This window comes from Coregonus lavaretus (assembly GCF_964263955.1).
Source record: "Coregonus lavaretus genome assembly, chromosome: 24".
In the NCBI taxonomy this organism is placed as follows: Eukaryota; Metazoa; Chordata; class Actinopteri; order Salmoniformes; family Salmonidae; genus Coregonus; species Coregonus lavaretus.
The window spans coordinates 28,658,856-28,730,944 of NC_140011.1; the positions used below are offsets into that span (position 1 = coordinate 28,658,856).

Below are 72,089 nucleotides of genomic sequence, written 5' to 3' on the forward strand. Positions count from 1 at the left end.
CGTCATTGACCTCCAGCCTGGAGCTCCTCTCCACAGTAGCCAGTTGTTTAACCTCTCTCGTCCTGAGCAAGAGGCAATGGAGAGATACATCCAGGATTCTCTGGCTGCAGGACTAATCAAGCCATCTTCCTCCCCGGTGGGTGCTGGGTTTTTCTTTGTGAAGAAGAAGGATGGGTCACTGAGGCCGTGCATTGACTTCCGTGGTCTGAATAATTTCACTGTTAAGAACAAGTACCCCTTGCCACTCATCAGCTCTGCTTTTGTTCCCCTCCATGGTGCCACGGTGTTTACCAAACTCGACCTCCGGAATGCCTACCACCTTGTCCGCATAAGTGAGGGGGACGAGTGGAAGACTGCGTTCAACACACCACTTGGTCACTTTGAGTATTTGGTCATGCCTTTTGGTCTTACTAACGCCCCTGCTGATTTCCAGAACATAGTCAATTACGTGCTGAGGGATGTGATTGGACGCTTGGTTTTTGTCTATTTAGATGACATCCTGATTTTTTTCCAAGGACCCTGAGGCTCACCAGCAACACGTTCGCCAAGTTCTTCAACGGCTGTTGGAGAATAAGCTTTTTGTTAAAGCTGAAAAATGTGAGTTCCATGCTGCCACAGTGTCTTTCCTGGGTTATATCATTGCACAGGGACAGTTACGTATGGACCCCGCTAAGGTCATGGCAATCACAGAGTGGCCTGCACCCTCCAACCTGAAGCAGCTACAGTTTCCTGGGGTTTGCACATTTCTACAGACGTTTCATCCGCAACTACAGCAGTCTGGCAGCACCTCTCACCACTCTCACCTCCACCTCCACTCCGTTCCACTGGACTCCTGAGGCAGAGGCAGCATTCCTGGAACTCAAGCGTCGCTTCACCTCCGCCCCGGTCCTTACTCAGCCTGACCCAGAACTCCAGTTCATTGTGGAGGTGGACACCTCTGACACCGGAGTAGGTGCTGTTCTGTCTCAACGTTCCCCCTCTGATCAGAAGGTCCACCCATGTGCATTGTTTTCCCGTAAGCTCTCACCTGCAGAGAGGAATTTTGACATCGGAAACAGGGAACTCCTGGCAGTTAAGCTGGCTCTGGAGGAATGGCGCCACTGGCCGGATGGCTCTGTAACCCCCTTCATCGTGTGGACTGACCATAAAAACCTGTCCTACATCCAGACCGTCAAATGTCTGAACTTCCGGCAAGCCAGGTGGGCCTTGTTCTTCGGTAGATTGAATCTCACACTCACTTATCGCCCGCATTCGAAGAATACCAAGCCTGATGCCCTCTCCCGCCAGTTCACCACCGACAACATGGGTACCAAGTCAGAAGCCATTGTGCCATCCACCTGCATCGTTGCCACCGTCACCTGGGAGATCGAGTCCCGTAACCACCAGGCTCAGCAGAACTAGCCTCATCTGGTTAACGGTCCTAGTAATGCTCTGTTTGTCCCAGATTGTGTTCGCTCTGATGTTCTTCAGTGGGGCCATTCTACCCACCTCACCTGTCACCCTGGTATGAACCGGACACTCGCCTTCCTGCGTCAGCGCTTTTGGTGGCCCACCATGGAGAGAGATGTCCGGGAGTTTGTCTCAGCCTGTTCGATTTGTGCCCGGAACAAAACCTCCACTAAACCCACTTCCGGTCTGCTCCACCCTCTTCCCATACCCAGTCGCCCCTGGTCACACATAGCTCTGGACTTCGTCACTGGCCTTCCCCCATCTAACGGTAACTCTGTCATCCTCACCATTATTGACAGATTTTCCAAAATGGCTCACTTCATTCCCCTCTCCAAGCTCCCGTCCTCCAGGGAGAATGCGGACCTATTAGCATCCCATGTGTTTCGTCTGCATGGCATCCCCACTGACATCATTTCCGGACCCCATTTTACCTCCCAGGTATGGAGATCCTTCTGTCCAGCTCTTGGGATCAATGTCAGTCTTTCTTCTGGATATCACCCCCAGACCAACGACCAGACCGAACGGGCCAACCAAGAGATGAAGACTGCCTTATGCTGCGTGACTTCTGCTAACCCTTCCTCCTGAGCGCTCAGCTACCCTGGGTTGAATATTCCCACAACACCCTCACCAACGCCTTGTCAGGTATGTCACCCTTCGAGTGTGCTCTGGGTTACCAACCCCCCTTGTTCCCCGCCCAAGAGGTTGAGGTTGTGGTTCCCTCTGTCCAGGACCATCTGCGCCGTTGTCACCGTACCAGGTGGAAGGACCGGGCTGCCCTTCTTAGTGCCTCCGACAGGACCCAGTCCCAAGCCAACCGTCACCGGGCCTCAGCTCCAGTCTACACCCTGGGTCAAAAGGTATGGCTCTCATCGAAGGACCTGCCATTGAAGGTGGCATTAAAGAAACTTTCCCCCCGATTCATTGGTCCCTTTGAAATTGACTGTGTCATTAACCCCTTGGCGATGCGCCTGAAACTCCCAGCCTCTCTCAGGTTCCATCCTACCTTCCACATATCCCTGATTAAACCTGTCTGCTCCAGTCCCCTGTCTCCTCCTGCAGCAGCTCCTCCATCCCCTCGGCTCATCAATGACCATCCTGCCTATACCGTCCAGCGGCTTCTGGACGAGCGCCGTCGGGGTCGTGGCTGGCAGTATCTGGTGGACTGGGAGGGATACGGGCCTGAGAGGCGTTGCTGGGTGCCCTGCCTTCACATTCTGGACCCCTCCCTCTTACGGGATTTCTATACCTCACACCCAGAGAAGCCTGGTCGGGTGCCAGTAGGGGGGTACAGTCACATCTGCTCCTGCAACGCCCTCTACTGCTCATCCTGTGTCTCCTTGACCTGCTGCCACTCCCCCAGTACTCTCTCCCTCTCCCTCTCTCTCTGTGTGTGTGTGTGATTGTGTGGGTGGAGACAGGTGTGCTGGAGGCAGAGCAGATCCTCACCAACTGCAACCTGTTCCATAATCAAGACCTCTACAAATACTCAGTCCTGCCACTTCCACACTGCCAGATCGTAATCTCTGCTCATTCTGCCGCTCCGACTCTGGTCCCTGTCTCCAGTCCCACGCCTCGTCATCCTGCTACTCTGTCCTGGATTCCCCACTCTACTACTCCCTTGGATTCCCCTCCGGTCCTGCTCACCCTGTCACAACCCCCCTCGCTCCAGCCTCAGCCTCCACACCTGGTTTCCAGCAGTTTCCCCTGACCTGCACTCCATCTTCTCCCTGTGTTTCAATAAATACCTTGGTTACTTCATCCCAGTCTCCTCGTCTGAGTCTGCTGTTGGGTTCCCTGTTCCACTCCGCGTAACAGCCTTTTTAAGAAGAACTGTCTACCGACTATGAATATACCTTCCAACATGGACCATGTGCTGCTAAACAGGTACAGTCATTTGAGCGTGAGTTATTTTGAATGTATTCTCTATGGAATACGATTAGACCTCATCTCATTAATTAATGAAATAATTAATGAGGTCTAAGTTTGTGCTAGGTACAGCACAACTGCTATGTTGTTCTTGACAGTCGTGTTTACATTCAACAGTTGCCTTATAAATCAGACTGTGATAGCGGTTCTTTGTATAATGTCTGAAACAAAGCACAGCAAAAACGTGGAAAGTTTCCTTACAAGCCAGAATGTTGAATAAAATTACATTTGAACTCACTCTACTGGTTGTCGGTGAGGTTGATCCTTCAGTGGGTCGAAATTTGAGACAAAATATCCACAGGAAAGTATTATTTACCCCACTTTTTAGAGCATCGGTACTGCTGTTCTGTTTCTATCACCTGGCACATGAATAAAACCATGTAAACACCTGCAAGACTTTGGTTAGTATGCATGCATCTTGTGCACGTATCTTAGGTCACGAGAAAACAAATCTTGATTGCCACACACAGAGTCCTGCATTTTGAAGTCAGTTTATTAATACTTTCCTATGGATATTGTGTCTCAAATTCTGACACACTGAAGGACCAACCCCACGGAGTAAGTACAAATATAGTTTTATTCAACATTCGTGACAGACAAGGTACTTTTTTTATTCTATGTAATTGTGCTTGGCTATGCTGTAGTGTTACACAGCATAGGAGCAATTCCATGGAAACGGAATGATGCTTTGACTCAGATTGTTCACTTTAAAATGTATGCTAAACAAAAAACATTGATTTCAAAGTTTAACAAACCATACTACTCTATGCACATGGACTACTTTGAACAATTTATACAGAAAATGTCACAATAACACATTTACTGTAAGAACTGTGCAGATGGAAAGTTTGGTAACAGAATTACAGTAAAATCTCTCTGTTTTTTATGCGACCATGTTTTAAAAAAATTCAAAAAATATCTGCTCCGAATTAAGATTCAAAGATGTCTGCAGAAATAATGGGGTGTCAGCTATGACATGACACCTTGAGTTTAAATTTTTTTATTTTGGGTATTGAACTACAGTAGGTGAAGTGGATTTACATCCGGTAACGGAATTACATCATAGGTCCCTGATACTGTATGTCCTATACAGAAATGCATAATTATGGATATGAATATCATTCTCTTCATGGTGATGTATCCTGAATAGTTACACAAAGGTAGAAATATGCAATGTCCTTCTTTTGCATATTTACAGTAGGTATTATTTTACACATGGGCTATTTTTGTAATGAGCTCCACCCCAAGCAAGACCACATTTGGTTGGTCCTGACCAGATCAAATCTGAACCAATCATAGACCTCTATGTTTCACAAGTTTGGACAGCACAGTAGTGCACAGTACAGTAGAGTAGAGTTCAGTAAAGTAGAGTACAGTAAAGTAGATATTTACAGTACAGTACATTATACTGTACTCTACTCTAGTGTGCTCTACTGTACTGAACTCTACTATTCTGTGCTATACTGTACACTATTTTTCTAATACTTTACTGTACTGTCCAAACTTGTGAAACATAGACCTCTATGATTGGTTCAGATTTGGTCCAGCCAGTGCGGACTGACCAAATGTAAACTACTTTTCAACGTCAATGGACGTCTGCTTGTTACAGTAAATGGAAAGAGGGTAGGTGGTAGGTATCAGTAGCAGGTGACCCAACTGTGGTTTGTGACTACTATGATTTCCCATTGTAGCAAATTCTGATGCAGTAATTCCGTTACAAATTTTTGGTAACATAATTACAAGTTTTAATCACTTAATAATTCATAAACAATACTTGATATCAGTAAAAACACTATAACTAATTGGTAGGTCTACCTTTACTTGTTACTTCTGTGAACGTTCATTATCCTCCCTCATGATGGAGAGAAATTAGAAAATATTTTAAAAGATGTGGCACAAGTTAATGTTTCTTAAACTTACAGAAGACAAATAATTTCTCGAAAACTAAATATACGTTTTGATATTAGTAAGACTGATAGATGTTGTCTAATACCCCTTTTCCATCTATTTGACCAGAAATAGAATCCTTTGCTTATTCAAAATTTCTAGGATGGAAAATGGGTTAAAAATGTATTTAATTTCTCAAAAATACAGACTATTAGCTTTCATTTGACACGCAATTTGACATGCTCCTATAAACTTCACATGTTGGTGCTCATGGGTCCTTTTAGATTAAAATGCCCATAGCCACAGCGGGACTAATTCAACCGATGCTCTGGCTAGCTAGCTAAATAAACATTACCTGCACTATTCCTAGATGCAAAATAAAAAGTGACATCAACGTAATACTCTTTCTCCTAATAAATACTAATTTCAAGGGAGTCAACTTTACAAATAGCTACAGTATTTTGTTGATATGTTTTCTAGCTACAGAACTTCATCAAGTCCTCTGTCAGCTTCCTTGTTTTTCCGGATTCCCTCAAGGGGGTGCGTGCGCAAGAATTGGTCAACAAACTCATGTGGCCATATTGGTAAGGTCTCAGTAGATCGACTGGTACCCCTTGCCTGGCTACGCAGACTCCTTGCTCCAGCCCATGGTAATTGTTTTCTTCTCCGCAAAAGGTCTGGATCTGAGTACCTTGACCATATGCGAACACATTCGGGACCATCTGATTGGTCCAGAAACCGATGGGTTGGGCCAGTGCCAGAACCCATATGGGTAAAGCTGAGGTTTTGAAAATTCGTCATTGGCTGTAATACACTTAGAAATAAAGGTGCTATCTAGAACCTAAAAGGGTTCTACGGCTATCCCCATAGGAGAACCCTTTGAATAATTATTTTTGGTTCCAGGTAGAACCTTTCTGGTTCCAAGTAGAACCCTTTTGAGTTCCATGTAGAATCCTTTCCACAGAGGGTTCTACATGGAACCAAAAAGGGTTCTACCTGGAACCAAAAAGGCTTCTCCTATGGGGACAGCCGAAGAGCCCTTTTGGAACCCTGTTTTCAAAGCGTGTACTCTGATTGGTTAGAGACAATCTAATCGCTGAAGACTTTTTGTACAACAGCCCTCGTGCCCCTCTTCACCACAAACAACTTAAATGACGGAAGTCTCAGATTAAAGTATGTAGCGAATGACAGAACAGTGGAAGAATTTAGGGTGAGTTGTCAGACTATGGTACCCATGGGTCTCTTTATAAAAGTAGCTAGTGGTATTATAAGCAAATATGGGGGGATATAACTTTGCTTGTAAGCTTCAATTTTAATATGTTTTAATGAATAGCCCTATATGGGGCCCCCTCAATGTCCAGAGGAGGTGGAGGAACCTCCCGTTCCTCAGACTCCTGGAGCGGACCAGCTACCACCAGCCTGAGGAGAGACACATGAAGCGAGGGGTTAATACGGTAATCAGGGGGGAGTAACAACCTGTATGTCACCTCGTTTATTCTCCTCAGGACTATAAACAGGCTCAGCTTCCGGTAGGGCAAACGAACACCAGGGCCTCCCTGCGGTGGCGGTCAGCGTTGGCCTTCTGATGACGCACGGCGCGCTGGAGGAAAACGTGGGCAGCGTCCCAAGTCTCCTCCGCGCGCCGGAACCAGTCATCCACCGTGGGAGCCTCGGTCTGGCTCTGGTGCCAGGACCGGTTGGTACCCCAAAACACATTGGAAGGGTGTTAGGTTAGTGGAGGAGTGGTTCACCCTCTCCACCTGCCCATTGCTCTCGGGGTGAAAACCAGAGGTCAGGCTAACCGAGACCCCCAGATGTTCCATGAACGCCTTCCAGACTCTAGACGTAAACTGGGGACCTCGGTCGGACACTATATCCTCTGGTACCCCGTAGTGCCGGAAGACGTGAGTAAACAGAGCCTCCACAGTTTGTAGGGCCGTAGGGAGACCGGGCAGAGGAAGGAGGCGGCAGGACTTTGAAAAGCGGTCCACAACGACCAGAATCGTGGTGTGACCTTAGGAGGGGGGAAGATCAGTGAGAAAATCAATACTCAGGTTTGACCATGGTCATTGTGGAACTGGTAAAGGTTGTAGCTTACCCGCTGGGAGGTGCCTAGGTGCCTTATTCTGGGCACACACTGAGCATGAGGAAACATACACCCTCACGTCCTTAGCCAAGGTAGGCCACCAGTACTTCTCGGTCAGGCAGCGCATTGTACGACCGATACCTGGATGACCAGAGGAGTGCGCCAGCAGGGGGGCTAGCACAACCTTGGCCTACGGCCAGGGGTAGGCCCTGCCAGCAGGTTCAGCACAGCCACAGTTCACGACTGGGGGCTGACTCTGCCGGGAGACCAGCTACCAACCCCGATCCACGACTGGGGGATGGCGTCCCCTCATACCATCCATGCCAAATCCTTCATACCAAACTCTATCAACTACTACCCCTTCCGACATGTTCGTCAGATGGCGAGAAGCTGAACTCGTGAAGTGTAGTTTATAGCGCAGTTTTGTGTGGAGTGCTTTAAAGGCGCTGCATGGTCAATCCGACATCTGCATTGGCCGTACAGCATTTACGGTGATACGGCCTTTACAGAAGTCTGGGCATTCATACTTCTTGCGCTTCTCTGAGCAGCGCAGAGCTGTTGTGAAGGAAGTAAGTTTGTGTTTATACAGGACCTCCTGCACTCACCTACCGTCAACCAATCATATCAATGCGCCGCTATACGGAGCCCTCCACATTGTTACAACATTTGAGAGGCGCACGGCGATGCGGTACGGAGCTCAATTTGGCCTCTGCATGCCTCCGGAGGCTCCGCAATTGCGTCACACCATCCATACCGACCAGATTTTCAAAATTAAGCATAAATTGGCTCTTAACTTTCAGATAAAACACCTAAGCCACAAAAGCAACATCCATATATGGGCTTGTTCTTCAGTATTGGAATGCAACCTTAGAGCTGGAACTCTATATAAGGGCTTAGACTTTTATATTGGAATGCAGCCGGAGCAGGAACTCCATATATGGGCCCAGACATCCATATTGCAACGCGGCCGATCGGCAAGGAACTCCATATATGGACATAGAGCCATGACCATGCCAATTTGCTCACCAGCATCCAATCTTCATTAGCCACAAGCTCGCCTCACTCACCTGAATTAAATTACTTAATCAACCACCCTCATAGTATTTAAACGGCATTCTTAGTCATGCCTTTGTACTTCTGACTAATAAATGGTCTGTATTGTGGTTCATGCTGAGCTCTGGCCCTGGCGGCATTGCCATTGAGCCACCTGCCAGGCACCATGTTGGGTCAGTGCAACCCTGATCCCCGACTGGTGCCCTGCCAGCACAACTTCAGCTTACAGCCGGGGGTTGGCCCTGCCAGCAGGCTCAGCACAACCACGGTTCACAACTGGGGGCTGACCCTTCCGGGAGGACAGCTACCGATACATGACCAGGGGCTGGCCTCCTAGATGCTCATCTGTGCCAAAAACCCTCAATCATAACTCTATCAACTACTAGTCCTTTTGACATTTTTGTCAGATGACAAGAAGCTGAACTTGTGAAGGCTACTGGTTCAGTATTGAACTGGCTGCATGGAATGAGATTTTATTTAAGCTTTTTTGACATTGCAGACAATGAGTGATGCTTCTAAGTGGTTCATTAAATGATTTGCTGTGGCAGTAAGCGCTTTGGAAAATATAGGGTTTAACTGAGCGTGCACATTTGTGTGTGTGCAAGAATGAGTGGTTGACAAAGTGAGTACATCAATTAGTGAGGAGGGAGATACATTGTCTGACAAAACAAGATGCTGATGGCAGAATGAATAAGGTGAATGCAAATTAAATCACAAATTGCTTCCAAGATGCTCAGGAGGATAACAAAAACAGAAGCGATGTATTACTTTTTCTTATTATTACATTTTCCTTTCCTGGCATCTCACCACACCATAACCCTCAGGTCCCGTGTAGCTCAGTTGGTAGAGCATGGTGCTTGCAACGCCAGGGTTGTGGGTTCAATTCCCACGGGGGGCCAGTATGAAACAATGTATGTACTCACTAACTGTAAGTCGCTCTGGATAAGAGTGACTAAATGTAATGTAAAAATGTCATGATGAGTCACCATATTGAATACTTTGATAGAAGTTTCAGAATAGTTTTATGAGGTCTTTGGTTTACGAATGTCATCATGTCTCCTGAGTGTTGCTGCGGTCTAAGGCACTGCATCTCAGTGCTAGAGGCGTCAATACAGACCCTGGTTTGATTCCAGGCTGTATCACAATCTGGCTGTGATTGGGAGTCCAATAGGGTGGCACACTATTGGCCCAGTGTCATGTGGGGTAGGCCGTCATTGTAAATAAGAATTTGTTCTTAACTGACTTGCCTAGATAAATAAAAAAATAAATAAAGATGTTTCCTGTTAGATGCATTCTCAGTACCTGTGCATACCCAGACTTCTTCCTGCGTTTTAGCAGTAACCTGCGGAACAATTAGACACACTAATCTCCCAACACCCAGCCTTCACCCCACTATGAATAATTGAACATTTATACACCTGGAGCTGATAAGAGGAAATTGTATTTCCCTCCACTGAGCGACGGTAAGAGAAGAGGCTGTCAGCATTCCCCTGGCAATGGGAATTCAATTTTACCCAAATGTAATCAGCCTAAAATGTCTGAAGTTGTGCTATGTTAGGAAAGCTCAGTTGTGAGAGACTGCCTCCAGTTTAGCAGTAGCAAAGGGTAATCAATGCCTGCTGAGATGGCTCTACCACCAGAGGCTTCTCCTGGGGCTTTGATTACCTACCTGTAAAGTAATGAATCTAGGTAGACATTTCCAAGGCCTTCTCCAGTGAGTCAAACAGTCTATTATATCAAATAGATGGATTGGCCAACAATTATCATCCTTCAATATGCGCCTAATTGTTACTGTAGGCACATACGTCGGCTCAGTTTGGAGTTCATCCAAGGCTAAAGGTAACTACAGTAACTTGTGGGGAAATGAGACAGACCGTGCTTTTAATATTCCCAGCACAGCATCTGTCTCAGCACCCATAAGACAAACAGCACAGTGGTGGGCCAAATTACACTTCAATTATTGCTTTTCATTACCCTGTTCTCTCGCTCTCTGGCCAATGTCATCGTAAGAACCTTAAAAGTTTAAATGAATTTCATCTAAAAGGTTGGTGTCATTTTACAAAAAATGTATGAATACATAAATGGAAAATAAAAATAAATGTATCAGTAGAGGCACACAAGTGGCAGAATGATTACGGACATGGGGTGGCAGAATGATTACGGACATGGGGTGGCAGAATGATTACGGACATGGGGTGGCAGAATGATTACGGACATGGGGTGGCAGAATGATTACGGACATGGGGTGGCAGAATGATTACGGACATGGGGCGAGACAGAATGATTACGGACATGGGGTGGCAGAATGATTACGGACATGGGGTGAGACAGAATGATTACAGACATGGGGTGAGACAGAATGATTACGGACATGGGGTGAGACAGAATGATTACGGACATGGGGTGAGACAGAATGATTACGGACATGGGGTGAGACAGAATGATTACGGACATGGGGTGGCAGAATGATTACGGACATGGGGTGGCAGAATGATTACGGACATGGGGTGGCAGAATGATTACGGACATGGGGTGGCAGAATGATTACGGACATGGGGTGGCAGAATGATTACGGACATGGGGTGGCAGAATGATTACGGACATGGGGTGAGACAGAATGATTACGGACATGGGGTGAGACAGAATGATTACGGACATGGGGTAGCAGAATGATTACGGACATGGGGTGGCAGAATGATTACGGACATGGGGTGGCAGAATGATTACGGACATGGGGTGGCAGAATGATTACGGACATGGGGTGGCAAAATGATTACGGACATGGGGTGGCAGAATGATTACGGACATGGGGTGGCAGAATGATTACGGACATGGGGTGAGACAGAATGATTACGGACATGGGGTGAGACAGAATGATTACGGACATGGGGTGAGACAGAATGATTATGGACATGGGGTGGCAGAATGATTACGGACATGGGGTGGCAGAATGATTACGGACATGGGGTGGCAGAATGATTACGGACATGGGGTGGCAGAATGATTACGGACATGGGGTGGCAGAATGATTACGGACATGGGGTGAGACAGAATGATTACGGACATGGGGTGGCAGAATGATTACGGACATGGGGTGAGACAGAATGAACAGGGTGAACATGTTTGTCTTCATTCTGCTCAGCTAAATACCAACACATTAAATACATTCAAGCCATTCAAGCCTGCATAAATGAAATACCAGTTTTGTAATGCCTCAGCATTGTATCCTTTTAACCACACACAGACAGGCTTAACAAGGAACACAGAGCATTCACCCTGAATAATTAAAGCTGATTTGCCTTCACATTGCCTTCAGTGGAGATGAGGGTAGGAGGTATAGACACCAAGCCTTGAACCTCAGCATGACCTCTATCCGGCAGAGCTAAATTAAGAGAGAGAAAGTCCTTCTATATAATGATCAGAGATTCATGGAGCTTTTCTCCTAATCTATTGTGACTCACATGGGTTATGTAACCGATTGGGTCTTGACCAGGTCTCAAACTTTGCAACTTGAATCAAACTTAATCTGTAGATGACAAAGTTGTGTGTGACATAATCTTCTCTTTTCTTATTTTACTAGATCATTCCTATGACCGGTTGTGCCATATAATAGGTCCACAGCATTCAAACAGAGAAAGTCCTGCTACTTTCCAAAATCATAAGAACATTCAAACCATTTCACACATGTACATTCCTCCAACCCAACCAATAATTAAATTGGTTCACACAGGGTCATTTTGGTCCCTTGGGGAGAGAGAGAAAATCAGTTCCACATTTGATTATCAACTTCTCTCCAGGACAATAATGCAAATAGTTTACTTTATCCATCTCATGAGGGGTTATACACACAAACACGATCATTCAATTCAGAGGCTTGCACCTCATAGTGAATTGTGTTCAAAGACACAGTGGTAGAGGACAATGCTCCCCTGTTTCGAGAAATAAGATATGAAATGATAAATGGTCCTTATCACCTTTGATTTATCTCAATTTCCATGAGTAAGTGCCATTTGTCAGATCATGCCTCAAGTGTTCACGTGTATATTATCTCTGCCACATAGCGACCTTAAACACACGCACTTTCTGAAGGAGGGTTGTCTCTGAGTCTGTTGTCTGTCTGGTTGGGTTATTCAGTCAATACATTCTGCGGATGAAGTCATTTATTATGCCTTGGGTGAAAGTTTACAACAGGACCAGAATAGCTACCCAGACCCATTCTGTCTAGCATTTATTTTTAACTAAACCCCTCAACCGTTTAATAGCCAAAACGTATACATTTGCAGTGCATTTCACTGGACGAAATATCAGACTATAGCCTACATATGCCACTGACTGTAGATCATGAAATGTAAAAGGCAGATGTAGGGTGGTGGAGGGTAGGGGTGAGAAAGAAAGGAGGGTTGGTGTTGTCTCAATGTTGAATATTAGGTGAAGCGCGTCTCTAGCGGCTGCATTTCTGAGGACTGAGGACCGCAGCAGACCAATTCCTCAGTGCGCTACAGGGGTTGTGCGCGTCTGGGCATAAGTCATAAATACCGTCTGAATAGTTATTCCAGTCCATACGAAAAAGATCTATACTTTCAGTATACTTTATTTATACTTTGAGCATACTTGTACTGTCGAAGAACGCTACGTTTGGGAGGCATTTAGGGAAAACAAGGTAAGCCATTCCCGTATTTCCATGATTTGATGAAATATTGTTCTTGAATTTATTATTCAAAACGAACTGGTGGGAATGTTAGTCAACTCTGTTATTTCTAACTAAATTGCCTGTACCTAGGACTAACATATAAATACAATGGCTAGCCTATACATTATTGAAATAAGTTATACTTTTAGTTTTGGTTTTATTTAAACAGTTTGAGAGAAAATGTATGAGAACTGTAGACTATAATTCGAATGCATAGTCTGCCCGGAGTCATTTGCATCACATTTTCTGCACCATTTCACATCTACCTGTTTTCAATGAGAAATCGTCAAAATTCAATGACTTTTACAAATAGCCAATCAAAAACCTTTCAAAATGCTATAAGATGGGCATTTTGTGCCAACATAAATTGCATTCCTAGGCTATAAGCAATCAGAACCTTGCCTTGGATGCACATCACATAGGCTGTGTTTAGACAGGCAGCCTAATTCTAATACCAATCAGATCAGCTCTGAAAAAGATCTGATGTGAAAAGATCTGATGTGATTGGTCAAAATACCAATTGGTGGAAGAAATATCAGAATTGGGCTGCCTGTCTAAACTCCTCCAATATGTGGATTTTTTGTGACATTGAAATTGTTGCTCCTCAAAACATACAATTAATCAGTCAATCAACCAAACAATATATTACAATTTAGCACCACAAGTAGAACCTAATTATTCTACAAAACAATCAGTCAACTATGAGTACATTAGGCTACAAGAAAGCTTTGGTGGTATGAACAAAACAAGTGTTTTTTCCATGAAAAGCATTGAATTGTGCATGTAAACACAAAACACAATAGTCTAGGTACACTGCTATGTTCACGGATAGGCTTGTTCTACTTGTTCTGGGAGTAGGTCAAGTTGTCAACCCATTTGAGAGCACAAGAACATAGTTTAATTCCAAAAGGCTATATCCACCAATTTTTCACATTCTGTTTTTTCACCAGAAATGATTGCTTATGGGTACTTTCATGTGTGTGTAAAATATAATTGTTTTTAATTCATAGATTTTAGATGTGTATTAAAATTAGTTATTTTTTGTTGCAAAACGCTATACACTGAGTGTATCAAATATTAGGAACACCTGCTCTTTCCATGACATAGACTGACCAGGTGAAAGCTATGATTTATGTCACTTGTTAAATCCACTTCAATCAGTGTAGATGAAGGGGAGGAGACAGGTTAAATAAGAAGACAAAATATTTAAGTGCCTTTTGAACGGGGTATGGTAGTAGATGCCAGGTGTACCAGTTTGAGTGTGTCAAGAACTGCAACGCTGCTGGGTTTTCACGCTCAGTAGTTTCCCATGTGTATCAAGAATGGTCCACCACCACCACTCAAAGGACATCCAGCCAACTTGACACAACTGTGGGAAGCATTGGAGTCAACATGGGCCAGCATCCCTGTGGAACGCTTTCAAGACCTTGTCGAGTCCATGCCCCAACGAATTGAGGTTGTTCTGAGGGCAAAAGGGGGTGCAACTCAATATTAGGAAGTTGTTCCAAATGTTTAGTACACTCAGTGTATATCCATTGTTTAGCTTGAACGGAATGTTTCTATACTGTATATTTGACTGTGATATGTGGTTGTCTCACCTAGCTATGTTAAGATGAAAGCACTAACTAAGTTCGCTCTGGATAAGAGCAACTGCTAAATAACAAAAATATCAAATGTAAATGTTTTACATACAGATCTCATATTACATTTTTCATTTATAAAAGAAATATATTGATGACACAAATATATTATTTGTATAGTTCTTTATATAAAAAAGTGTTATTTGTTGCATTTGACTGTGTAAAACCTAGCAGTACTACTTATTTCTCTGAGACTAGTTAGGTTTCCATCCAATTGGCAACAGATATTCAAAAATCCGCATAAAAACAATATGCGCGTTTTCCGACCAGAGATGTGTTTCCATTAGATTGACTTGTTGAGGATAAAAGGCTGTGCGTGATGACGTAGTGCACATAAAAAATAATTTTGCGATTAAACTCCCATGCACTGTATAAAATAACACAAGTTAAATGGGTTTCCATTGCATTTTCAACACTACTGATGATTTTGCCGCAAAAAAAGTGTTATATAGTGAATGTGCCCACTCTGGTATTGACACCTGCACTCTAGCCAAGAGCTTGCAGATACAGTGCTGGTATAGCCTACATGATGAGATTTTTATGGACAAAATATTATTTTGTATTTGTCAAACGGCAGCCAAGCATCGATCATCATGTCACCAGAATAAGACCCTTGATATTTATTGGAAAGGAGCATCAAGCTCATCATCTTATACTTTCACCACCTTATGAAGTTCATCAAAACATATTTAATCTGTAGCCTAATAAACTGCATGGTTTCCCGAGTCGTAGAGAGAGGACCACACAACATGTCATCACGTGACTCCAAAGTTTACTTCCATATGATGGCTATGGATAAGAGCGTCTGCTAAATGACTAAAATGTAATGTAAAATGTATTATGTCAATATTTAATTTAATATTTAATACATAAATTAATTTTACAGACACAAAAGATCCCACCATGTCGAACAAACAAAAAATCTGTCTGCATTTATAAAATTGTACCGAAACTTCCTGTTTCCATCACAGCTGTCATGATTTTATTGTATATGGCATGACTTGACTCGCATAAAAACAGTGGATGGAAAAGTGGTTAGTGAGGTGGATATATAACGTTTAGCAAAAAAAAAGATTATTTGTCTCTCTGAAATGAAACCATCAAGTGATAGATTAAACAAATACATGTCTGTCATTGAACCTGCCATGCCATGATTAGATAGTGAAAAAACACACCAACCGGGAGACGCATGGGGCGGCGAACAATTAGCCAGCGTCGTCCAGGGTAGGGGAGGGAATGGCCGGCAGGGATGTAGCTCAGTTGATAGAGCATGGCGTTTGCAACGCCAGGGTTGTGGGTTCGATTCTCATGGGGGGCCAGTATGAAAATGTATGCACTCACTTAACTGTAAGTCGCTCTGGATAAGAGCGTCTGCTAAATGACTAAAATGTAAATGTAAATAAGTTCTTTAAACAATAAAAGCTAATTTACCAACAGTTCTGAAAATTGATATATAAGGCCTCCCGAGTGGCATAAGGCACTGCAGTGCTTGAGGCATCACTACAGACCTGGGTTCGATCCCCGGGAGTCCCATAGGGCTGCGCACAATTGGCCCAGTGCAGGGTTTGGCCAGGTGGCCTTTACTTGGCTTATTGCGCTTTAGAGACTCCTGGTGGCGGGCCGGGCACCTGCAGGCTGACTTCGGTTGTCAGTTGAACAGTGTTTCTTCAGACACATTGGTACATTACATTACATTTACATTTCAGTCATTTAGCAGACGCTCTTATCCAGAGCGACTTACAGTTAGTGAGTGCATACATTATTTTTTCATACTGGCCCCCCCGTGGGAATCGAACCCACAACCCTGGCGTTGCAAGCGCCATGCTCTACCAACTGAGCTACATCCCTGCCGGCCATTCCCTCCCCTACCCTGGACAACACTGGGCAAATTGTGCGCCGCCCCATTGGTCTCCCGGTCGCGGCCGGCTACGACAGAGCCTGGATTCGAACCAGGATCTCTAGTGGCACAGCTAGCGCTGCGATGCAGTGCCTTAGACCACTGCGCCACTCGGGAGGATGGTACAGCTGGCTTCCGGGTTAAGTGGGTGGGTGTTAAGGAGCGCGGTTTGGCGTGTCATGTTTCAGAGGACGCATGACTCCACCTTCGCCTCTCCCAAGCCCGTTGGGGAGTTGCAGCGATGAGACAAGATTGAAAAAGGGGGTAAATAAATCAATGGATATATAGCGTTTTGGAGAAATATAAAAAAAACATTCAAATATAGAAACACCTCAAGCTTGTTTGACATACTGAATGGGAAAATATGTAGACAAAGAACATCTGTCAAATAAACGATAATGATTGGCAATTAATGGAAGTTCAAAGTATGCATGAGAGCATCAGCTGTTCCGGATGACTGTGTGATCACGCTCTCCGTAGCCGATGTGAGTAAGACTTTTAAGCAGGTCAACATTCACAAGGCCGCAGGGCCAGACGGATTTCCAGGATGTGTACTCCAACCATGCACTGACCAACTGTCTTCACTGACATTTTCAACATGTCCCTGACTGAGTCTGTAATACCAACATGTTTCAAGCAGACCACCATAGTCCCTGTGCCCAAGAACACTAAGATAACCTGCCTAAATGACTACCGACCCGTAGCACTCACGTCTGTAGCCATGAAGTGCTTTGAAAGGCTGGTCATGGCTCACATCAACACCATTATCCCAGAAACCCTAGACCCACTCCAATTTGCATACTGCCCCAACAGATCCACAGATGATTAAATCTCTATTGCACTCCACACTGCCCTTTCCCACCTGGACAAGAGGAACAACTATGTGAGAATGCTATTCATTGACTACAGCTCAGCGTTCAACACCATAGTGCCCTCAAAGCTCATCACTAAGCTAAGGACCCTGGGACTAAACACCTCCCTTTGCAATTGGATCCTGGACTTCCTGACAGGCCGCCCCAAGGTGGTAAGGGTAGGTATCAACACATCTGCCACGCTGATCCTCAACACAGGGGCCCCTCAGGGGTGCGTGCTCAGTCCCCTCCTGTACTCCCTGTTCACCCATGACTGCATGGCCAGGCACGACTCCAACACCATCATTAAGTTTGCCGACGACACAACAGTGGTAGGCCTGATCACCGACAATGATGAGACAGCCTATAGGGAGGAGGTCAGAGAACTGGCCGTGTGGTGCCAGGATAACAGCCTCTCCCTCAGCGTGATCAAGACAAAGGAGATGATTGTGGACTAGAGGAAAGAAAAGAGGACTGAGCATGCCCCCATTCTCATCGACGGGGCTGTAGTGGAACAGCTTGAGAGCTTCAAGTTCCTTGGTGTCCACATCACCAACAAACTATCATGGTCCAAACACACCAAGACAGTCGTGAAGAGAGCACGACAAAGCCTATTCCAACCCAGAAGACTGAAAAGATTTGGCATGGGTCCTCAGATCCTCAAAAAGTTATACAGCTGCACCATCGAGAGCATCCTGACAGGTTGCATCACTGCCTGGTATGGCAACTGCTTGGCCTCCGACCGCAAGGCACTACAGATGGTAGTGCGTACGGCCTAGTACATCACTGGGGCCAAGCTTCCTGCCATCCAGGACCTCTATACCAGGCGGTATCAGAGGAAGGCACTACAAATTATCAAAGAGTCCAGCCACCCTAGTCATAGACTGTTCTCTCTGCTACTGCACGGCAAGCGGTACCGGAGCACCAAGTGTAGGTCCAAAAGGCTTCTTAACAGCTTCTACCCCCAAGCCATAAGACACCTGAACAGCTAATCATGGTTATCTGGACTATTTGCTTTTACTCTGCTGCTACTCTGTTTATTATCTATGCATAGTCACATTAACTCTACCCACATGTACATATTACCTCAATTACCTTGACTAACCGGTGCCCCCGCACATTGACTCTGTACTGGTACCCCCTGTATATAGCCTCCCTACTGTTATTTTATTTTACTGCTGCTCTTTAATTATTTGTTATTTTTATTTTTTAATTATCTATTTTATCTTAACACTTTTTTTCTTAACTGCATTGTTGGTTAAGGGCTTGTAAGTAAGCATTTCACTGTAAGGTCTACACCTGTTGTATTCGGCGCATGTGGCAAGTAAAATTGGATTTGATTTGAAAGGCTCAATCAATGATCTGGCAATAGCACGAAAAATGTCCTTGCTAGGTGTTTCATAAGTGCTAAGTGTGTGCACTTAGACACTTGGCATAAAGTAAGATAGCTGGATGTGCACTTATTGCAGATGGATCATTCATCATCATGTCTGGCCTGGACAAAGGAAGCTTAAAAGAATGCATATGGCCACTATGAATGACACATAGGCCTATAATAATAACTTCCATGATGATAACTTTAAATTATATACCCCCAAATCATAAAGCCTGGGTGCCAGTCTGTTTCTGCTCCCTTGCCAACTCCTTATAGGATTGTCATGCCAAACATTTGGCGTGACAATGAGAGACAAGGAGTTGGCATGATAGGACAAACAGACTGGCACATAGGCTACAAATTATACTCTACTAAGGACACATTATGTGAGCCTGTCATCCCTAGCCTGTCATCTGGCTGCTGAGTTAATGCCTGTGTCAGGATGTATTGCAAAAGGAAATAGCAAAATGGCATTATACTGAGAAAGATGGGTTAATCTGTGGACATAGGAGGGAGATCACAATGAATGGTGGATTGGCCACTGTGGGTGAAAATACAGCACTTGCAGAAAGAGGAAATTAGGAATATACACAGTGTACAAAACATCAGGAACACCTTCCTAACATTGAGTTGCACCCCCTTTTTCCTTCAGAACAGCCTGAATTTGTCGGGTACTACAAGGTGTCGAAAGCATTCCACAGGGATACTGTTCTTGACACACTCAAACCGGTGCGCCTGGCACCTACTACCATACACCATTCAAAGGCACTTAAATATTTTGTCTTGCCCATTCACCCTCTGAATGGTACACATACACAATCCATGTTTCAAGGCTTAAAAATACTTATTTAACCTGTCTCCTCCCCTTCATCTACACTGATTGAAGTGGATGTAACAGGTGACATCAATAAGGGATCATAGCTTTCACTTGGATTCACCTGGTCAGTCTGTGTCATGGAAAGACCAGGTGTTTCTAATGTTTGGTACACTCAATGTATGTATAATTATTTAACTACATGTACCGTACATGTGAGCGAAAATAGCTGTAAGTAGCAGTATAATTATTGTTGTCTGTTAGTTTACTCCAATCAACATAGGGATGGTAGGGTAAAAAAATAAAAAAGTATAAATAAAAAATAAAGCAGGATTAGGAATTATGTAAACAATTAAATTGATACAACCCACAATCTATCTGCAATATTAAAGCGTACTCACACACTGCTCATTACAGAGTTAGCACATGTTGCTGCCTGATTTATGACCCACGTCAAAATTAGCTTTTGTTTTATAGTAATTTTTGGTTTCCCTCATAACTTACGTTTTGACTACCAATGATTCTGTGTCAGTGGAGCTGGCGTTTGAAGTAGACTGTTTTATGCATCAGGAGGCAAATCGACAGACGGATTCAGTAATGTTATTTTGATGAAAAGGAAATAGAAAATGGTGTTTATTGAAGCAGGGCCTCGGGTGGCATTTAATGATGTGTGAAAGTGAAGAAATCTTTACAGAGCACCTCTCTCTTGGGGAGAAGATATTTGGCAGTCTAATGCATTTTTACAGCACACCCATCATGTTATTGTTGTTTTTTGCTGTCTTGTGGTTTTATTTAGGATTACTATAAAACATTTTTATAAATTATTATTTGATGGATGCCTGGCATATGGTTGTAAACATAGATGAATGCTTACTTAGTCTCAGTCTTATTCAGTCTTATTTTCAACAGTGACTATTCACTGGGCACGAACTGGTTGAGTCAACGTTGTTCCAATGTAATTTCTCAACGTACAGTGGGGAGAACAAGTATTTGATAACCTACCAACCAGTAAGAATTCCGGCTCTCACAGACCTGTTAGTTTTTCTTTAAGAAGCCCTCCTGTTCTCCACTCATTACCTGTATTAACTGCACCTGTTTGAACTCGTTACCTGTATAAAAGACACCTGTCCACACACTCAATCAAACAGACTCCAATTTCTCCACAATGGCCAAGACCAGAGAGCTGTGTAAGGACATCAGGGATAAAATTGTAGACCTGCACAAGGCTAGGATGGGCTACAGGACAATAGGCAAGCAGCTTGGTGAGAAGGCAACAACTGTTGGCGCAATTATTAGAAAATTGAAGAAGGTCAAGATGACGGTCAATCATCCTCGGTCTGGGGCTCCATGCAAGATTTCACCTCGTGGGGCATCAATGATCATGAGGAAGGTGAGGGATCAGCCCAGAACTACACGGCAGGACCTGGTCAATGACCTGAAGAGAGCTGGGACCACAGTCTCAAAGAAAACCATTAGTAACACACTACGCCGTCATGGATTAAAATCCTGCAGCGCACGCAAGGTCCCCCTGCTCAAGCCATTTTGCCAATGACCATCTGGATGATCCAGAGGAGGAATGGGAGAAGGTCATGTGGTCTGATGAGACAAAAATAGAGCTTTTTGGTCTAAACTCCGCTCGCCGTGTTTGGAGGAAGAAGAAGGATGAGTACAACCCCAAGAACACCATCCCAACCGTGACACATGGAGGTGGAAACATCATTCTTTGGGGATGCTATTCTGCAAAGGGGACAGGACGACTGCACCGTATTGAGGGGAGGATGGATGGGGCCATGTATTGCGAGATCTTGGCCAACAACCTCCTTCCCTCAGTAAGAGCATTGAAGATGGGTCGTGGCTGGGTCTTCCAGCATGACAACGACCCGAAACACACAGCCAGGGCAACTAAGGAGTGGCTCCGTAAGAAGCATCTCAAGGTCCTGGAGTGGCCTAGCCAGTCTCCAGACCTGAACCCAATAGAAAATCTTTGGAGGGAGCTGAAAGTCCGTATTGCCCAGCGACAGCCCCGAAACCTGAAGGATCTGGAGAAGGTCTGTATGGAGGAGTGGGCCAAAATCCCTGCTGCAGTGTGTGCAAACCTGGTCAAGACCTACAGGAAACGTATGATCTCTGTAATTGCAAACAAAGGTTTCTGTACCAAATATTAAGTTCTGCTTTTCTGATGGATCAAATACTTATGTCATGCAATAAAATGCAAATTAATGACTTAAAAATCATACAATGTGCATATTTATTTTTATTATAATTTTTTATTTCACCTTTATTTAACCAGGTAAGCCGGTTGAGAACAAGTTCTCATTTACAACTGCGACCTGGCCAAGATAAAGCAAAGCAGTGCGATTAAAAACAACAACAACACAGAGTTACATATGGGATAAACAAAACGTACAGTCAATAACACAATAGAAAATCTATATACAGTGTGTGCAAATGTAGTAAGTTATGGAGGTAAGGAAATAAATAGGCCATAGTGCAAAATAATTACAATTTAGTATTAACACTGGAGTGATAGATGTGCAGAATATGATGTGCAAATAGAGATACTGGGGTGCAAATGAGCAAAATAAATAACAATGTAAATAACAATATGGGAATGAGGTAGTTGGGTGGGCTAATTACAGATGGGCTGTGTACAGGTGCAGTGATCGGTAAGCTGCTTTGACAACTGATGCTTAAAGATAGTGAGGGAGATAAGTCTCCAGCTTCAGAGATGTATGCAGTTTGTTCCAGTCATTTGCAGCAGAGAACAGGAAGGAATGGCGGCCAAAGGAGGTGTTGGCTTTGGGGATGACCAGTGAGATATACCTGCTGGAACGCATACTACGGGTGGGTGTTGCTATGGTGACCAATGAGCTAAGATAAGGCGAGGATTTCCCTAGAAGTGATTTATAGATGACCTGGAGCCAGTGGGTTTGGCGACGAATATGTAGTGAGGGCCAGCCAACGAGAGCGTACAGGTCACAATGGTGGGTAGTATATGGGGCTTTGGTGACAAAACGGATGGCACTGTGATAGACTACATCCAATTTGCTGAGTAGAGTGTTGGATGCTATTTTGTAAATGACATCGCCGAAGTCAAGGATCGGTAGGATAGTCAGTTTTACGAGGGCATGTTTAGCAGCATGAGTGAAGGAGGCTTTGTTGCGAAAAAGGAAGCCGATTCTAGATTTAACTTTGGATTGGAGATGCTTAATGTGAGACTGGAAGGAGAGTTTACGGTCCAACCAGACACCTAGGTATTTGTAGTTGTCCACATATTCTAAGTCAGACCCGCCGAGAGTAGTAATTCTAGTCAGGCGGGCAGGTGCAAGCAGCATTCGATTGAAGAGCATGCATTTAGTTTTACTAGCGTTTAAGAGCAGTTGGAGGCTACGGAAGGAGTGTTGTATGGCATTGAAGCTCGTTTGGAGGTTGGTTAACACAGTGTCCAATGAAGAGCCAGATGTATACAAAATGGTGTCGTCTGTGTAGAGGTGGATCTGAGAGTCACCAGCAGCAAGAGCGACATCATTGATATACACAGAGAATAGAGTCGGCCCGAGAATTGAACCCTGTGTCACCCACATAGAGACTGCCAGAGGTCCAGACAACAGGCCCTCCGATTTGACACATTGAACTCTATCTGAGAAGTAGTTGGTGAACCAGGTGAGGCAGTCATTTGAGAAACCAAGGCTATTTAGTCTGCCAATAAGAATGCTGTGATTGACAGATTCAAAAGCCTTGGCCAGGTCGATGAAGACAGCTGCACAGTACTGTCTTTTATCGATCGCGGTTTTTATATCGTTTAGGACCTTGAGCGTGGCTGAGGTGCACCCATGACCAGCTCGGAAACCAGATTGCATAGCGGAGAAGGTACGGTGGGATTCGAAATGGTCGGTGATCTGTTTGTTAACTTGGATTTCAAATACTTTCGAAAGGCAGGGCAGGATGGATATAGGTCTGTAACAGTTTGGATCTAGAGTGTCACCCCCTTTGATGAGGGGGATGACCGCGGCAGCTTTCCAAACTCTGGGGATCTCAGACGATACGAAAGAGAGGTTGAACAGGCTAGTAATAGGGGTTGCGACAATTCCGGCGGCTAATTTTAAAAAGAAAGGGTCCAGATTGTCTAGCCCAGCTGATTTGTAGGGGTCCAGATTTTGCAGCTCTTTCTGGACATCAGCTATCTGAATTTGGGTGAAGGAGAAGCGGGGGGCGGGCATGGGCAAGTTGCAGCGGGGGGTGCAGAGCTGGTGGCCGGGGTAGGGGAAGCCAGGTGGAAAGCATGGCCAGCCGTAGCAAAATGCTTATTGAAATTATCGTAGATTTATCGGTGGTGACAGTGTTTCCTAGCCTCAGTGCAGTGGGTAGCTGGGAGGAGGTGCTCTTATTCTCCATGGAGTTTACAGTGTCCCAAATCTTTTTGGAGTTAGTGCTACAGGATGCAAATTTCTGTTTGAAAAAGCTAGCCTTTGCTTTCCTAACTGATTGTGAATATTGGTTCCTGACTTCCCTGAAAAGTTGCATATCGCGGGGGCTGTACGATGCTAACGCAGTACGCCACAGGATGTATTTGTGCTGGTCAAGGGCAGTCAAGTCTGGGGTGAACCAGGGGCTATATCTGTTCTTAGTTCTGAATTTTTTTGAATGAGGCATGCTTATTTAAGATGGAGTGGAAAGCACTTTTGAAGAACATCCAGGCATCCTCTACATTTAGACCTAGATTCATTCCAGACTGAGGAAGTTCTGCATTGTACTATGCTTGACATTTAAATGTAATTTCCGATTGAGCTGTCATTTGCAGTGTTTACCGTGAATGCAGTCTGATGCTGATTCTGATTTAATCTCACCTTAGTTTCCGCCATTCCGTGAAACAGGGATGGAGCCTAGGAGGATGTATTTTATTATTAACTGCTCTCTTTTTCCTGTGTTTTTAGTGGGACTTTTGTTCAATGAAATCATCCCTCCAGCAAGTTTCTACCATGCCATCTCAGTCCCATGGAGGAAGAGACCGCATAAACATATTGGATCTTGTTATCACCCAGAAAGCCGTGCAGCCAAACTCCACAGACAAATGGCACAACAATCAGTGGCAGTGCTGAAGATTTATTATCCTGACCTGCCAGTATTTTTTATGTCTCTGCCAAGGACATGTGATTTGTGCACGCATTGGCAAGGGCTCCTGCCTCCTGGCATCAAAGATCTGTGATTGATGAGGTAGCAACTCTTGCAGTCTTGAGTCACAAGAAGGGTAGATACACATGGTGGACTCCCAACTCCTGAGCTGAAGTTTGCAAGGCTGACTTCTGATTTAACAGAACATTGCAATCAATCCCAAAAACATTCAACTAATGAATTAACCATAAACAAACCCAAAATGGTTCCCTCGGGTGAGAACATAACTTTCCCAGTGTCAGAGAACTGTCCCAACTGCAGCTCCTCCTCCTACCCTGATATGGATAACACTAAGGCTGTGACCCTGGGTCTGGTGCTGGGAGTGTTTGTCATCTTCGGGGTTCTGGGTAACATCCTAGTCATTCTGTCTGTCGTGTGCCACCGCCACCTGCGCTCCGTCACACACTACTTCATCGCCAACCTGGCAGCGGCCGACCTGCTCCTGAGCTCCACCGTGCTGCCGTTCTCTGCCACCTCGGAGGTCCTGGGCCGCTGGGTGTTTGGCCGGCCTTTCTGTAGTGCTTGGGCCGCCTTGGATGTTCTCTGCTGCACTGCCTCTATCCTCAGCCTGTGTGTCATCTCTGTGGACCGCTACCTTGCCGTCAGCTACCCGCTGCGCTACCCGTCCATAGCCACTGGGCGGCGCGGCATGGTCGCAGTGACAGCTCTCTGGGGCCTCTCAGCAGCCATATCAGTGGGTCCGCTCTTCGGCTGGAAGGAGCCCGACCCAGAGGACGAGACTGAGTGCCGGATCACAGAGGAACCGGGTTATGCTATTTTCTCTGCCATGGGGTCGTTCTATGTGCCACTGGCTGTCATCCTGGCCATGTACTGCAGGGTGTATGTGGTGGCCAAGCGGAAGACTCAGGACCTGAGGGAGGGCAGGAAGAGGGAGGGGGGGATGGACACGGAGGGAGAGGGAGTGACACTGAGGATCCATCGGGGAAATGCCCCTGCTGTGCCAGAGGGACAGGAGGAGGAGGGAGATGAGGGCACCATTAGGCGGAGACGCACCACCTTCGCCCTCATGCGCCTGCTGAAGTTCTCCCGGGAGAAGAAGGCAGCCAAGACTCTGGGCATCGTGGTTGGCTGCTTCGTTCTCTGCTGGCTGCCCTTCTTCCTGGTTATGCCCATCGGTGAGTATCCCACAATGCATTTCCTTCCTCTCTATGATATGTATGTGCTGCTGCATGCCTTTTGTTTTGAATTGCATGGAAATGAAAAAGAGACATTAATATGACTAGATGTCTGTCAGAGGGAATAGCATCACTGAATTAATTTCTCACAAAAATAATCTCTCTAACTGATTTCCCATAGCAGCATATAAACCCCCATTACTGGATAGAGAGTGATTGCCTCACACTGTGTCGTTTTCTAGTCAGGGAAAGCTTCACTTCCAAATCTCAGAAAAATAAACCCCTCCACTCAACTCAATTGAACTTTAAAATGTAAATCTCAACCTCTCAATGGAAAAGCGCTGTGACAAAATTGAATGGAAATTAATGTATTGATGAAGACTGAAAGAGGGGGAATAAGCCACAAGGCCTATTTTCTGCATATTCCATTGTGTTAGTTCTGCTGCAGCACACCAAAAACAATGTTAGGAGCCGTAAGCAAAAGCAACCCTCTATTATACAAATTCAGCTACAAAATCACTGCTGTTAGCATTGCCATGGGATGAGTCACTTATAACAATAGTTCAGTGATTTGAAAGAATATGACAGGACACAAATGGTGCGTTAATATGATGGCAAAAATAGGAACGATAGGAAGATTAAGAGGAGCTATGTATGATCATATGATGATGCATGTCACCTACAGTCAAATCCAACGTTGCCTCAAAGCTGTCATCCACGTCATTAATACCCCCACAGAATGTGATTAACGAGATGCAGTATAATGGCTTCACAGACTTTAATATCCTTGATTAGGGATGGGACAGATCTGTAATTCAAGATGATATGGAAATTGGGGTTGAACTCATCTACTGTAGATTAGCAGATTAGCAGAAAGCCTGCTGATGGCCTAGGTCTGGGGAGGTGTATCTGAATGCATCCATACTGTGCATTTTGTATCCTACTTTAGAATGCATTTATATACAATTTCTTGATGGAAATCCAATGAGTCCAATGTTAGAATAGTTTATTGATTTATTTGTGTTTTATTGTATACATAACAACGGAGTCTATGACCTTGGTTACCCCTGTTGAATGCTCCCTATACATGTCTGTTTTCTTTTACAGTACATCAGGAATTCAATTACTGCCATGGAGAAGCAGAGCAAATGAAATGCCAGTGCTGGGTTATACTTCAGGGAAGAAATGAAATGAACAAAAACAAAAACACTATTCATTATTTTATTCCTAAACCATTATGGACAACAAACATAAAGGATATGATGTTGTGCTCAGTAAGCAGGCGCCCACAATCACCCTTCATCTTTCCAAGGCAGCAAAGCATGACTGGAGTTTAGCATTTCACTAAAAACAGACCTTTAGACCCGAGAGCACAATATTTCATGCCGACTCTGAGATGATGCCCCTGAGCTTCTCAGACTATATGAATGAAAGAGTTGAATGTTTAAGACCTTTAGTGACAAATCTCTCCAGATAGAGAGATACAGGTATGTTGGCTTTACAAAACTCTCACCTAGAAAGATAACCTAGAAAGTGTAAGTACACAGTGAACACCAGTATGTCTGTATTTGAAACTATGGTGAAATGGTGTGGGTTAATGTGTGAGCTATCTCTGCTCATCCTATATACATACAGAGAATGGTCGATAAAACATGCCAATGATCGATGATTCATATTGACATTGTGAACTACTGTATGTGATTTAAGTGATCTGTGTGTGTGTGCTTTCTGTCTGTTCTTTCCACAGGCTCCATATTCCCATCATACAGGCCATCTGACACCATCTTTAAGATCACCTTCTGGCTGGGCTACCTCAACAGCTGTATCAACCCTATTATCTATCCCTGCTTCAGCCAGGAGTTCAAGAGGGCCTTCCTCAACGTTCTGCACGGACGCTGTCTCAGACAGGGGGGCAGGAGCTCCAAGTCTCTGGGGTTTGCTTCTTCCTATGATCCCAGTCCTGGTCCATTGTCTCTTATCAGATCCCAGCCTCCCCCCTCCTCCTCCAGCTCCTCCACCCAGCCACCCCAAGCCCCCTCCCCAGCTTCTCCCTCCTTGGGCTGCTGTAGGACCTTCTCTGGCTCCTCTTCCTCAGTGGGGGTGCCAGGTCATACCCACATTGCCCGGGTCCACAGTAAAAGCCTGCTGAAGGCGTGGTGCTTTGCAGCGGGGGAAAGACTGCCACCATTGGGTGCTCCTAGCCTAAGCCCCTCAGCCCGTGGTGCTGCTACATGTCAAGCCAAAGTCCATCGCCTCTCCTTGGGAGCGAAAGGGGAGGCAGTGTGACTGGGAACACTAAAGGCTGCTGGATAATAAAAAAATCCCCAAGTTCTGGGAAAATAAGTGATTGTAATTGGCGTGAAGTTAAGTCATATCTATAAACTTGCTAGAGTCAGACAAAACAAAATATGCTAGACAAGGTGGGATCTTTTTGTGTCGGTAAAATTCATTATGAGAGAAATGGCGGTGGAAACGCTTTTATGTGCAAATATTGATATAATAACCATCATATGGAAGTAAACTTGGAGTCACGCAATGACATGTTGTGTGGTCCTCCCACTACGACTCGGAAAAGCATGCTGTTTATTTGGCTACAGATTATATATATTATGCTGAACTTTACAGGGTGGTGAGCAAGGTGATGAACTTGATGCTCCTTTCCAATAAATATCAAGGGTCTTATTCTGGTGACATGATGTTCGATGCGTGGCTGCCTTTTGACAACAACAAAAAAATCTTGCTCTTTTGTCCATAATAATCTCATCATGTAGTACCCTACCTGCACTGTATCCGCGAGCTGTTGGTTAGAGCACACATGCCAAGACCATAGTGGGCACATTCCCTATATAACGCAAACATTTCTGTTAGATAACCCTCAGTAAAGTTGAAAATGCGATGGAAACCCATGTAACTTGTATGTTTTATTCAGTCATGGGAATTTAACCACAAAAGTATGTGCGCTACAACATCATGCACAGATTTTTATCTGCAACCAATCAATTTGATGGAAACACTTCTAGTGGGAAAATGCACATATTGTTTTTATGCAGATTTTAGAATAGTTGCATGAAAATCTGTAACCAACTGGATGGAAACCTAGCTAGTGGCCTCTTTCTTTACCTCCTCAAATAGCAGAAGAACATGTCTATCAAACACTAGACGGATCAGTCAGTACACTTTCCCATGCACAGCCTGATACTCCGAAACCCTCCTTAGGCCCAGAGAATGGGCCAAATACCTGCTATGCATTGTGGGATGTTTCAGTTCAATGATCAGTGATGTTCAAGAAAAAGTCTGTAAGCATCTGTATAACGCATTGAAATCTCATCCCCATTAAATGCAATGGAAGTTATGTAAAATACTGAAAATATTTTTATACTAACTATATTATCATGCCTCTCTCGAATCACAGGTTTCACTGTGTCTGCACCAATCTTCTGTGAAAATTAAACATGTCACCTGTTGTTTTGCCTATGCGATTAATATACTGAACAACAATATAAATGCAACATGAAACAATTTCATTGATTTTACGGAGTTACAGTTCATATGAGGAAATCAGTCAATTGAAATAAATTCATTAGGCCCTAATCTATAGATTTCACATGACTGAGAATACAGATATGCATCTGTTGGTTACAGATAGAAAAAAAAATGGGCCTCACTATGGGCCTCAGGATCTTATCGCGGTACTTTTGTGCATTCAAATTGCCATCGATAAAATCAAATTGTGTTCGTAGTCCGTAGCTTATGCCTGCCCATACCATAACCCCACCGCCACCATGGGGCACTCTGTTCACAACGCTGACATCATACACGTGGTCTGCGGTTGTGACGCCGGTTGGACGTACTGCCAAATTCTCTAAAACGATGTTGGAGGTGGCTTATGGTAGAGAAATTAACATTCACTTCTCTGGCAACAGCTCTGGTGGACATTCCTACAGTCAGCAAGCCAATTGCACGCTCCCTCAAATCTTGTGGCATTGTGTTGTGTGTGGCCTTTTATTGCCCCAGCACAAGGTGCACCTGTGTAATGATCATGCTGTTTAATCAGCTTCTTGATATGCCACACCTGTTAGGTGGATGGATGATATTGGCAAAGGAGAAATGCTCACTAACAGGGATATAAACAAATGTGTGCACAACATATTAGAGAAATAAGCTTTTTGTGCGTATGGAAAATTTCTGGGATCTTTTATTTCAGCTCATGAAACATGGGACCAACACTTTACATGTTGCATTTATATTTTGTTCTGTGTAATTATAACCAGGTATGCATGGCCTTTTCAGCTGTTAGGCTGCCCGCAATAGAAGTTTGGCTACTGCTGTCCTAACATTTGAAAATGTTACCAAGGTGACATCATCCACTGAACCCAGGGTGACATCATCCACTGAACCCACTTTCATCCTCAAAAGAGTCAAAATTAATCTTACCAAAAACTATAAACCTGTTGCAAATGTTGCCATTTCTTTCAGTAGCAAGTACTCACTACCTAATTCTACATCTAACTAAGGTGTTTTGTGGTGGTAGAAAATTAGCTAGCTAGTGTCTGCTTGCTGGCTGAACCATGTAGTCTCAAACCAATCCATATGAAATGAAAGGCAGGGAGGCTAACAACGCCAGTTGACACACTCAATGCTGAATACTCCTGCTAGCTAGCTAGTGAAGTTCTAGCCAGGGGCGCAACATTGGTTTTAGAAGTGTGGGGGGGGGGGGGGGGGGGGGGGGGGGGGGGGGGGGGAGTCTGGCGGGGAGTCTGGGGGTCATAACATTTTTTGGGGCATCTAAAGCTCATTTCCTGCATTTCTACACAATCGAATATGACCCATGGTCCTTCTAGCCGTCTCTATTTAGAACAACAAAAAGTAAGCAAAAATGCCCACGGTCATCAAGTTAGGTAAGAGATCATTATTAAATATGTTTAAGTGATTGATAAGACTGAACTAGATCAATGATAATTCAACAATCAGTATTGTGTTGCAACTTTAACCAACCTAACTCAACTCTCTCCACAACACAACTTCCTTCCCATATATTTTTTTTATGTCTCAAGGAAAGTTTTGGAAAACAAACGTTTTATAAAAACACACATACACCTACACATTAACACACAGAAACAGTACACCCTCCATATAATTCATATCATAGGGATAATAGTACTGTAGAGCTCTTTTTACTTGCACACGATATAGCTGGGTCAACCCGTCCTGTCCCTAGGGGTCCACGGCCCTGCAGCGCCCCAACCCAATACACCCCACTCAGCTTTAGGATCTTAGTGAAACATTCTTGGTTTCAGGTGTGTTAGGCCAAGGCCAGAGTGACAACCAACAGTATGGCAGACCCCCAGGGCCAGGACTGAGCAGCTCAGCAGCTAGGTATTTCCCCTGACATGGGCATGTTTTCAATACAGACTCCTTTTGTCGTACTGTATTCCATATAAGGCATCCAGACCTTATGAAAGTTGCACAGTATACCTTTAATCTTGTAATAAATCAAATCTAGTTATACATAACTTGACATTTCTTCCATCCATTGTGGGAGGATAACCAACCTTCCAATTAATGGCAATGCATTTCTTAGCCGCTATAAATGCTAGGTTACACATTTTCAGTATCAACATTTCCAAGCAAACAAAAACAGGGAGAAGAGAGAATATGTAGACCTGCTGAGATAAAAGAACATACTCTTTGCCAGAATTCAGCCAGCCTTCACAAGACCATAACATACGCAAATTTGTCCCCTTCTGTGTTTTACACCTCCAGCAGGATAATTTAATTTCTGAGTACATGATATTTAGTTTCACTGTCATATAGTACGTTCTATGGACGGTCTTAAAATGTAGTAATTTATGTCTGAGATTATATGAACATGACTGGGCAGTCTAACATATCTATATCCATTCATCATCATCAATAGCATCTCCCAGGTCTTCCTCACATTTTTGTTTTACATGTTTTGTGTCATCGGGAAAAGCCTCTATCAACCTTTTGGAAATGTATTTTAGAGGTTTGTCAGACTGCTTTAAAATAGTTTCAATCTTTGAAGCTTCTTGCTTGTCCAGTGTTTGCTGCACAGAGAAAATAAAGTATTGTATCTGCAAAAGTTCACCTCTGCGCTGTCACAGACTGGTCTTCCCTGGCTGCCTGATCCTGATGAGACCCCTGTCACCATTTGATCCTGCTCAGATGAGGCATGATAAAGAATTACATCGGTGTACATTTATACATTATATTATCCATGAATAGAATCAATGGTTCAATAATTGAAATTACCATTATTCCCAGATCCCAGACTGTAGACTACCCATCAACTCAAGATGGAACTTTGTGTCCATTCACTGATTGTTATAATATGCTGCAAAATTCCCCTTTGCTCCGTAGACTGGTCTTCCCTGGCTTTCTGACCCTGCAGGGACACCTGTCACCATCTGATTCTGCTAAGACATGATGAGCATAGTGTTGTGTACTGACTGCACCATGACAGTGCACCATGACAGTACGGAATTAGCTAGGGAAACTGACAGATCAATAACGTTACATTGCTATACTGACTAATAAAAAATCACATTGCACTGAAAAAACATCAGAATACAGGTCTTCAATCGTTTGGCCGCTAGTTTCATCGTTTGATTCAGGTCTAGTGTGATTGAGGCAATAATTATAGCTAAAGTTAGTGAGCTAGCTACCTAGCTCGCTAACATTAGCCAACGCTTGGCTAGCTCTGCTAGATAATGGTACAATAGTACATCATAAAATGTACTTCTGTTGAAACGGGACAAAACATTTCCAAACACACAACAGCTGTTAGATACTGCTACCTGACTGATAGCTATAGGCTAGCTAGAGCTGAACTGGCTGGGGTAGGATACAACCAGCTAACTACAGTTGCTGGTAGTAGTTCATTCACTTCAGTCGAGATGGGATGAAACATTAGCTAAGGTAACATGTCAGTTACACTACTAGCTCACCACTGGGAATATATTTTTTTCTTCTGTCAAACAGCAGTTACCTTGCCAGCTAGATAAGTCAGCTAAAGAGTAGCCAGTTTCTGCTCTGCTTGCTTTTACAACTCTGAGAAAAAGCACAACACAGACAGCAGCTGCCTCTGTTCATCTCACCTGTGCTGGTCCTATACACCAGCCTTTCAGAAGCTTTGCCTTCACACAGCCTGTCCGCATTTTCTGTGGTGTCCTCAATCCAGCCATCTAAAACTGGAAAACAGCCTACCCGACCGTTCTGAGGCGTCAGCATGGTCCTAAAGCACCCCGATGCCGTGTTTTGTATCACAGTGCAATGATAAAACTGTGGGGGACAAAAATGCAATTTCAGAATGTGGGGGCGTCATGTCCCCTCGTCCCCAGTGAAAGTTGCGCCTCTGGTTCTAGCTAATGCACAAATGAGTTTCCATGATATCTGTTCTGCTGTGATTAGTGCACTGAGTTCTACAGCACCGCTGAGCTGACTGCTCTCTGGAACGTTATCACGTTGGCCAAATGAAGGACAGTGTCAGCTGTCAGAATCAGATATATGCTGATTTCTGAGAACAGTCGCATAACTTTGGTGCTGTAAAACTTAACCTCCTAGAATCGATGTCCGTGCCCCACGGAAATCTAATCAGCATAATAAAAAAATCCCCATAAAAATATGTATGTTAAAGCTAGAGATATATTTTTTGGATAGGTTGCGTCTCAATTCACCGCATCCGCCGATGTCGGCCATCCGCATCTGCCGTGGAAGGTGGCAGAGCTACAGCAGTGTTTGTCAAACCATTAGACATCCCAAAAATGAAGTCCGGGGGGCAGGAGGTGGACAGGGGAAGCAGGTAGCTGACTAGTGGTGGCTATTGAGCAGCCTGATGGTCTGGGGGGTTAAAGCTGTTGGCCAGTCTGCCAGTTTTTTTTTTCCTATACTGCCCGCTTCTGAGTGATGGAAGCAGGGAGATCAGGCCGTGGCTCTGGTGGCTGAGGTCCCTGATGATCTTCTTGGCCTTCCTGTAGGTGTCCTGGAGGGCAGGCAGTGTGCACCCAAAGGTGCGTTCGGCTGAGAGTACCACCCTCTGTAGAGCCTTGCGGTCAGCGGCGGTGGAGTTGCCGTACCAGGCTGTGATGCAGCCCGACAGTATGCTCTCGATGGTTCTCCTGTAGAACACTGAGGGCCTTTGTGGAGATGGCCGAATTTCTTCAGCCTCCTGAGGTTAAAGAGTCGCTTTCGTGCTTTCTTCACCACGGTGTCTGTGTGGTTTGACCATTTCAGCTCCTCGGAGATGTGTACGCTGAGGAACTAAGCTATTTAGAATTGTTTTAAGAAGGTCATACCCAGGATCATTTTGCTATTTGATTTTGAATTTTAAGACCCCTTGAAGTAACAAAAAAATACATACAAAATTTATTTGGTGAATTTTTTATTTGGCTTTACTGCCATTAGCCCATACAAACACATTGAATAACAGATTCACTACACAGAACAACATATAGTTCCAAAAAAGAATCTAAAGGAAGTGTGTTCTGAAGTGTCTATCCTATATCTGAGAGATAGAAGAAAGATCAAGAAAGTTTTTTTTTGTTTTTTTTACATGTATTTAACCCTTATTTTTGTCACTAAATAGTCTCCATACATCCTTCCATTAAATATTTAACTGGTACCGGGGTACCTTCAGACGAGTCCTAGAGCAAAACAACCAACATGTACGTGTTCGTGAGGGGCTCACCTTTCCACAGAGGGGTCATATTAGTGTGTAGCCCAAACTGTCCGGACGCAACACACAGAAGTTGGCAGATCGGCTGTACCGACTTCAGACGAGTCCAAGAGGCTTGGGGTCGTAGAGCAGAACAGAGAACACCATCGTGTTTGTGAGAGTCTCATCTTTCCATAGAGGGATCATAGTTTTTAGGCCAAACCGTTTGGACTCTACAGACGATTTTGTGAGAAGGCTGATTTTCGGGATGTCTCATGGTCTGACAAACACCGCTCTAGCTCTGTCACCTTTCAACGCAGATGTGGAAGTGTGCGGTGGTGCGGTGGATTGAGATGAATATCTCTATCTTAAACCTGGTAACCACAGGTGTCACAATAAACAAATAAAAAAGGGTTTCTGTAAACATAAACTCAACACATTTCCTTTCCTATCAAAATGGCTCTTACGTAATACTTTGCGCTAGGTACACTTATTCCTGCCTCTCTAACCCTTTATTTCCTTGCTGTCTATAGATTGTTGCCGTCTCCCTTTACTCCTGTAAACAGACTAGGGGACATACTGCCATCTTGTGTCATGAGAGTGTACTTGCGCTCAAAGGACTGTGCTGCCCGTTATTTCCTGTGGGGATTTCAAGAGTTGTACAGTAGCCTACAGTACATGAGCTGAATAAGTAGAGGCACCATTGAAGAGTATTGACCATTCAGTAATGTTTCTGTATATAATTTACAGTGGAATTGTTTGGAATTGTTTGACTGATTTGGATGCTTAGCCTTAATATTCATATTTATATGGTCTTTCCTACTCAAAGACATTGATATTCTCAGTAACCTTAATACACAGATCACTAGGGCTAAACTTAAACACTGCCAAATCAAATGTTCCTATGAAACATGATCAGTGGCCATGTGATGTGACCATTAAACAAACTGTTATTACCACAGGTGAGGAGAGGAGGGAGGGAACCCATTCTACCTCCTAAGGTCAACAGACAACATTCACTCTCACACTCACAAAAAGCTAGAGGCTGAGCTTTGTTTCGTTTTTTACTTTAATTCTTTGAAATCATTGTTTTTACATCACCATCCATGGGATTTGACACTTTCCATAGAGAGCAAGCATCCTCAAAACCCCACAGCCATCAAGACAAACACCATCACACAGTTACTTTCACAATGGGAGGGGGTTAGGTGGAGGGGGGAGGACAGGGGTGCGGGTGGGATTTTAACAGCATTAGCAACCTCAAACCTAAAGCTCTTCTCTCAATCTGCGTTTCGCTTACATCACATATTAGCGTGGCATAGAATAACATCTAAACTGACAGAGCAAGAAGAAGGATTGTGTGTGTGTGTGTGTGTTTGTGTGTGTGTATTGAGGGGACACGATGGTGGCGCCAGCTGGTTTATAATATCTGAGTCAATGCTTTAGGCATCGTGCTCCACCACAGCTACAGACAGCGCTGGGTGCATGGTACCCACTGGGCACAGTCGTCAATTCAACGTCTATTCCACGTTGGTTCAGCGTAATTTTATTGAAATTATGTAGAAACAACGTTGATTCAATCAGTGTGTGCCCAGTGGGTAGATATATGTGGCCTTGTAGAGGAGCACTGGGTAATTGCTATCATGTGAAGCTTGTGGCTCCCTCTCAATGATGCAATTCAGGGCCCACGAATCATGGGTCAGAAGAAGCATGTGGATCCCACCCAACAAGCCAAAAGCTTATATACAAATGGTGACAGTAAAACCAGGTGAAGTCTGCAACAACAGTTCATTGAAGAAAACGAGTGTGTGTGTGTGTGTGAGAGAGAGAGGAGGGAGATCTATAGTGTGCATGGCTTCCATACAGCTAATCTGCCACGGACACAATGTTATTCTAATAGCACCAGGTCTAGAGGGGTTACTATGGGTAACTTACAATCTGACAAGTGTTGCCATGACAAACAAAAAGTGGGGCCTGGAGGGCCTCGTAGTCAAGGCAACGGGGAAACAATGGAAGAGCCAGAGAGAGAGAAAGAAAGCAAAAGAGAGAGGAAGAGCGGGGTGGAAACAAGCAAAGACATACTTTTAGTCTCAGGAGGACTCATGCACTCCTGGCTGCCAAAATGTATTTGTGCTTCGGCAGCCCCCTCTTTACCCCCTCCCCCAAATCAGAGTGAAAAAAGTCAAGTCTATGGGAATAGAGGGATGAATCATTTTAATTCTGCGTCACCCTCTGTTTGAGAGATATGCATTCCAACACCAAGCAAGCAACTAGGAGACTCATGCTGAAAAGATGCCAATACACCGGCCAGCGTTTTCCATGGGATCGAGAAAAACAACTGGAGAATCAAAGATCTTAAATATTGTTAGTGATCATAGTAAAAATAATAATGACAACAATAATCATGATAATAATATCAAAATCATAAACATGATGACCATAATATCTCAATGAGAATGATACAAAAGAGAGGAGGCAAAGGTAGACTAAAGAGAGTTTTTGCTCAGCCATGTACTCTACACATGTGAGGACGAAGACTTGTCCTAGCCCTAATCTCACATGGCAGATTTTACAGTTTTGTTGGAGTATAAGCACTGGAGTGGCCTGAACCCTGCCACCTGAGTGATTGAACACTAACAAGCAGACCTCCCTCCCATCCCTGTCTCATCTCATTCCCTGTAGGCGGTCACACTGAAGTGTCAAACTTTTAATTTCCCTGCTATGGATTCCTTAAACACAGATACTGTTACTACCCTGAAAGAGACTACCTTTTAAGGGCTTCCTACGAGAACTTAACACGGCCATGAAAACCAAAGGTCCAAACCACAGCACAGTGCTGGAAGGACATACAGACACCACTTGTTCCGTGAGTGCATGCGTGCAACTGTGTGTGTCTGTGTGTGCGTAACAGTGTGAGTGAGTGTTTTGCTTGGTGTTGAGTCATGGAGAGGAAAAGGTGAACACTGCAGAACGGCAACTTTTAGGCCAAGATCTCACCGACATGCGAGTGAAGGAAGAAAAACAGCTGGAGGACTGCTTTGCCTTAATGAAAACCAGACCGTGCAAAATGAGCGAGAGCGAAGGACCATTACTGTCGCTCCAGGTCTGAGCCCAAAGGAGTGGTGCACTGAGACCTGTGTGTGTGTGTTTGCCCCATCCCTCACAACATAACACTGCACACTAGTTAGAAATACATTACTCCATGTCTACTTTCAAGCTCAAATTAATAGTGTTCAGCCTTAGGCCACTAAGTACAGAATGACACTACATAGCAGAAACAAGTACGGTTAAAAACCCTAAAACATTCAAACACTTTCAACATATTAAGCATAGATATTTTTACAGGAGCACTACCAGTGGAATACCAAAGAACAAAATATGGCACCTTTGTATCGGTTAACACTGGCTATTTTACATTTTTATCTTACATCCTTCTCTTACCACAATAAGAATAATAAAAATCAAACTATCAGTACAACTTCTATGGGTTCAGGCACATAAAGAGTTAAAAGGGAAACAGGGAGTGGATGAATAGAAAAGTGGAGGCAGGGAGCAGAAAGACATTCAGTCTTCTAAATGCACTGGTTGGTACTGGAACATTCTAGAACAGTGGGGGGGGGGGGTGCTACCTGCAACACTGTCAATTAAATGGTGTATGAATCTCAAAGATCCCATAACAGTGAGGGGTCACAATACCCTTTAGGCCAGGTATATGGGCAGTGGACACATACTGTACTACAGCTTAGCTGAGTACAAGGAGTGTGGCACCATCTTGCTAAGAGGCTGAATTGAATGAGGCTATGAAAAATTGGGCATTCCCTAGTATTCTGACCAACATCTTCCTTCCTTCCCTGCCACCCGGCTACACTCCTCCCAACATCCTAACTTTGAGTCACATCTCCTCTCATGGACATTTAAGTTCCATGATGGCCTCTCCCTGGGAGACGTAATACAGCGCTCTATTCACCGCCCGCCAACACCTTCTCCTACTCTACTGGACTTTCCCTTTTCACAAGCAGCTTCCAAATATGGACCATGTTTTTTTTATTACATCTAGAACCTAACAAAGCTACTGGTGGGATGACATGAGGTGAGCACCTGTGACAAGTTCCTCTAAGGTTTCAAACACTATAGTGGTTTGGCTTATACTAATCTCATGTATCATTACGTAGCCTGGGGACGAGGATAGCTTACTACCAGCTTGCAGTGATTTTCAAACGATAACAATGGACTGTTTTACAGTCTCATAATCGTTTTTCTTATGGTTACAAGTCAATAAATGGTGTTGATCATAGCCAGTGCTGTACTGATCTTAACAGTATGGAGGAGATGAAAATCACACTAGAGGGCAAAGCTGTATAAAGCTGACAAACCAGAGACAGACAGTGAACATATCAATTGAGGAAAGCATATTAGCTTCTTCATGTTCACTACACAATGTTAGCGCAACTAATCTGATGTGCCCATAGACGGGTTGGCCGACAACGTCACGGAAGTGATATGCACATCAATGTGGCAGGAAGGCGTGCATTGTTATGATTCTGAACGGTCAGATAGCTAGCAAAAATGACAAGAAGCTGCCATGTGGGGAATAGTAGGTGGCTCGTTTCAGCTCGTTGAATCTTGTTATTGATACCATGTCTTGTTTTTGAGGTGTCTATGCTAATATGGCTCAAATTCGCAAGCTAGCTAACCTTACAACTGTAACAATGTATTTGAGAGACAAATGCTCATTGTGCAAATTCATTTATGTTTTCAATAAACATTTGGAGACTAAATATAGTTTACATGTTGTCAACAGTCTAAGCCAACACTGTCTGTTTTGCCCCATAGTTGCACACACGTCGGTTTTGTTACTAAACAACCAACCCGTCTATTATCTTAAGGTAAAGCACAAGTACAACATGCTCCCCTTGTGATTCCATACTTCATTTACCATACATCCAAAATAAAAAAAGAGGGGCCAAATGGACTTCCTCTATGCAAATGTCACAAGCACTGTCTTGACCTTCTGGCCGTGTTAAAACTGCTCAGTCTAGTCTCCCTTCACCCCTCTATTATAACATGAAAATAAAAAACTAAACTAAATGATACATGGCAGGTAGAAAGTACAGTATAAAACACTAAATAATACAGTCATATAAGGAGTGTTGTTTTTTCTATTTTCTTCTTCAAATGAGGCAAATCATTTTTATAGGTGTCTCCTCTAGGGTGGGGTGTTTGGGGGTTGGGGGGAAAGAGTGGGGGAGAGATGTAGGGAACGGGAGAGGGGTTGAGAGATTGAGGAGGGGAGACTTGGTCAGGTACTGTAGCTAGAGGGTTTGGCTCCTGGTGGAATGGCCCCTAGTCCCTGATGCCCCTCCCCTCAAGCCCTCGTTTCCCCTGGTGGCCAATGGGAGTGGTTAACCCAGGTTGGTGATGTTGGCCCTGCCACCAGGTGGCGCCACGATGCGCTGGGTGTTACGTCGAGGAAGGTTGTCATCAACCTGAGCACCTACAAGTACAGAAGAAGAGGAGGATGTCAATATTTACATTTTACATTTTAGTCATTTAGCAGACGCTCTGATCCAGAGCGACTTACAGTTAAGTGAGTGCATACATTTTTTCACTGGATTATGACCTTTTCATTGTTATGAAGAAGTTTATCATCAAAACTATGATAGTGCGCAACTATTATGTGACCCTGCTGGTCATCTATGAAAGTTTGAAGATCTTGAAGAACGATCTGGCCTTAATGGCCATGTACTCTTATAATCTCCACCTGAAACAGCCAGAAGAGGACTGGCCACCCCTCAGAGCCTGGTTCCTCTCTAGGTTTCTTCCTAGGTTCATGCCTTTCTAGAGAGTTTTTCCTATGCACCATGCTTCTACATCTGCATTTGGGATTTGGGGTTTTAGGCTGGGTTTCTGTATAAGCACTTTGTGGCATCTGCTGATGTCAAAAGGGCTTTATAAATACATTTGATTGATTGAGATATAATGACAGATACTGTATCTCTAGTGAATGGATCCATGGATCCACCCCAGTGTTCCTCACCAGATAGGCTGAACCCTGACTGGTGCAGGTTGCGGACAGGCTGGGCGCCGGCTGCTGCCTGTTTGGCTGGAGAGGTCTTGGCAGAAGAGGCAGGAGTCATAGTTTTGGGTGTGAGTGACACCTCACAGACAGGCCCGTCATAGAGACCTCGGGGAACACCCCTCAGCTCAGCCAGCTGGAGAACAGGGAGGAGGCAGAATCAAGAGTCAAGATCAAACAACCTAAACCTACTGATAGTGGAATGCAACATCCAACTTGTTAGCAAACAACCTCATCTTATTATGAAACAACAACTTAAAATAATACAGGGTCACAACAAAAACTGTAACCCACTCCCTTAGATACATCAGTAACACTCAAGCTGGAAATAAAACACAACAACGCACAACACAGCCTAGAATGACACAGTTCCATAACAGTGCCCTACCCTGCTGCGAGCCCTTATCCTCTTGTAGACGTAGTCAGAGAAGGGCTTCCGGCCCACGAAGCGGCCGCACCCCTCGGTGGTGTGGAGGTTCCCCTCCTCCAGGACGATCTTACCCTGGCTGATCACTACCAGGGGCGCGCCACGCACCTCCACACCCTCAAATATGTTGTACTCCACATTCTGGAAGAGCGACAGGGGGAGAAAGGAGGAGAGGCAATGTAGTACAGTAGATAATGTTTTGGATCAGACCAATATTTCCATATATCAATCAGCCTCTTATGATTTGTGTGAGTTGATTGGTGTTTAGCACTAGTGTGGTGGACCTCCCTCCCTCTCCATCCTGTGCCAGTGGAGGAGTTGTTTTATAGTGGGCCAATGTTCAAATCATTAACAGTTCCCTATGTGTTTTTCAATGGTTAGATAAATGGCAATTGAAAACCCTTCTAGAGAGAGCATCATTGATGTGATGGTGAGATTTGAGTCTCTCCAGACAACAGACCATTGATTTAGCCAGGCAGCGAGGAGCAGAGTGTTACAAGGCAGTTACAACAGGGTGTGTGCAGTGGAGAGCAGTGTGACTACCCTCCTAAAAGCTACTGGCTGACTAGGCAATCTGGTGGGCTCCACAGGGCTTAGAAACAGCATGAGGTCACCCGGAGGCTGGACGTCCCCCCTCACATGCACGCACACACCACTCTCTCTGAATGACCAATTTTCTCCATTTACATTAGTCTATTTCCTGACCAAACAGAAAGAAAGAAACCATAGAACACAGAGAGCTAGAGCAATTAGATTACAAAAACACACACACATGCATAAAGACTGGCACATACAGACACATAAACAGTGTGATTTGCCTGCTAACAATCAGAAATGAGATGTTTCAGTCCTCTGGCAGAGTTTGAGGATGACATCACTCCCCTGAGTCAACATAAGGCCCACGCCCTAGTGCTGGGGAACCCAACCAATCACATTTTTTACATTTTAGTCATTTAGCAGACGTTCTTATCCAGAGCAACTTACAGTCGGTTAGTGCATACATATATATATATATATATATTTTTTTTTCATACTGGCCCCCCGTGGGAATCGAACCCACAACCCTGGCGTTGCAAGCGCCATGCTCTACCAACTGAGCTACACGGGGCCCATATGTAGAGAGTCATTTCATATAACTATTACAATTTAACCTATTATGTTCACTTGAATGTTCAAAGACTAACTATTTATTTTGTGGCATTTTCCCAAAGATGAATCTGTAGGGTAATCCCACATGTGGAATACCATATGGCTGGATATACAGTAGATTGTGCCTTTCTGACGGTACAGTATTTGTGCATAGTGAGTGTGTAACTGACTGACCGAGTTGTGGCTCTTGGCTGAGATGATCTTGATGACGTCTGGGTCCCAGAGCACCAGGTCAGCGTCAGAGCCCACAGCGATGCGGCCCTTACGGGGGTACAGGTTGAAGATCTTAGCAGCATTGGTGCTGGTGACCGCCACAAACTGGTTCTCATCCATTTTACCTGTCACCTGGATGGGCCAGGTGAAAACAGAGACCAGGTGGTTAACTTTGTGTTGTTAGGACATGTGAGTGTGTGAGGTTGAAGATCTTAGCAGTGTTGAGACTGGGCAGAGACCAGGCGGTTAACAGAGACCAGGCAGTTAACTTTGTGTTGTTAGGACATGTGAGTGTGTGAGGTTGAAGATCTTAGCAGTGTTGAGACCGGGCAGAGACCAGGCGGTTAACAGAGACCAGGCGGTTAACTTTGTGTTGTTAGGACATGTGAGTGTGTGAGGTTGAAGAGCTTAGCAGTGTTGAGACTGGCCGAAGACCAGGCGGTTAACAGAGACCAAGCGCTTAACTTTGTGTTGTTAGGACATGTGAGTGTATGAGGTAAATATGTATACAAATACACATATTGTACACTACATGTAAAAACATAATGGCGCCGGAGAAGATGGCTGCTGTTTTTACAGTCCTCTAACCAATTATACTATTATGTGTGTTTATTGGCGTTAATTCTAATTTATTCTGTACATAATGATTCTGCCACAGTCTGTTATGACCAAAAAGAGCTTCTGGAGATTTTTTCTTCAACAAGTCGGACGCAAAGGATATCCTACAGACACCCGACAAGGCCCAAATCCCCGTCATTCGCATGAGAAAGAGATGGAGATATCGTGGACGTAGTTCGGGGTGCCTTGTAAGGAGTAAATGGCCTCTTCCATCAATCCTATTAGCCAATGTTCAATCATTTGAAAATAAGGTAGACAACCTAAGATTACGGTTATCCTACCAACGGGACATTACAAACTGTAATATCTTATGTTTCACCGAGTCGTGGCTGAACGACGACATTGATAACATACAGCTGGCGGGATATACGCTACATCGTCAGGATAGAACGGCTGACTCCGGTAAGACAAGGGGTGGCGGTCTGTGAATATTTGTAAACAACAGCTGGTGCAAAAAATCTAATACTAAGGAAGTCTCAAGGTTTTGCTCACCGGAGGTAGAGTATCTCATGATAAGCTGTAGAACACACTATTTACCAAGAGAGTTTTCTTCTATATTTTTCGTAGCTGTCTATATACCACCACAAACCAATGCTGGCACTAAGACTGCACTCAATGAGCTGTATAAGGCCATAAGTAAACAGGAAAACGCTCATCCAGAGGCAGTGCTCCTAGTGGCCGGGGACTTTAATGCAGGGAAACTTAAATCCGTTCTACCTCATTTCTACCAGCATGTTAAATGTGCAACCAGAGGAAAAAAAACTCTAGACCACCTTTACTCCACACACAGAGACGCATACAAAGCTCTCCCTTGCCCTCCATTTGGCAAATCTGACCATAACTCTATCCTCCTGATTCCTGCTTATAAGCAAAAACTAAAGCAGGAAGCACCAGTGACTCGGTTAATAAAAAAGTGGTCAGATGACGCAGATGCTAAGCTACAGGACTGTTTTGCTAGCACAGACTGGAATATGTTCCGGGATTCTTCAGATAGCATTGAGGAGTACGCCACATCAGTCACTGGCTTCATCAATAAGTGCTTCGATGACGTCATCCCCACAGTGACCGTACGTACCCCAACCAGAAGCCATGGATTACAGGCAACATCCGCATTGAGCTAAAGGCTAGAGCTGCCGCTTTCAAGGAGCGGGACTCTAACCCGGACGATTATAAGAAATCCCGCTATGCCCTCCGACGAACCATCAAAACAGGCAAAGAGTCAATACAGGACTAAGATTGAATCGTACTACACCGGCTCTGACGCTCATCGGATGTGGCAGGGCTTAAACTATTACAGACTACAGGGAAGGGAAGCACAGCCGCGAGCTGCCCAGTGACACAAGCCTACAAGACGAGCTAAATCACTTCTATGCTCGCTTCGAGGCAAGCAACACTGAAGCATGCATGAGAGCACCAGCTGTTCCGGATGACTCTGTGAACATGCTCTCCGTAGCCGATGTGAGTAAGACTTTTAAGCAGGTCAACATTCACAAGGCCGCAGGGCCAGACGGATTACCAGGACGTGTACTCCGAGCATGTGCTGACCAACTGGCAAGTGTCTTCACTGACATTTTCAACATGTCCCTGACTGAGTCTGTACTACCAACATGTTTCAAGCAGACCACCATAGTCCCTGTGCCCAAAGACACTAAGATAACCTGCCTAAATGACTACCGACACGTAGCACTTACGTCTGTAGCCATGAAGTGCTTTGAAAGGCTGGTCATGGTTCACATCAACACCATTATCCCAGAAACCCTAGACCCACTCCAGTTTGCATACAGCCCCAACAGATCCACAGATGATGCAATCTCAATTGCACTCCACACTGCCCTTTCCCACCTGGACAAGAGGAACACCTACGTGAGAATGCTATTCATTGACTACAGCTCAGCGTTCAACACCATAGTGCCCTCAAAGCTCATCACTAAGCTAAGGATCCTGGGACTAAACACCTCCCTCTGCAACTGGATCCTGGACTTCATGACGGGCCGCCCCCAGGTGGTAAGGGTAGGTAACAACACATCTGCCACGCTGACCCTCAACACGGGGGCCCCTCAGGGGTGCATGCTCAGTCCCCTCCTGTACTCCCTGTTCACCCATGACTGCATGGCCAGGCACGACTCCAACACCTTCATTAAGTTTGCAGACGACACAACAGTGGTAGGCCTGATCACCGACAACGATGAGACAGCCTATAGGGAGGAGGTCAGAGACCTGGCCGTGTGGTGCCAGGACAACAACCTCTCCCTCAACGTGATCAAGACAAAGGAGATGATTGTGGACTACAGGAAATAAAAGAGGACTGAGCACGCCCCCATTCTCATCGACAGGGCTGTAGTGGAACAGGTTGAGAGCTTCAAGTTCCTTGGTGTCCACATCACCAACGAACTATCATGGTCCAAACACACCAAGACAGTTGTGAAGAGGGCACGACAAAGCCTATTCCCCCTCAGGAGACTGAAAACATTTGGCATGGGTCCTCAGATCCTCAAAAGGTTCTACAGCTGCACCATCGAGAGCATCCTGACTGGTTGCATCACCGCCTGGTATGGCAACTGCTCGGCCTCCGACCGTAAGGCACTACAGAGGGTAGTGCGTACGGCCCAGTACATCACTGGGGCCAAGCTTCCTGTCATCCAGGACCTCTATACCAGGCGGTGTCAGAGGAAGGCCCTCAAAATTGTCAAAGACTCCAGCCACCCTAGTCATAGACTGTTCTCTCTGCTACCGCACGGAAAGCGGTACCGGAGCGCCAAGTCTAGGTCCAAAAGGCTTCTCAACAGCTTCTACCCCCAAGCCATAAGACTCCTGAACAGCTAATCATGGCTACCCGGACAATTTACACTGCCCCCCCACCCCCACCCCGTCCCCCTTTTTTACTCTGCTGCTACTCTGTTTATTATTTATGCATAGTCACTTTAACTCTACCCACATGTACATATTACCTCGACTAGCCGGTGCCCCAGCACATTGACTCTGCACCGGTACCCCCCTGTATATAGCCTCCCTACTGTTATTTTATTTTACTACTGCTCTTTAGTTATTTGCTTAAATTTTTTTTGCTTAACACTTTTTAAAATTATTTTTTACTTTGGTTAAGGGCTTGTAAGTAAGCATTTCACTGTAATGTCTACACCTGTTGTATTCGGCGCATGTGGCAAATAAAATTGGATTTGATTTGATCTACATGTCAGTATGTTCCACTGTAAGTACTGTATGTGAGAATATGTGACTGTATTGAATAGTATATAGTATATAGTATGTATTAATCTCTCACCACACACTTGTCCCAGATGAGGGACATTCTCTCCTCAGTGCCGTTGGTACCCTCAGGGATGAGAGTGAAGTCGTCTTTGCCCACGGCACGCTGGGCAGTGTTGAAGGTGCAGTGGGCACTGCCAGTCACCTGCAGGTCCCCACTGGAGAGGAGGGAACAGGGCAAGAGGTTAGGATGGGAGAGGAGACATTGAGGGGAGCAAACTGAGACTGTGCCACCTGGGGTCAGATTGGGATGATTGTCCTATTTTATTTTGTTACCATGATAACAGTTTACATCATTAACATGGGTATTTGTCCTTATAGTCCAATCCAGTTTATATTTAATTTAACCTTTATTTAACCAGGCAAGTCAATTAAGAACAAATTCTTATTTACAATGACGTCCTGGCAAGACGCAAAAGGCTTTGTGTGGGAACGGGGGCTGGGATTTTAAAAAACAAACAATGTAAGACGAAACGGAAAACCCAGACAGAAGACACGGCTTGGTAGTGTCAAGGCATTGAGTTAGTGCTCTCACCAGGAGAGCAGGGAGCTGAGATAGTCGGGCGTGGTCGGGTCTGGGCTGAGGGGCGGGGATGTGATGAAGGCGGCTGCCTTGGCCCAGTTCTTGCTCCAATAGTGTGAGCCGTCTGTACCCAGGCTGGCAGTGATTGGCTCCCCGTACACCACAGTGCCTGCAAGGCCAATCAGAGACATGATGTGATTACAGATTTAAATGATGATATTGATGTAAACAATATGGTGCCTCTCCCTTCTTTTGGTTCACATATGTGCATCTTCCGTTCATCTTTCTGTATGTTTGTACCCTAGCAAACATCCTAGCAACAGTGTCTCACCCTTCTTCCTGGCCTGAGCGATGACATCAGCAGCACTCTTGCTCATCACCTTGGTGATGTAGAGGGGACAGTTAGTCTGATTGGCTACTGTCACAGAGCGGTTGACAGCCTCCGCCTCCACCTGAAATAGACACCCAGGGTTCAGAGGTCAAGATGACCATGCAAGGACACATTTTGGAAACATAAAGGGAAGATAAAAACAGAAATAGGTAGGAACTCTGAAGTCAAATGCTGATGCATCATACCTCTTCAGGACGGCTCAAGACATGTCCCTCAGGTCCAGTGATTCCCTGCTCCAGAATACGACGCTGCTCCTTATTGGAAGGAACAGGTATATTTTATAATTGTCCAGTGTTAGGTATAGTAAATAGGGTTTTGATAGTCCGGTAAATGGTGTATTGTTAGCCCCAGGTCTTACCTCAGCCACGATGTCTCCGTTCTCAGCATGGACCTGAGCGATGGCCCCCAGATCCCGGATCACACTGAACACCTCATAGACCTACAGGAAATAACCACGCCAGCATCGTCAGACAACCACAGATGGATCATAGAACAGACACACAGACAAACTTGGCATCTAGTCATCGTTTTGTAAAGTTAATTGAGTAAAGTTAATTTCATACAGTATGTAAAACTCATACACTCTCAGATGCATCAGTGGTAAAACCAGTTACTGATGTATGACTGATGTATGAGTCTTGTATGAGTCATCGTCTCCCCAACAGCCAGAAATAAATAAAGAGCTATCATAGTTTTCCTTGGGAGATCTGCACAAATTAGAGTGTAATGCTCTGGCCCGGGCAGCCTCCATGCATTCCTCATACAGGTGCAAAGACCAAAACGGGCTGTTTTCAAAGGAGCCTCGCGTCCAAGATTAATCTGTTTTACCAGAGACAGAGACATGGACTGGTGCATTGTGTCCCTCTGGAGACCCACACAGACAATTAGTGCCTCAGCCTCCTCCAACTCAGCCCACAGCCCTCAGCCAAGAGCAGAGCAGACCATGGGAAGCATCTGGATCTAAGAGCTAGAGTATATGATGTCATACGGTGCAATTTATTAAGCATTCAGTATGATTTTGCCACATACCTTTTAATAGTACAGTTAATGAGGTGCGAAAGAAGGTGAATTCCTTTCATACTATATTCTTAAAGATTATTATAACCGTTAATGTTCTTTGTGATGGTAGCAATCGTTGTGTGTTTCCTGTGAGATAAACAGGGAGCCAACATCAAAAAAGCTACCGTATGATAAAGGAAGTCATACCTGAGAGTCAGTAAGCTGGAAAACATCCTTATAAGCCAGATAGACAAGGAAAGAGTTGACACCTGAGGAAAGAGAGGGCGTGTCAAAGGAAGGTACAGGGAGTGGGAAAGAGAAACAAAGAGAGCGGAAGAGACCAATAACGGTTGTAGAAGAAACAGATTCAGAGGACCAACTAGTCTGAACAAACATACACATTTAAACCAATCTTTGGGAAATGTAACAACCATACAGAAAGAGAAAACATGAACACAACTAATCTTAACCTACTATATGATGTCATATGTACTGGGTGTGGCAATACCGTGGTCCTTGACGAGGGCCTCCATCTCCTCCTGGACTCCCTTGTGCCACTCAGTGATGTCCACATGCAGGGAGTAGTCACAACAGGACTTGCTGTCCGCCCACTCACGCCACTGCTCAAAGGCTGACAGCAAGCTGGCCCCGGGTTCCGGAACCACATGGTCAACTAGTGGACACACACATACAATTATTTAGCAAATTGGTCCAAAAATATTCCTTCTTATTGTTAGGGGTGCTTTCAATTATTATATAAAGTAGCTCAGATTAAATGGCTACGTCTGGGTCTTGCATCATTGTTTTTTCCATCAGGGTGTACTGTACTGCTGTGAGATGTGTGATCCATTTACATAGCTGGATCTGTGGACTCTGCAGTGCTGTCAGCAGGAGTCAGCATTCTGCATGATGGGACAAAGCCATCTAACTCTCCAGGAGTCTGTGTGACTGCTGAGGAGGGGAGAGGACCTTTACTTCAGATGGCATAGTGCTAAGGCATCTAATCTCTATGAATGCTACAGGCAGGCCACGCTATTACTGAGGAATTACGAGGAGAGTGGATAAACAAGTTGCAAAAGGTTTTGAATGTTCTCCCTAGTCCACTTTTCACTACATTCAGCAGCACCTGGTGGCACGCTAGCCTAACACTGTAATAGATGGGTCTTTATAGGTTCAGGACTTGGCGCTGCCATAGATGGAGCTGGCACTGCGCCCTCCCAATCCCTCTCAAGAAGGGGAAGAGAGAGAGGGGGTAGGTGGTAGTGTACATACTGATCATGGTGGTGCCCCCTGCCAGGGCGGCGCGGGTGCCCTGGTAGAAGTCGTCCACTGAGGTCATGCCCCTGTCGGGCATCTGGAAGCGTGTGTGCACATCGATACCCCCTGGCATAACCATGCGCCCATGGGCATCAATGAGCTTCACCCCACCGGGCACTATTAAGTTCTCGCCAATTTGTCTGAAATTCGAGGAAGAGAGATAGAGAGAAGGAACAGAAAGTGAGAGAGAGATAGTTGTAATAGAGTTATCATTATGACTGCATTTACTCTGTATACTACTCTGTAAAACCGAACAACGACCAGTGTTAGGTCTAATGCATTACAAAGATGGTTCAGAGATAGTTAACATCTCGGAGGCAGAGTCTGTGAACCTCAGGAGGTGTCATTGTGAAACTCACTTGATCTGGCCATCCTCCATGTAGATGTCAGCACAGAAGGACTGGTCATCGTTCACGATCTTCGCCCCTTTGATCAGGAGACGATCACTCTAGAAGATAATTTTTAAAAATCATCATTAGTTAATATACACGCGTCCATTTCCTCTTCATTCTCACAGAGTTAACACAGTGAAGTAAGTGGTCTTTCAGGAAAAGCCTTTAACGCCAGACACCAGAATGTAACGCACAAAGAATGGCCTGGGCTTTTATATGGCCATATAAAAATGAGCTTATGAGGGTTAGTATGGTACTGCGGTGATGCCAAATACAAGCCACTTTCTTTACAGGAAGCATCGGCTAACACTGTGCTATTAACATATTACATACAAATATAGGATCTTAATTAGTTTATCCTGTTGCAGGAGAACTTTCCTGTAATGCATGAAATGTAAAACTTGTAGTGTATTTGAGGTTTAAAAAAGCTTCTGAAGTTTGTAATTTCCACATATAAATTTCAGACTTGATAATTCACATTTCCTGTTACTGCAGGATCATATTTTCTAATTAAGATCCTACATCTGTACAGAAATACTACAAATACTAAAGAAAAGCCAAAAGATTTCACCCCTTCCACGTCCCTGCCATCCCATCACCCCCACCATGGCCAAAAGAGACAGACGACTGCCTCTCTGCTATATTGGGCAGTGTCACAACATGTGTCACTGTCACAGCATTATCTGATGTTCTGCCTTGTGCTCTGTTGCGTCACGCTAATATTAGGCTTTGTCCAAGTGAGTTCTGTGTTGATAAGGAACCAAGTGTCCTCCCACAATGTTTATGGTTGCACGAACTGGTTGTGTTGAGCTGGCACAATGTATGACCTAGGCTTGTGTTGTAAGTCTCTCCTTCTCTCTCTCTTTCTCTCTTACACACGCATGCACACACGCACAGAGAGAGAGAGAGACAGAGAGAGACAGAGAGAACAGAAAGCAGAGCTGTAAGAATTCATATTTTAGTTCCATGCAGAGATAGTTTGGAATGGATCAGCACCAGGTCTTGGGTGAAGCTCGATCAACCTTTACAGTATGTGTGTGAGACAGAGTAAGGGACAGAAAGTATGTATAATATAATAATAATATGCCATTTAGCAGATGCTTTTATCCAAAGCGACTTACCGTCACGCGTGCATACATTATTATTATTTTTTTTGTGTATGGGTGGTCCCGGGGATCGAACCCACTACCTTGGCGTTACAAGCGCCGTGCTCTACCAGCTGAGCTACAGAGGACCACATGTGTTTGGGATTGTAATAATAAAGGAGAGCGATAGAGAAACAGAGAGATAGGAGAGAGGGAGCAGGAGTTAAACAGGAACAAAATACAGATATACAGCAGTGGGGGTGGATCGGAGCTGAGCAGCAGCCTGGAATGAAAGCAGAACGACTGCTTTTAAAGAGTCTAAAAGAGAGACTGTGTGAGCAATGCTTCATGCACATCCTAATACAGCAAGGGACAAAGTGAATGCAGAAGCAGAACTACAGTGTGCTTATTACAGACAGCTGAATACAGCATGTCGGGACCGGGAACAAAATCCGGAATATACATCTTCTAATGGATAATTGACTAGGTAGGCTGATACCAACATGGCTCCAAATTAGGTTGAGGAATGCACTGATGAAACAATGACAAGTAGCATAGCCCGCCTGAGGACACGCCCCTCCGGCATCCTCACCCTGACTGGCTGACAGAATAATGGACATAATAAAGGAGCAATCAGGATGCAGACCTGGTAATCAATCATCCACGCCTCTGTCACCAGGCCACTTGTCTCTGTGTGAGAATTAGATAGGGGGGGACCCGACCCCCTGGCACCCCCCTGCGTCGCCCCAGTGGTGGTGGGCTCCCCTCCAAAAGGGGAGTGGCACCATTCTGGTCACGAGGCCTTTAGCATCCTCCACAAACAAAGGCTGCTCTGTTTGAGTTTCAGCAGTGAACGTGTTTCCCTGCTAGAAGCCCTGTCCCCAAGCAGAACTGCTCTCCAAAGGGGCTCACAATGCCCAGCTCAAAATGCATTTGGGCTAAAGAATAGAAAACCCATTTCTGTGACATTGACATCCTTTGGTATATTTTCCCTAATAAAAGTGGTTACTTGTTCCCTGCCAGAAAACAAACATTCTATAAAACACAGACACACACACACACACACACACACACACAGAGAAACCCACTCTCTTTCAAACAATCCCCCAAGGAATGTCTTGTTAGAGATGACTATGTCAGGTCTTGGCACATGCATATAAGCAGTTGTCATTTTTGATGACTCATGACAGGAGTGATGAACCCAGTCTATTCTCACATCTATGTGGAGTAGACTGCTGTGCTGCAGGGCCTGGCAAGACTCCATCCTGTTTTGGCAACTATTCACTGAACAACTGAGTCATGTGTTTGACTATCATTACATCATTTTTTTGTCGTGCCATTAGACATATAAACTGGAGGCCTTTACTGAAATCCATTCATACACACTCATACAAATATGTGTAAGACAGCCATCATGACATAACAACAATAATTCAGGTTTTAGATACTCATACTTTACCAAAAATGGCAAGAAAAGTTACAGGAAAAATGTGGTCCCAAGATAACAACAGTCAAGTGCTTTCAAATGTAATCTACTGTGGAGTATTTCAGTATATAAATGTGCATGCCTATTCTTATTTCATCCTACTTAGCGGTTTCTTGTTTTTAACCCCTGTAGGTCTAAGCCCTTAGATCGCAATATCTATTAAGCTAACATATGGAATTATTTTAAGATGGTCATAAAATGTTTTATTTAGCCATTAGATTTTGAATTGTAGGATCACTGTAGGTATAAAAAAGATATATATTTAAAGAAGCATTTGCAAGTCAGAGTCCCCATTTGCTTGGCCTATGACGGCCATCAGGCATCATGTTGTGGGAGAGCATCTCTTTTTGATTATGCTGGACCTGAGCCAAACATGACAGTGACCTTCCCTGGATAAGAACCAGTTCCAGCCACACACAAACAGGATGTGGACAGTGTTTCAACAAAAAAAATGTATCCATTAAACTTATTCAAATAATATGCCTATGGTTGTTGGTCAATGTTCATTAATCATCTCTGACCAACTAATACAGGCCATAAATATCTGTTAACAAAAATACCCAAATAATAACTTATTCAATTGAGATTAAGCGTAGAAGCAGTTTTCAGAATTTCCCTATGCTCAAAATCAGATCTGAACCAATAACAAGCCCAGCACCAGACTAGAGCCTGGATAGGTTAAAGGTACTGCATATCAGAGAGAGAGACTGAGTGAGGTAGCATTGATCAGTCCTCTTTCCACACTGTGTGGAAGATCAATCCAGTGTATCATGTGATAGAGGGCTTGGATTAAAGACTACACTCAAACATTTGGGGTTCAACAAGGGTTCTTCTAAGATCCTCAAAGTTCTTAGAAGAACCTTCGGATTCTTGGCACTGAAAATTGCCCCCAAAAGGTTCTTCCAAGAACCCCATAGGCGGTGGGGTTTATCGAGGAACCTCCTTAGTTGGGGGTTGTTGCAGGAACCTAACAGCCCAACTGAAACATTTGGATTTTAATTTGAAAGGACAGCAGGTTTATGCACTTAACTGAGAAATGTAAAGATTTCCTCAATTTAAGGTAAGGTTGGTCCCTTATATAATTGATATAGTTTTATGATGATACCATCTATCTTTTCATATTTGTGCAAATCTTTCTAAAACAGAAAATTGACACAATTCAATGGATATCAATAAACAAAGAGGTAAGAATATGTATGCTATAAGAATATGTTGAATGCTAGCTGTATTGGGTGTAGATGACTGAACTGCTCAGTTTTGTGTCTGTATACAGACGAGGAGGCATACAAAGATATGTTAATTGGTATTGGTATGTTATGCAGATCACATGTACCATCCTCCTCCCTTACCTCTTCAATGAGAATCCCATAGGCCTCTACATTATGGACAAGGTATGTGTATGAAAACCATTATCAAAACACTTTTTTTCATTCACACTTTCCCAAAAACCAAAGTATGAATACTGTTGTGTGCATGTTTTGTATAATTACTATTTTTGGGATTCACAGACTTCACCCTCCCTATACCTCTGATGAATATAACAGGAAACCTGTTTGATCACCATGCACTGCAAAATCATTTTGGCTATGGATACAGAGAACATCAACACATTAACATCAACACACCAGAGGATATACAGTGCATTTGGAAAGTATTCAAACCCCTTGACTTCTTCCACATTTTGAGAAGTTACAGCCTAATTCTAAAATGGATTAAATAAAAAATGTTCCTCATCAATCTACACACAATACCCCATAATGACAATCCCAGGTTGCACTGGGGCACCATAAGGCTGAGGTATGCATGCATGCATCTCAGTTACTTTCCTTCCCCTATTTTCCTGTGCCCAGCTGCTGAAGTGGACATAAATACATGCTACCTCAAACTGGAGGGTTTATGAATGGGGATATCCTAGATTATATCTCTCAGCATATAAGGGAAAAAAGCATTCTTGGCAGGTGGCCCTTAGAACTAAGAGTGTGCTTTGTGTAATGTGTGAACACGGAATGCCCCGGGCCACAGTGCATTGCGGGATTACTGTAGGAGAATGGCGGGCTGGAGATGAGCAGTGCCAGGCTGGACTGTCTTTAGTTAGAGAGACTGATCTAACAGGAAGAGGCAGGGTCTTCTGGGTAAAAAGGCATCCACGGCGGCCTATACCATGTACCGCACTGAGTACTGAACTCTTGACCCCAGAGCCTGGGAACCACAGGAAGACCTCTCTCAGTAAAGTATTCATGACATGTCCATCCTGCAGTTAAGTCCATCATCTTTATACAGGAGCCATTTCAGTCCTTCCCTTTAATAAAAAAACATCTAAAAATCTATTTTGTTTCCTTCTTTTCCAACTGTAACTTTGAGTGTGTGTCTGACTGTAAATTAAGATAATCTTATTCATGAGAGAATTGGATGAGTCATCTTTTGAAGGCAGTCCCAGGTGGTGATTTTAGGATGAGATTCATATTTTATGAGGCGTGCCTGAGGTGTGCTGCTCCCCAGTCTGCAGCTGACCACTCCAGCTGGTGACGACAGCCTCGTACTGCAGCCTGCCTGCTGTCCTTTGTTAGCCCTTTGACTTTCCAATCTCTACAACTGTGTGCGTACGTGTGCGTGTGCTTGTGTGTGTGTGTGTGTGTGTGTGGGTAAAAGGACATTAAAATCGAATTATGTCATAATCTAAAAATAATTACTCAATTGGATTAACTTGCAAGACAGAAAGTAGCATACATCCTTTGTGTGTATCTATAGTGATCATTTGTGTTTGGTTATACAGTGAGTTGCTTAGTACATTAGATTCACCCTACTTTTTTCTTACTCTGTCTCTTTCCCTGGTCCAGAGTATACGTTCTATATCAGTTTAGAGTTAGCTTAATCACTGTTTGGGCTACTATGGCTCCTAATCCTCTGATCTAACACTGTAACAGTTAGGCTCTTCGTGGAATCTACTCCAGAACTGGGTGAAGACAGAACCAAGCCCGGAGCAAGAAGATGAGAATGAATGAAAGAGTTTCTCTTTGACTGTGCACACAGCTGATATACAAACGCAAACACATTCATACACATGGTCATCAATCTACCTTGAAACAGTTGATATGACAGTCAATTAGACTCAGTGACGCCCTGGCCACTGGTCCTATGACCAATGGCTATGTTATGATAATGGGTAAATGAATGAAATAAACAAGGATAGTGACGACCTGGATAAGCAGGAGATTGTTGGATTATAAGGGGATTGTGTGGTTCCATAAGCGTGTCTGTGACTGAGGCTGTCTCTAAGAAGACAGAGAGACAGACAGACAACACAGTGTGCTCACTGCTCTCTGCCACAGGGGTGTGGCACACGTACACACACTGCGGCTGCTCCCTTGGCACTGTACTCTCAGTCACCCCTGTTTCTCTGCTGTCTCTCCACTTTGTTCTTTCATCTCTTACTGTCTGAAAGATGGGCCACTTTAGACGTACCTCTTTTCTTTCTCTCTTTCCTTCTGTCATCCTCATGTTGGGCAACGGCTGAGTTTAGCAACAGGAGCTCAGAGAGGGATGAGGACAGGCAGGGAGCATGCTCAGTTGGGGGCCTTGGGGGCCTGAGCACCGCAGCATGACTGTGTGCGTGTGTGTGTGTGTGTGGACATGTTTAACTATACTTGTGGGGACCAGAAGTCCCCACAAGAATAGTAAACAAACAAATATTTGACCAACTGGGGACATGTTGTTAGTCCCCTCAAGATCAAATTCTATTTCTAGGGTTTTAGGGTTAAGGTTAGAATTAGTGTTACAATTAAATTTAGGGTTAGGAGTTAGGGTTAGGGTTAGGAGCTAGGGTTAGGTTTAGGGTTAGGTTTTCGGGTAAGGGTTAGGATTTTGAATGGGACTGAATTGTGTGTCCCCACAAGGTTAGTTATACAAGACTCTGTGTGTGTACGTGTGTGTGTGTGAGAGACTGTGTGAATAGATCATTAGTGAGTTAGGCCTGGCCTGTTCCCTTCACCGGGTAATGCAGTATCCACATAAGCAGGGTGTAGGATATGGCAGGAGTTTAGGGCAAACCTGCTCCAGTTGTGTCAGACTCAGCCAGCCTGACAGCCTGCTGGAGTAACCCATCAAAGTGCTTTCTTTGTCCACACAAAAGCTCATGCACACACAATGAGGAGAGGTGCACTGTACCCCCAAAACCTTAAACTGTTAAAGATCTTTCTTTAGGTCATATTTTAGATGGAAAAGTAGGTTTTATGACATGTAGGCCTACACGTGTTTTATAACGATGTACTCAAGCATCGGTTCATTGCAGTGGGGTGGGGACCCATGAGGGTCAGTAGTTTATTGTGACCATGAGGAGTTCATAGACCAGTGCGGTTTAGAGAGGAAAACCTATAAATGATCCAGTTCAGCGATATAAATATGGAAAGACAGGAGTCTATAGTTATTGTCTCGTTTTTGCCCCTTTCCCTTCATTACTGTGCTGAGAGATGAGGAAGGAAATTGGAGCCACTGCCGCCCCTCTCCCATTCTTCTTCTATTTCCATTATCCTATAGGCCTACCGCTATTCTCTATTCGTCATGATTTCTCCCGGCTCCCGGCGATAATCTGGGGGAGAGACAGTGGGGGAGAGACAGGGCTGCTGCCTCACGCAAAGCCACACAAAATCCGTCAACAATAACGGCCTGCATGCCCTAAACCCCCTTTAAATAAAAAATTTAACCGACATTGCAGCGGATGGGCGGATGCGAGAAAACTATTGCATTTGCTCCACCCGTTGGCTAGCGGTGATAACCGGCCAGACACCGTTCCCTAACAAAGAACATCCGCGTGGAAATGTAATAATGCGCGACCGCGAAACCTCAGCCGTGCACCTGACGGACTTTTACGCGTGAAATTGATTCACGGACAACATGGATTTCAAGGATAGTCTTACAAGAGCCATGTGACATAGCTTATGCAAAAGTAGACAGTCACCCACAGGCTTACATTTTGTCAAATAAAGACAATTGAAATTAGCCCTTGAGATAGATGCTCTGAAAGATCACGTGTGTTGACCCGATTTTATTTATAAGCACCTTATTAAAGGCCTATAACCAAGGGCTCGTGCAGAATGCATTTCACAGCTGATGCAAACAGGTCCTTCACCTCTGAGCTGTAGGTTTACCCGAGAGAGCATTCAACTACAGACCACAAGCCTCATTTCAGCAATGCCACATCTTTGCCTGACTAGTGAATGGCGCATTTTGTAGGTTAGTTAGTTACATGCACAATGTTCATTTTGTTCAATGGAATGAATACATGTTTTCCTAACTCACTGTAATGCGGGGAATGTTCTTCTTGCCCTGATAGCCTTGCCCAGACATCTTCGCTGTTCTGTTCTTGCTGCACTTAGTGGACCGCTATCAATGGAATGGATGTTCAGAATAGTGCGGTTTGCGGCTGGATAAGGCCGGTGTGGAATAGGCAGAGAAAAATAGCAGCAAAAAGTGGGTACAATTCCAAAAGGAGTTGTGCGTCCTAAAGGGGGAGGCCACCACTCGCAGAATCTAGGAAAATAATCGCAGCTCCAGATCACGTCCACTCTTCTGTTCTCCGCCGATGCACCAAACCTTGCCAGACAGACTCAGCCACCGAGGGAGGGAGGGACAGATACTCTGGACTAAGCCCAACGTGCATGCGCAGAGCCCCGCCCTGATCCATTGCGAAGTCAGGCACTATGCCATTTCCAGTACAGTAGTAGGCTCCAGCTAGCTACACCACTACTGCCTGCCCTGAATATAAATTCCACGGCATGTGCACGGTCTAGCTTTTGATTCTCTATGGTATGAGGTCATATTTCCTTGAGTTGTTTTGGTTATGTCATCGTTGAAGAATTTGGCCTAAAAACTTCATCATAACCATACAAAAATCATAGATCAACAATGTAAAGAGCTATACTTTAGGTCTAAATTATATACAAAATTAATAAAAAAAAGTATCAGATTGTGGGAAATTAGTGCGTTAGACTACTCAGGAAATGGAAGGTAAATCAGAGGATATTTGTAAAGAGTAATAAAATATACATTATAGTAAGAGCAGTGGCGGTCAGTGTAGTTTATGATGAGGGAGGACGATTTTTTTTTCTCATGAGCATGGCCTTATTTCTATTACAGCATGTTGGATGACTGTCATTCATATTCCATTCACCCAGATCAATGTAACATCGATAGGTTTAGGCTACTACATGATACTCACATTTTCCCTATACCCATCATGAGGTTGCTACAACCTAGCCTATGAATGAAAGTTTACAACGTAGGTGCACACAGGTCGAGAGAAACATTTCAGATGACAGTCAGTGACACATGGACAGACAGTGACACATTCAGTACCGCCTTGCACACGCTTGCCTGCATCTATCTTATCTAGGGTGTAATCATTAGTCCAAGGGTTGCAAACAAGAGTTTCTATTGGACAAATTCTGGTAAATGTAACCCCGTTTCGTTTGGTTCCATTTAAGAAATGTTTTTCAACAGAATCGGCGGAATGAATACCCCCCTGATCATGCATAAACACAGTTCACTTTCATAGCAGCCTCTATGCACTCTCCTCATCTCACCTTCTCCCTTCATTTGTGGACTTCAATGAACAACACACCAGCTGTATATGACCAGGCGAGAAACACTTTCCAAACCATGTCATAACCACTACACACAGCCTACATCGTTGTCCCCATATTAGCTAAAGTAATGTCCTTGTCAACATAGCTAATAGAACTAATTCATTAGTAAACCCTCTACAATCATGCAGTAACGTTACAGTGTATAGTCAGTAAGCAGTTACACCTGCGGGCCCCGGTGGCAATAAATTAATAAAACCAAAAGCTTACCTTGACTTGGAAGAGTTACAGTGTTGTGTTGGTTAGTCATAGCCAGCTAGCTAACATAGCATCCCTCTGTTTGAGCTGGGTGTTTGAGTAACTAAACTAGCCAGCTGCATTTGCTAACTAAGTAAGTGAAACTGAAAGTGAAAAAAAGATGAAATCTCTCTCTCTCTCTCTCTCTTGCTTCTCCTTCATTTTTGAAGAAATTAATTTGTTGAAAACTGTTCAACTATTGTCTTTCTCTCTCTTTGAGTCAACTACTCACCACATTTTATGCACTGCAGTGCTAGCTAGCTGTAGCATATGCTTTCAGTGCTAGATTCATTCTCTGATCCTTTGATTGGGTGGACAACATGTCAGTTCATGCTGCAAGAGCTCTGATAGGTTGGAGGACATCCTCCGGAAGTTGGCATAACTACTGTGTAAGTCCATGGAAGGGGGTGAGAACCAAGAGCCTCATAGGTTTTGTATTAACTTCAATGTACCAGGAGGAGGACGGAAGCTAGCTGTCCTCCGGCTACACCATGGTGCTACCCTACAGAGTGCTGTTGAGGCTACCTTAGACCTTCATTGCAAAACAGTGTGTTTTAATCAATTATGTTATGACGTGAATATATTTAGTATAGTTTACTTTTTCAATGTTTTACTATTTTTATTTTTATGAAATTCACTGAGGATGGACCTCCCCTTCCTCCTCTGAGGAGCCTCCACTGAGTAAGAGATGATCTGTCAGAGCCGTGTGTGTGTGCATGTGTATGTGAGCGTGTTTCCCACCCACATATACCAACCTATAGCCTACACCCAGTGCAGAGGGACCCTATGAACATCAATCTCAGTCAGCAACAGGACCAGCTCACAATAGGAACTACAGGAACTACTCCCTCTGATGGCTACACAACCCAGCACAGCATAGGAAGAAATAGCCCATCACAGAGCCTCATGGGGAATGTAGGCAAACTTCACCTGATAATGTCCAGTCCGTTTAAAAGTGATATGAAGGATATCAGCTGTGTGCTAGCCTTGCTCTGGATTTGCTTTCCCTATAGTCAATGATCCATACCTCAATAACATTAAATAGCCTATGAAACCTGATTCTCTAGGCCTGGTAAGTAATGGCTAAATAACCAAGTAATTTTATGAAACTGGTAGTGCATGTTGCAACCCAGTATCCTATGAAATACTGGAGGAGGTGCCGATTCTGAAGGTACCAGATTACGTGTGGAGCTGGCGAAATGTGTAAACTATACCAGTTGACCATGCGCGGTGCTGTTTCATCAATTTCACCCATTTTGTACACAGGCCATTGTTCTGTTTTTAAATTAGTAAATTAAAATAATTCCCTGATTGATTGTAATTGATGATGGTAATAATATTAATAATATAATATTTTGGTCGTGTTACTCTGCTGTTGTCTGAATATTTTTATTAGGCTAGAATGTATGTTAAAATGAGCAGTAAACATGTTGAGGCTAAAGCACACTGGGAGATGTATTTTTGTAAGTGTATATTTTGTATCCGCAATTTGGTGTAATATAAATGTATTGTTAACCAGGTTTGTGTCTATTTTTCCTAATTTAGAATAATGGTTATCACGTTTCGAACGTAATTCAAGAGGTCGGCAGAATTAATTGCACTGGCATTGATTGATTGAGTAAACGCATTAGCTAAATGGTTTGGAAAGAGACTTTACTTTTTTTACCGATTGGGAAGTTTCTAGAGATCCCAGTGAACTCTTTCTGCATGACTGTGTTCATTTATTTATGCTTTATCTGTGAGAGGCAGACAGACATACATAAATGATATAGAAGAAAGAAAGAAATACATGTATTTTATTTCATCAAGGGTGACAAAGCACAAAAATCTGCAGCTCTTACCCTGTCATCCAGGTTTTGCAGGGCTGATTTTCCTCTGCTCTCCCGTATCTCGACCCTTGGCTGGGAGATGTCCGTCTGCCTGTCAATGACCTGTCCGTCACTCCTTCTACTGCCCCCGGGCAGTGACTGAAAATCCAACGTCTTGCTGTCGCCAGAACCTTCAACTGGACAGAACATGCCACAGAATTTCTGCCGTGGCATGGGGCTACCCGAGCCCATGTTCTTGAAGAAGGCAGGGACTTCCCCGGTAGTCGACATGATTGCACAGCGGGGTTGCTGAGTTTTGATCCTTTGTAGCGCTGCTTGCGAATTGCGAACTGTAAGATTGGACAGCCACCGCCTTGCGGGTTGATAGCGCAGGTGGTCGTTGATAGCGCACTGTTTCTGTCTTCAGTGCTGAAAGGGAGGAATAGCATACATCATAATTTAATAGGAAAGGTGCGAAATTATTAGTAAAATCGGAAAATAGCTCATTATTTATTTCTGCAAGTCCAAATATTTCCTTTAGCTCATCTCAAGCAATTACACAGAGATGCACCAAATTTTCTCTAGCTCCTATCATTTTCTATAATCATACGATTTTGAGACCAACTGTAATCTCTTGCACTCACATAATTGCTTACTCATGTAGATATAAAATACATACTGTATAACCCATAGCCTAAATGCAAAACATGAATAAATGATCCAGTAACATGCCCAGCCTAGTAGCCTAATTTCTCCCCCATCCCAATGGGCAATGAATGAATGAGTTTGAGATATGCTGAGAAGATTTACCTTTAAGATGCGAGCAAACTCCACAGTGACTGGTCACTGGTGCTCAGATATAGCTGGAGGACATCAGAGCCTTCTGTCCGGAAGTAATGCCCAAAAACGAACAGTGCACTCACTGGCATAGGACAGACAATGCTTTCTTAATCAAATTTAGCTCATCTGTTGCCCCAATCGATTAAGAGTAGTCTACTACTTAGAGGGGTATGACGTCATTCAAAAGCTTAACACTGGTCTGGTCTTAATGTGATTTGCACTGGAGAGGTAGTGAGAAAACTATGTCAATAAATGTAACTATTGGGTTAAATTGTGGCTAACTGAAAACTTCGAATCTTCAGAATGGGTTCAAAAGGCAGTCAGAGCACCTCTCAGACTTTTCTACGTCACGCCCCGCTCAACAATGAAGGGCGCTGTCCTTTCAGCACCATCCCATCCACATGCGTGACTGGGAAAGTCTTCTGCACTAGTGGCGCTGAGAGCTCTGGCAGCAGTTGCTCATGTTCTGTATTCTTTCTCGCTTGCTCACACGTGAAAAAAACATGAATCAACTAGATTCTGAAGAAGAATTGCATTTGAAGTTTTATATATTTTCCTAAGTACCACAAAATTAGACTTTTTTTTATATCACTGTCCACTGATATTTCTCATAGAAATGAATGCAGATTGTATAGGCCTATGTTTAGTTACAAGATGATCATAAGTTCTTATGGGCATTTATGCATAATTCTACATTTGATGATATTAAGTTGTATTTTTGATTACATAACATGTTATAAATGGTTTCTTGTAACAGTGTTAAGACAAAAGCTAGATCAGGCAGTAGCACACATGATAATAGCGTTCAGCAGAGTCAGAACCCAGTGTGCCCATCTTGGAAGGACACAAGGCCATTTTGTTCTCTTGTCAGGCAGACAGAGCCAAGGCCCAGTTTCCATAACAACATAGTACCAACTGGCCTGGCTGCTCTCCAGGGGGGATTTGAGGGCCAGTGTCTGGGTGAGCATTAGGGTTGTCTAGGAAAGGGCCGAATGGAAGAGAGGACTGGATGTTTGGATGTCAAAGAGGAGTTTCTATGTCCACATGCAAATACTAAAAGTATGTCCACACAACCACACCCAACAATCAATGGACATGCATGAGAAACCTGTCACTGTGGTTGCCTTTCATACTGTACAACACTCTGTAATAAAGAGGGAAGAGGGAGGAGCTTGGATAATAAGAGAGAAAAGTAGGTAGTTTGCCAAAAAATAGAAGGGGCCCCATGTCTGACCTCTGGGCATTCCATCCGCATATGGAGGGCATGGTCCTGGCATTACGAAAACAGATGGCGTTCAAAGAGTTGTAAATCCATATTTTATACACTGTTGATTCTGTTACACTGCCACAGAAAACATATATCTGAAAATGAAGTACTTGCATCCATCCCCCAATGGATAGAGAATGGGTTTCTGTGTCTGGATTAACAGGTAGTGCACAGCAATGATCACTGCTTTCTTTCGGTAACAGACACACACACACAAATAAAACATTATTTTGCTCTCGATCCCTCCTCCTACCCCATCCCATCTCCTCCTCCTACACATTCCCCATATGGAGCCTCAGAACACCTGCTTCCAGCCAATCCAGAGGCGGCAAGTTCCCCAGCTCCTCCCATTGCAGCTTGTGGTGTTACCATGGGTTACAGGGTGGTGGCCAGCTCTGTGTGTCCTTTTCTACTGAAAACACAACCCTACCCATCTCAACAGGCCAGACTTCATACAGCACACTCAAATTGCATTCTTACATGCTTGAATTGATATTATCTAAAGAAAAAAGGGAGATGGAGGAGGATGTACATATACTGAACAAAAATATAAATGCAACATGCAACAATTTCATATAAGGAAATCAGTCAACTGAAATAAATTCATTAGGCCCTAATCTATAGATTTCACATGACTGGGCAGGGGCGCAGCCATGGGTAGGCCTGGGAGGGCATAGGCCCACCCACTGGGGAGCCAGGCCCAGCCAATCAGAATGAGTTTTTCCCCACAAAAGGGCTTTACTACAGACAGAAATACACAGCAGTTTCATCAGCTGTCCAGTTGGCTGGTCTCAAACGATCCCGTAGCTGAAGAAGCCGGATGTGGAGGTCCTGGGCTGGCGTGGTTACACGTGGTCTGCGATTGTGAGGCCGTTTGGACGTACTGCAAAATTCTCTAAAATGACGTTGGAGGCAGCTTTTGGTAGAGAAATGCACATTCAATTCTCTGGCAACAGCTCTGATGGACATTCCTGCAGTCAGCATGCCAATTGCACAGTCCTTCAAAACTTGAGACATCTGTGGCATTGCGTTGTATGACAAAACTGCACATTTTAGAGTGGCCTTTTATTGTCCCCAGCATAAGGTGCACCTGTGTAATGATCATGCTGTTTAATCAGCTTCTTGATATGCCACACCTGTCAGAAGGATGGATTATCTTGGCAAAGGAGAAATGCTCACTAACAGGGATGTAAACAAATTTGTGCACAAAATATGAGAGAAATACGCTTTTTGTGAGTATGGAAAATGTCTGGGATATTTTATTTCAGCTCTTGAAACATGGGACCAACATTTTACATGTTGCATTTATATTTTGGTTTAGTATATTATGAAGGTGGAATGATGTCTATGCATGCCATCCCACTTGTATGCATGCATTATTACAAAGCAAGTAGAACTGAATTCTAGGATAATTCCCATTTGTACTCACTGATTACCATTCATTACTGTTCGGCCTCATTTTCCACTTGGTCTGACTCTGTGTCTGTGTCATTTGTATTGTCAGAGTGTATGAGTATTGCACAACTTCACCATATTGATACACATATCAGTCATTTCTACTGAACATTAATTTCATATAGGCAACAAGCATACATAGACACACAGGTCCCCAGCCTTCCCTAACACACAAAGCACAGGCTCGCCTCATTCACATTTTCACCACTAGAGGACAGTATTCTTCAATAGGGACTGTACCAGAAAATACACTGAAACATTAGGAATTCTTGATACCAGTGGCGGTTGGTGCCGTTTAAGATGAGGGAGGATGATTTAAAAAATGTTTTATGAACATGGCCTTATTTCTATTACAGCATACTGAATTTCTGTCATTCATATTCCATTCACCCAGCTCAATGTAACATCGATAGGGTTAGGCTACTACATGATACCAACATTTTCCCTACACCCATCATGAGGTTGCTACAACCTAGCCTATGAATGAAAGGTTACAACGTAGGTGCACAGGTCGAGAGAAATTTGAGTAATCAAGGTGACTGACAGACATTGACACATTCAGTACCGCCTTGCACACTCTTGCCTGCATCTAGCTGATTTAGCGTGTAATCATTAGTCCAACAGTTGCAAACGAGAGTTTCTATTGGACAAATTCAGGTATGTTTTATTCCCATTTCATTCTGTTTGCTTCCATTTAAGAAACGTTTTTCAACAGAATCGGCGGAATGAATACACCCCTGATCACACGCAAACACAGTTCACTTTCATAGCAGACACATTTTAAAAAGCATGATCCCTTTGATCGTTGTATTTCTTCTCGCATCTATGCGCTCTCCTCCTCTGACCTTTTCCCTTCGCTTGTGGACTTCCGTGCACAACACATCAGCTTTCTGTGACCAGGCAAAAAAAACTTTACAAGCCAAACCTTCATATCATAACCGCTACACACAGCCTACACCGTTGTCACCATGTTAACGTCATAGTGAACATAGCTACTAGAACTAAAGCGTTAGTAAACCCACTACAATCATGCAGTACAGTGTACAGTCAGCAGCAAGCAGTTTAGCAGTTACACCGGCAGGCCCGGTGCCAATAAATTAATAAAACCAAAAGCTTATCTCCTCTGAGGAGCCTCCACTGCTTCATTCACATGGGAAACTGTTGAGCGTGAAAAACCCAGCAGTGTTGCAGTTCTTGACACACTCAAACCGCTGCGCCTGGCACCTGCTACCATACCCTGTTCAAAGGCACTTAAATATTTTGTCTTGCCCATTCACCCTCTGAATGGCACATATACACAATCCATGTCTCAATTGTCTCAAGGCTTAAAAATCCTTATTTAACCTGTCTCCTTCCCTTCATCTACACTGATTGAAGTGGATTTAACAAGTTTTTTATTTTTATTTATTTCACCTTAATTTAACCAGGTAAGCCAGTTGAGAACAAGTTCTCATTTACAACTGCGACCTGGCCAAGATAAAGCAAAGCAGTGCGATAAAAACAACACAGAGTTACATATGGGGTGAAAAAACATAAAGTCAAAAATACAACAGAAAATATATATACAGTGTGTGCAAATGTAGCAAGTTATGGAGGTAAGGCAATAAATAGGCTATAGTGCAAAATAATTACAATAGTATTAACACTGGAATGCTAGATGTGCAAGAGATTATGTGCAAATAGAGATACTGGGGTGCAAAAGAGCAAAATAAATAACAATATAGGGATGAGGTAGTTGGGTGGGCTAATTTCAGATGGGCTGTGTACAAGTGCAGTGATCGGTAAGGTGCTCTGACAACTGATGCTTAAAGTTAGTGAGGGAGATAAGAGTCTCCAGCTTCAGAGATTTTTGCAATTCGTTCCAGTCATTGGCAGCAGAGAACTGGAAGGAATGGCGGCCAAAGGAGGTGTTGGCTTTGGGAATGACCAGTGAGATATACCTGCTGGAGCGCAGACTACGGGTGGGTGCTGCTATGGTGACCAATGAGCTAAGATAAGGCGGGGATTTGCCTAGCAGTGATTTATAGATGGCCTGGAGCCAGTGGGTTTGACGACGAACATGTAGTGAGGACCAGCCAACAAGAGCGTACAGGTCACAGTGGTGGGTAGTGTATGGGGCTTTGGAGACAAAACGGATGGCACTGTGATAGACTACATCCAATTTGCTGAGTAGAGTGTTGGAGGCTATTTTGTAAATGACATCGCCGAAGTCAAGGATAGTAGGATAGTCAGTTTTACGAGGGCATGTTTGGCAGCATGAGTGAAGGAGGCTTTGTTGCGAAATAGGAAGCCGATTCTAGATTTAACTTTGGATTGGAGATTCTTTATGTGAGTCTGGAAGGAGAGTTTACAGTCTAACCAGACACCTAGGTACTTGTAGTTGTCCACATACTCTAGGTCAGACCCGTCGAGAGTGGTGATTCTAGTCGGGTGGGCGGGTGCCAGCAGCGTTCGATTGAAAAGCATGCATTTAGTTTTACTAGTGTTTAAGAGCAGTTGGAGGCTACTGAAGGAGTGTTGTATGGCATTGAAGCTCGTTTGGAGGTTTGTTAACACAGTGTCCAATGAAGGGCCAGATGTATACAAAATGGTGTCGTCTGCGTAGAGGTGGATCTGAGAGTCACCAGCAGCAAGAGCGACATCATTGATATACACGGAGAAAAGTGTCGGCCCAAGAATTGAACCCTGTGGCACCCCCATAGAGACTGCCATAGGTCCAGACAACAGGCCCTCCGATTTGACACACTGAACTCTATCTGAGAAGTAGTTGGTGAACCAGGCGAGGCAGTCATTTGAGAAACCAAGGCTATTTAGTCTGCCAATAAGAATGCGGTGGTTGACAGAGTCGAAAGCCTTGGCCAGGTCGATGAAGACGGCTGCACAGTACTGTCTATTATCAATCGCGGTTATAATATCGTTTAGGACCTTGAGCGTGGCTGAAGTGCACCCATGACCAGCTCGGAAACCGGATTGCATAGCGGAGAAGGTACGGTGGTATTCGAAATGGTCGGTGATCTGTTTGTTAACTTGGCTTTCAAATACTTTCGAAAGGCAGGGCAGGATGGTATAGGTCTGTAGCAGTTTGGATCTAGAGTGTCACCCCCTTTGAAGAGGGGGATAACCGCGGCAGCTTTCCAATCTCTGGGGATCTCAGACGTTATGAAAGAGAGGTTGAACAGACTAGTAATAGGGGTGGCGACAATTTCGGCGGCTAGTTTTAGAAAGAAAGGGTCCAGATTGTCTAGCCCAGCTGATTTGTAGGGGTCCAGATTTTGCAGCTCTTTCAAAACGTCAGCTGTCTGAATTTGTGTGAAGGAGAAGCGGGGGGGGCATGGGCAAGTTGCAGCGGAGGGTGCAGAGTTGGTGGCCGGGGTAGTGGTAGCCAGATGGAAAGCATGGCCAGCAATAAGGGATCATTGCTTTCACCTAGTCAGTCTATGTCATGGAAAGAGCAGGTGTTGTTCACCAGTGAGTGTTGTTCACCAGTGGTTGGTGAGACTTCTACAGTATATATGTGCTGTGCCTACAGGAAGCCAGAGGCTAATCAGTTTAGTAACAGGATGTGTGTGAGTGAGTGTGTGAGAGAGAAAGAGAAAGAAAGATAGAGGGGGGGTTGAGGGGGCAGTTAAAAGCATCAAATCATGTTACAAGCATCAACACAGTGTTATGTCAGTGTTGACTCCATGCACTTACATAAAGTGAGTGCATGGAGTCCCATCTGGACAAGAGGAATACCTACAGTTGAAGTCGGAAGTTTACATACACTTAGGTTGGAGTCATTCAAACTAGTTTTTCAACCACTCCACAAATTTCTTGTTAACAAACTATAGTTTTGGCAAGTCGGTTAGGACATCTACTTTGTGCATGACTTAAGTAATTTTTCCAACAATTGTTTACAGACAGATTATTTCACTTATAATTCACTGAATCACAATTCCAGTGGGTCAGAAGTTTACATATACTAAGTTGACTGTGCCTTTAAACAGCTTAGAAAATTCCACAAAATGATGTCACGGCTTTAGAAGCTTCTGATAGGCTTCTGGTCCTCTGTAGCTCAGCTGGTAGAGCACGGCGCTTGTAACGCCAAGGTAGTGGGTTCGATCCCCGGGACCACCCATACACAAAAAATGTATGCACGCATGACTGTAAGTCGCTTTGGATAAAAGCGTCTGCTAAATGGCTTATTATTATTATTATTATTACTAATTGACATCATTTGAGTTAATTGGAGGTGTACCTGTGGATGTATTTCAAGGCCTACATTCAAACTCAGTGCCTCTTTGCTTGACATCATGGGAAAATCAAAAGAAATCAGCCAAGACCTCAGCAAAAAAAATGTAGACCTCCACAAGTCTGGTTCATCCTTGGGGGCAATTTCCAAACGCCTGAAGGTACCACGTTCATCTGTACAAACAATAGTACGCAAGTATAAACACCATGGGACCACGCAGCCGTCATACCGCTCAGGAAGGAGACGCATTCTGTCTCCTAGAGATTGATGTACTTTGGTGCGAAAAGTGCAAATCAATCCCAGAACAACAGCAAAGGACTTGTGAAGATGCTGGAGGAAACAGGTACAAAAGTATCTATATCCACAGTAAAACGAGTCCTATATCGACATAACCTGAAAGGCCGCTCAGCAAGGAAGAAGCCACTGCTCCAAAACCGCCATAAAAAAGCCAGACTACGGTTTGGGGACAAAGATAGTACTTTTTGGAGAAATGTCCTCTGGTCTGATGAAACAAAAATAGAACTGTTTGGCCATAATGACCATCGTTCTGTTTGGAGGAAAAAGGGGAAGGCTTGCAAGCCGAAGAACACCATCCCAACCGTGAAGCACGGGGGTGGCAGCATCATGCTGTGGGGGTGCTTTGCTGCAGGAGGGACTGGTGCACTTCACAAAATAGATGGCATCATGAGGAAGGAACATTATGTGGATATATTGAAGAAACATCTCAAGACATCAGTCAGGAAGTTAAAGCTTGGTCACAAATGGGTCTTCCAAATGGACAATGACCCCAATAATACTTCCAAAGTTGTGATAAAATGGCTTAAGGACAACAAAGTCAAGGTATTGGAGTGGCCATCACAAAGCCCTGACCTCAATCCTATAGAAAATGTGTGGGCAGAACTGAAAAAGCGTGTGCGAGCAAGGAGGCCTACAACCTGACTCAGTTACACCAGCTCTGTCAGGAGGAATGGGCCAAAATTCACTCAACTTATTGTGGGAAGCTTGTGGAAGGCTACCCGAAACGTTTGACCCAAGTTAAACAATTTAAAGGCAATGCTACCAAATACTAATCCTAACCCACTGGGAATGTGATGAAATAAATCATTCTCGCTACTATTATTCTGACATTTCACATTCTTAAAATAAAGTGGTGATCCTAACTGACCTAAGACAGGGAATTTTTACTAGGATTTGTCACGGTCATCTAAGAGCGAAGGAGACCAAGGCGCAGCGTGTGCAAGAAACATGACTTTATTAATTAAAGTTTCGAACTACAAACAAAAGACGACTCATGAAGTCCACGGTACACCGACCGAAACGGAACAAAAACCCACAACACCCAAAGGAAAACATACAGATAAATATGGCTCCCAATCAGAGATAACGAGCCGACAGCTGACACTCGTTACCTCCGATTGGGAGTCACATGACTACACAAGAACTAACCAAAACCACACACACCCAAATGAACACACCCTATTCCCAACCTAACCAAAACAAACCCCCACAAAACGAATACACCCTGGCTCAAATACAAGTCCCGGAGCCAGAGTGTGACAGTACCCCCCCCTAAAGGCGCGGACTGCGACCGCGCCTCAACTAGGGCTAACCAAGGGAGGGCTGGGTGGGCATACCTCTTCGGCGGTGGTTCTGGCTTTGGTCGTGGTCCCCACCCCACCATAGTCACTACCCGCTTCCGTAGCCTCCTCCAACTGACCACCCTCCAACTTAACCCCACCGGATTAAGGGGCAGCACCGGACTAAGAGGCAGCACCGGACTAAGGGGCAGCACCGGACTAAGGGGCAGCACCAGGATAAGGGGCAGCACCAGACTAAGGGGCAGCACCGGACTAAGGGGCAGCACCGGACTGAATGGCGGATCCTGGCTGGCTGGCTCTGGCGGATCCTGGCTGGCTGGCGGACCCCGGCTGGACGGCTCTGGCGGATCCTGGCTGGACGGCTCATGGCTGGCTGACGGATCTGGCTGCTCATGGCTGGCTGACGGATCTGGCTGCTCATGGCTGGCTGACGGATCTGGCTGCTCATGGCTGGCTGACGGATCTGGCTGCTCATGGCAGGCTGACGGACCTGGCTGCTCATGGCTGGCTGACGAATCTGGCTGCTCATGGCAGGCTGACGGATCTGGCTGCTCATGGCTGGCGGAAGGCTCTGGCTGATCCTGTCTGGCGGAAGGCTCTGGCTGATCCTGTCTGGCGGAAGGCTCTGGCTGATCCTGTCTGGCGGAAGGCTCTGGCTGATCCTGTCTGGCGGAAGGCTCTGGCTGATCCTGTCTGGCGGAAGGCTCTGGCTGATCCTGTCTGGCGGAAGGCTCTGGCTGATCCTGTCTGGCGGAAGGCTCTGGCTGATCCTGTCTGGCGGAAGGCTCTGGCTGATCCTGTCTGGCGGACGGCTCTGAAGGCTCATGGCAGACGGGCGGCTTTGCAGGCTCAGTACAGACGGGCAGTTCATGCAGCGCTTGGCCGACGGCCAGTTCAGACGGCGTTGGGCAGACAGGCAGTTCAGGCGCCGTTGGGCAGACGGGCAGTTCAAGCGCCGTTGGGCAGACGGGCAGTTCAGGCGCCGTTGGGCAGACGGGCAGTTCAGGCGCCGTTGGGCAGACGGCAGACTCTGGCCGGCCGAGACGCACTATAGGCCTGGTGCGTGGTGCCGGAACTGGTGGTCCCGGGCTGAGGACACGCATCTCAGGGCTAGTGCGGGGAGCAGCAACAGGACGCACAGGACTCTGGGGACACACAGGAGGCTTGGTGCGTGGTGTAGGCACTGGTGGTACTGGGCTGGAGCGGGGAGGTGGCGCCGGAAATACCGGACCGTGCAGGCTTACTGGCTCCCTTGAGCACTGAGCCTGCCCAACCTTACCTGGTTGTATGCTCCCCGTCGCCCGACCAGTACGGGAAGGAGGAATAACCCGCACCGGGCTATGTAGGCGAACCGGGGACACCATGCGTAAGGCTGGTGCCATGTAAGCCGGCCCGAGGAGACGCACTGGTGGCCTGATGCGTTGG

General features: G+C 44.6%; 2 protein-coding genes across 2 annotated transcripts; one reads left to right on the plus strand and one right to left on the minus strand.

Annotated features, from left to right (window-relative positions):
• Positions 1–25,042: 25,042 nt before the first annotated feature.
• LOC311099564 (alpha-1A adrenergic receptor-like) lies at positions 25,043–28,262 on the plus strand (the record flags this gene model as incomplete). Its single annotated transcript, XM_084140261.1, has 2 exons — positions 25,043–25,976; positions 27,724–28,262. The coding sequence occupies 2 exons, from the start codon at positions 25,043–25,045 to the stop codon at positions 28,260–28,262; spliced, it is 1,473 nt and encodes a 490-aa protein (XP_083996387.1).
• A 7,460-nt stretch (positions 28,263–35,722) lies between these two features.
• On the minus strand, positions 35,723–58,161 carry LOC311100075 (dihydropyrimidinase-related protein 2). Its single transcript, XM_084140816.1, has 14 exons — positions 57,886–58,161; positions 49,987–50,075; positions 49,583–49,767; positions 48,819–48,983; positions 48,518–48,579; positions 47,670–47,750; positions 47,497–47,565; positions 47,252–47,372; positions 46,933–47,089; positions 46,414–46,555; positions 42,477–42,647; positions 41,115–41,294; positions 40,688–40,862; positions 35,723–40,144 (listed from the first exon to the last, which is right to left on the minus strand). The coding sequence occupies exons 1-14, from the start codon at positions 57,931–57,933 to the stop codon at positions 40,053–40,055; spliced, it is 1,737 nt and encodes a 578-aa protein (XP_083996942.1). The 5' UTR covers positions 57,934–58,161; the 3' UTR covers positions 35,723–40,052.
• Positions 58,162–72,089: the final 13,928 nt, after the last annotated feature.

Coding starts and splice junctions, on each gene's coding strand:
- LOC311100075 (XM_084140816.1), bottom strand. CDS start 57,933: ATGTCTGGGCAAGGCTATCAGGGCAAGAAGAACATTCCCCGCATTACA. Junction 49,768..49,986: donor ATGGAGGATGGCCAGATCAA/GTGAGTTTCACA, acceptor CTCGAATTTCAG/ACAAATTGGCGAGAACTTAA. Junction 41,295..42,476: donor CAGCCAAGAGCCACAACTCG/GTCAGTCAGTTA, acceptor TCGCTCTTCCAG/AATGTGGAGTACAACATATT.